General features: G+C 32.9%; 3 protein-coding genes across 3 annotated transcripts; 2 read left to right on the top strand and 1 right to left on the bottom strand.

The window, feature by feature from the left end:
* Positions 1 to 12,917: 12,917 nt before the first annotated feature.
* Positions 12,918 to 15,063, bottom strand: LOC139848198 (xyloglucan endotransglucosylase protein 2). Its single transcript, XM_071837929.1, has 4 exons — positions 15,014 to 15,063; positions 14,616 to 14,921; positions 13,978 to 14,171; positions 12,918 to 13,394 (listed from the first exon to the last, which is right to left on the bottom strand). Exons 2-4 carry the CDS (start codon positions 14,898 to 14,900, stop codon positions 12,995 to 12,997), a joined length of 879 nt encoding a protein of 292 aa, XP_071694030.1. The 5' UTR covers positions 14,901 to 14,921; positions 15,014 to 15,063; the 3' UTR covers positions 12,918 to 12,994.
* A 44,004-nt stretch (positions 15,064 to 59,067) lies between these two features.
* On the top strand, positions 59,068 to 59,469 carry LOC139849902 (uncharacterized). Its single transcript, XM_071839517.1, has one exon. It carries the CDS (start codon positions 59,068 to 59,070, stop codon positions 59,467 to 59,469), a length of 402 nt encoding a protein of 133 aa, XP_071695618.1.
* A 45-nt stretch (positions 59,470 to 59,514) lies between these two features.
* LOC139849901 (uncharacterized) lies at positions 59,515 to 60,683 on the top strand. Its single transcript, XM_071839516.1, has 2 exons — positions 59,515 to 59,757; positions 59,868 to 60,683. Exons 1-2 carry the CDS (start codon positions 59,515 to 59,517, stop codon positions 60,681 to 60,683), a joined length of 1,059 nt encoding a protein of 352 aa, XP_071695617.1.
* Positions 60,684 to 72,089: the final 11,406 nt, after the last annotated feature.

The raw sequence follows: 72,089 nt of genomic DNA, 5'->3' as shown, positions 1-72,089 counted from the left end.
ATAATAAATAAAAAGTTGTTTTATTTTATAATGATAATAGTAATAATAACAATAATGATAAATTTTATAAAAATGATACTTTTAATATAAAAAAAATGATAAGAATGATAATAATTTTAATAATAATGTTACTCATGTTAATATTAATAGTAATACTTATAATAATCTGATAACATTAATAATAATACATAATGATTAACACTAATCATTTTTAAATGATAATACTTATACTAGTGGTAATGCTAATAATAATAACAATAAGCTTATTAATCACATTAATACTAATTGTAATAATATTAATAATAATAATAATAATAATAATAATAATAATAATAATAATGATATTAATAATTATATAATGATTTTAACTCTATTACAAATAATAATTTGAATTTATAATAGTAATTATAACACTTAACATAGCAATAATAATAACTAATAATACTAATAACAATAATAATAACTAATAATAATAATAATCAAATTAATTTTGAGAACTACCTCCAATAAAAAGAAATGCCTTAGCCGGGTCTCGAACCCGTGACCTTCCGAATACTCACTAACACCCATAACCATTCAATCCAGTCTACTTTTCTAATTTATTCTCAACACGATTTTTATTTAACACGTTTTTTTTTATTTTTCTGTTTTATACTTCTTCTTCACCTTCACCATAACAAGTCGACCAGAGATGTTCAAGACCAAAATAACAAAATTGTGGTTTCATTTAACACTTGTAAATCGATAGAGAACTAGAAGTATTATTCTAGAATGATTAGAAAACAAACAACAAAAATTATATTACTGCTGCTGCCGTCGCATAGGAAGAAAAAAAATTTGATTTCGGTTTGAAGCTCGTTTTGGGTAATCTTCATAACATGAAATAGATTTTAAATCATCCATAGAAACTTATTTAATCATCAATTTAACTGAAAACATCACCTTGAACTCGAATTTAATCGATGAACAATCTTTGACTTTTTAAGATAAAAACTTTGACTTCGAAATTTAATTTCGTTTGAAAGAATTGGGGGTTCAAACTTTGCAGATAGTTTGCTTACAAGATTACTAACAACTTTGCATTAAAGGATTTTGATAAATGATTCGTTCTGAATATTTGACTAGAAAGGTGAATGTACAGAGGTTTAGCAAAAAGAAATAAAAAAAATCTATAGCAGCTATTCGATTTCTTTGATGGTATGGAACTTGAATAGATTTTTTTATCAATAAATACAAGCAGATAGATTGATTCAAAAGAAATTATAGGTCGACCATAATTCACGAGTAAGCAGGGAATGGAGGAAAGATACAGAATAAAATCAATTAAAAAGAAAGAAAAAAACTGATGGGGATAGGGATATACGCGTTTTTCTCTGTCCTTAATATATGATACTGACTAATTTACATTAATATTTAATAAACATACTAATAAATATAATATCATTAATATTATTAATAATAATAATAATATAATACTAATAATACAATAATAATAATAATATTAGAGATAATAATAATAATACTAATACTAATAATAATAATGATATAAATAATTAAAAATAAAATATTGATAATAATAACTATAAAACTTATAACAATAATGTTATTATTAATAATAATGATACTAATTATAATAATACTAATATTATTAATAATCATAATAATATTAGTAATAATAATACTATATCATCTTATATATATCAAATTCGTATATAATATTAATAACACTAGTATTGATGTTAATATTGAAAGTAATAACAATATTATTATAACAACTATATTTATACTTGTAATATTTAATAATCATATAATATTATATCATAACTTTTATTTATTAATTATTATTTATAAATTATAATATACATGTAATGATTATGAAATCATATATATTTATATATAGATTCACTTTAAACTACACTTAATTATTTGTATCTTATTTTACATATTTGATCTTATTATATTTTATTTCTTCTAAATTATTATTTATACAATTACATTTATTTTCATATATATAAATATTTTTATTTACAAACAATGGTTCGTGAATCGTCGGGAATCGTCAAAGGTAAATGATAACATGAATATTGTTTCCAAAACTTTTGAGACTCCACATTACAAACTTTGCTTATCGTGTCGAATTCATTTAAAGATTAAGTTTAAATTTAGTCAGAAATTCCCGGGTCGTCACACATTGGGTTGTTTAACTTTTGTACGGTGTTCTATTTACGTTACTGTATGATGATTTTGTGGTATTTGAATCTATTTGCGTTACTTAATTAACATGTGTTGTGTTGATTCCATGTTGGTTACCATATACTGTATTATTATTATTTGAATACTGGATTTTGACTGGAGTCAAAATTTTTGTTTTGAACATCAATGGCCAACGGAAGATCAACGCCCACAGCAGCACAGATCAAAGAAATGATCACTGAACGAGTAGCCGCAGCTTTAGCGGAAATGAACCCCCAAGCCCCACCAGTTAACCAGCCCATTCGTAATGGGTGTACTTATAAGGAATTCCAAAGCTGCAAGCCCCACAACTTCAGTGGTACAGAGGGGCCAGTTGGTCTCACTAGGTAGTTTGAGAAATTAGAATCGGTGTTCCGTGTATGCAACTGCTCAGAGATGAACAAAACAAAGTATGCCTCATGTACGCTGTCGGACGGCGCACTAACCTGGTGGAACACACTTGCTCAGGCCAAGGGTATTGACGAGACTTATGCCACTCCGTGGGAAGAATTTAAGGGGGCTATGATCGAAGAGTACTGCCCCAGGACGGAGATACAGAATATGGAAACTGAGTTTTGGGGACTGAAAGTGGTAGGAAACGATCTTGATGGTTACAACTGTAGGTATCTGGAATTAGCTCTGATGTATCCCACGATGGTTACCCCGAAGTTAAAGCGAATGGAAAGGTACTTGTGGGGACTTCCTAGGACCATTAAGGGAAATGTCACCTCTTCAAAGCCAGCTGATGTCCCGGAAGCAATGCGCATGGCGCACACCTTAATGAACCAAATTATCAGCGATGAACCGGAAAAGGCAAGATCCGAATCAGGGGTTAGCAGTGAGAAGCGTAAGTGGGACAACAACAAGGGGAGAGCCTATGACCAAACCCCCGCTAAGAGGCACAACGATGGGAGGAACCCCAATCCGAACACTAGCTCGAACTCTAACTACAAGGGTAGTCTGCCGCAGTGCAAGAGATGCTACAAGCATCACACCGGGTACTGCAACGTGGTCTGCGAAAAACGTAAAAGGACTGGGCATATTGGCAAAGACTGCAAGATCACCACCCTGAATGTGAAGATAAACCCTACTGGACCGAGAAAGTGCTATGAATGCGGACAGACGAGCCACTTCAGAAATGAGTGTCCCAACAAGCGAAAGGACGGCGGACCATCGCGTGGCAGAGCTTTCAACGTAAACGCAAGGGATGCCCGTGAGAACCCCGACTTGGTCACAGGTATATTCACTATCAACAATCTATTAGCTTCTGTCCTATTTGATACTGGTGCCGATAGCAGTTATGTATGTAGACACTTTTGCTCTAAGATAAATTGGTCGTTAGTTCCTTAAAAGGAAAGTATGCTTGTAGAGGTAGCCAATGGAAAACTTGAGAAAGTTGACCAAATTAGCCGAGGAGCTATTAAAAACATAGCTGGTGTGGATTTCGAGATTGACTTGGTACCCATTAAATTGGGAAGCTTTGATGTTATTTTCGGTATGGACTGGTTGACCAAGATAAGGGCCGACATTATCTGTGGAGATAAAGCTCTTCGTATACCGCACGGAAATGGTGAGCCACTGATTATTTACGGAGAGAGATGTAGCTCGAGACTAAATCTCATTAGTTGCATGAAAGCCCAAAAGATCATGAAGAAAGGACGACTTGCTGTTTTAGCACATGTGAAAACATTAGAAACTGAGGTGAAGAGTGTGGATGACGTACGAATTGTGAACGAATTTTCCGATGTCTTCCCGGAAGAATTGCCTGGAATACCGCCACCGAGAGCAGTAGAGTTTCAGATCGATTTAGTGCTAGGAGTTGCACCTGTAGCTCGCGCACCTTATCAACTCGCACCTTTCGAGATGCAAGAGTTGTAGAGCCAACTACAGGAATTGCTTGACCGTGGATTTATCCAACCAAGTTCCTCGCCTTGGGGCCCACCTATTTTATTTATGAAGAAGAAGGACGGATCATTACGCATGTGTATCGACTACCGTGAACTTAACAAATTGACGATCAAGAATCGATATCCTCTTCCCCGAATTGACAATCTTTTCGATCAACTACAAGGATCGAGCGTTTACTCTAAGATCGATTTGCGATCCGGTTATCACCAGTTGAGGGTGAAAGAGAGCGACGTGATGAAGACTGCATTCAGGACTCGTTATGGTCATTATGAGTTTCTCGTGATGCCATTCGGTTTAACCAACGCACCTGCCGTGTTTATGGACCTCATGAATCGTGTATGCAAGCCATACCTGGAAAAGTTCGTTATCGTCTTCATAGATGATATCCTCATCTACTCCAAAAGCGAAGAAGAACATGAGCAACATCTTCGTCTAGTGTTGGAACTCTTGAGACAAGAGCAACTTTACGCCAAATTCTCCAAGTGTGAATTTTGGTTGAAGGAAGTCCAATTTCTGGGTCACGTTGTGAGTGATCAAGGTATCAAAGTTGATCCTGCAAAGATCGAAGCTATCAGCAAGTGGAAAACCCCCACTACTCCGACGCACATCCGCCAATTTTTAGGTCTCGCCGGTTACTACCGAAGATTTATTGAAGGTTTCTCTCTGATTGAGCGTCCTTTGACCGCGCTGACTCACAAGGGGAAGAAATTCATTTGGGAACCTGAACAGGAATCTGCATTTCAAACCTTGAAAAAGAAGTTAACCACCGCACCTATCTTATCACTTCCTGAAGGCAGTGACGATTTCGTCGTTTATTGCTATGCTTCGAAAAGTGGTTTTGATTGTGTACTGATGCAACGAACAAAGGTTATCGCTTACGCCTCCCGACAACTGAAGATTCACGAGCGAAATTACACAACGCACAATCTTGAGCTTGGAGCCATTGTCTTTGCATTAAAACTGTGAAGACACTACCTTTATGGAACAAAGAGCACTATTTTCACCGATCATAAAAGCCTCCAACACATCTTTGATCAGAAGCAACTGAATATGAGACAGCGTCGATGGATCGAGATGCTGAACGACTATGATTATGAACTTCGTTATCACCCTGGTAAGGCCAATGTTGTAGCTGACGCTTTGAGCTGAAAGGAGAGGATGGCACCTCTTCGTGTTCGGGCACTGAACATCACCATTCATTCGAACCTCAATAGCCAGATCCGAGCAGCCCAAGATAAGGCTCTCAAGGAGGAGAATATATCTCATGAATACTTGAACATTCTCGTTTCTCGATTTGAAGTTAAGGAGACTGGACTCCGATGCTATGCCGGAAGAATTTGGGTACCACATTATGGAGACCTACGTAGCCTAATAATAGATGAAGCCCACAAGTCGAGATATTCGATTCATCCAGGAGCCGGTAAAATGTACCACGATCTTAAGGAACAGTATTGGTAGCCTAATCTTAAGAAGTATGTAGCAACTTATGTTGGTAAGTGTTTGACTTGCTCGAAGGTTAAGGCCGAACATCAGAGGCCTTCTGGGTTACTTCAACAACTGGAAATCCCGCAATGGAAGTGGGAAAGGATAACAATGAATTTCATTACGAAGTTACCAAAGACTGTGGGCGGATACGATACCATCTGGGTTATCGTTGACCGTCTTACCAAATCTGCACACTTCTTAGCCATGAAGGAAATGGATACGATGGAGAGACTCGCTCAACTATACATAAAAGAGGTTGTATCTCGTCATGGTGTGCCCTTATCGATCATCTCAGATCGCGATCCCCGTTTTGCTTCCAGATTTTGGCGTTCTTTGCAAGAAGCCTTGGGAACCCGTCTCGACATTAGTACTGCGTATCACCCACAGACCGATGGACAAAGCGAACGCACGATTTAGACTTTGGAGGACATGTTGCGTGCATGTGTCATTGATTTCGGAAAGGCTTGGGAGAGGCATTTGCCACTAGCCGAATTTTCTTACAACAACAGTTATCATTCGAGTATAAATGCCTCACCTTTTGAAGCATTGTATGGCCGCAAATTCCGATCTCCTATTTGTTGGGCCGAAGTAGGCGAAACGCAAATCACCGGACCTGAGATAGTCCATGAAACAACTGAGAAGATTGTCCAAATTCAAGCGAGACTCAAGACTGCCCGTGATCGCCAAAAGAGTTATGCCGACCTTAAACGTAAAGACTTTGAATTCAATGTGGGTGACCGTGTAATGTTGAAGGTCGCACCTTGGAAAGGTGTAATCCATTTTGGAAAACGTGGGAAACTCAATCCGCGATACATTGGTCCTTTTGAAATCTTGGAGCGTGTTGGACTCGTTGCTTACCATTTGGATCTTCCAACTCAATTGAGCTCAGTTCATCCTACCTTTCATGTATCGAATTTAAAGAAGTGTCTTGCTGAACCAGAACATGTCATACCACTGGAGGAACTTACAATTGATGATAAACTCCACTTCGTGGAAGAGCCTGTCAAAATTATGGACCGTGAGGTCAAAACATTGAAACACAACAAGATTCCGATCGTCCGAGTACGATGGAATGTCAAACGAGGACCTGAGTTTACCTGGGAACGAGAGGATCAAATGATGCAGAAGTATCCTCACCTTTTCCCGACTCCTCCATCTACCTCAGCTTAAAATTTCGGGACGAAATTTTCTTTAACAGGTGGGTAATGTAACGACCCTGAATTTTCCAACGTTTAATTATTAATAATTTATTAGTAATGCTTGTGTTTTAATAAACGTGTTTTTATACGTGTTACTTGTTACCGTATTTAACTTTTCATGGCCCGACTTGTCTTTGTGACACACGTACTTTACATGAATAATATTTCGAATATTATTTACATTCTAGATTATTTATTATTAATCATTTTTAATTAACGAATGTTAGTAGTTAATTACTTGGGCTTTGTTTATTTATTTGTTACATACTTACATACTTGGGCTTTATTAATGAACATGGATTTGGAAGCCCACCCTACTCTCTTAATGGACTCGTTAGCCCACTTTATGCTAGTAACATCTTAATGATAAACAAGATTAATTAGTGACATGAGGAATCTAGTTACATGCATACTTACACCATTTTCCCACACCATTTAACTTTAATACCAATTCAAGCTCTCACCATCTCCCCATGCATGAAATTAGATTTGGACCCTTCCCCTTTGAGCTTGAAAACCGTCGGCCTTGTGAGAGGGTGGAGGGAGTTTTGTTTTCAATTTTTGGTTACTTATTCTCTAGAATTACTTCACTTTTTCACACACTTCATTTTACACTTCTCATTTTCTCTCTAACTTGTAAGTAACAAGCTCGGTTTTCTCTCTTTTTCTTCCAACAAAACCGAACCATATCATCATCATTCTTACTTGTTTAATTACTTGTAGTTGTTTGTTGTTGTTAAAGATCAAGTTCTCTAACTTGTATCTTCATGTAATCTTGGTTACTTCCATCTTTTGTTTGATGAAGAACCAAGAACAAGAATCTAAACTTACTAGTTTATGGTTCTACATTTAAATATTTTCAAGATTTAAAGTTCATAAGTTCATAATTATACTTGTGTTCATGTTTTGTAGACTTAAATCCTAAGATCCAAACTTTGATTTGAATCTTCCTAAGTATGAAACAAACATGAACATAATACTTGTACTTTAGTTTAATTCTTTCTTTTGTAAGTACTTTAAAGTTATGATGTTGTTAATTTGGTCAAGTATTACTAGTTAATCTTGATCTCATATTTCTTGAAACTAAAAGTTAACTTTGTAAGTTCAAGAACATGGAAGTATAACTTTCTAGTTATAACTTCATATACTTATGTTGGGATCTAAGTTTATATAGCTTATGGTCTTCTAATTTTGTTGTAAATAAAAGCTTATAAGCTTACATACATGTTACAAGTTGAAAATCTAAGTTTCATAACTTATGGTTTCATTAAAGTGTAGATCCAAGTTTTGTAACTTAGGATCTAACTTAAGAACACTAGATCTAGACTTTCTAGTCTAGGATCTTTAAGAACTAGCTAAGATCTAAGTTCTACAACTTAAGATCTTGTTTATTTAGTTTACTTTCAATTTTGTAGCTTAATATTACTTTTATAACTCATGTATGTGTCGGATCTAAGATCTTAATGTAACTTTGGTTCATCAAACTACATACAACTCTTAAGTGAGTTTTGCTACATATCTTAGCCATACAAAAGTGTTATGATGGTCAAAACTTGGTTAAGATGATGCAACCACATCAACGAGTTGTACACTTGAAGCTATACGCATCAAGGGTGAGAACCGTGATGAGCATCAAGCACCAAGAACCCACTGGAACACCTTTACTTACTGTTTCTGGAACTGATCAGACTACCTGGGCTACTAGAAAGTTGATTTTCAGTTATTTTGGTTCGAGTAGATGATTTTCCGTTTAGGCCTCCTCTTAATCCGAGTTACGGTTTAGGATCTATGGCCTCCTGAAAGTCACTACACCCTATTAACGTTGTGCTGAAATTTCTGACCTACTCGCACTTAAACCGTCACCACGGTCAAACGAAGACAAGTTTGGTTCTGAAAATTGGTCAGCCTCTAGGGGACTCATATACGGAGCCATGGCCACTGGTCTCACCCAATTCAGCTTGTACAGAGGTCGAGGCGACTGAACGAAGTCAGCCATTGTTTTAAACCCTAGTCTTGACTTAAAACTTACTTTACACTTTTTGTTTAATGATGATGGTACTTAAGACCTAATTTACATACTTTTAAACCTTTGGGAACGATTTACTGACTTAGTAACTTTTGACTTAGGTTGAGGACCTTTCGGACCAAACTACTTGCTTACTATTCCCGCGTATCGACTTTTACTACTTTCCACTGTGAGTTATAGCATCCTTTTTTACTTTAACTATTTTGGAAACTGAGAATACATTCGCATTTTACGTTTTACATACTAGGCACGAGTACTTAAACTTTATATATGTGTCGGTTATACAACGGCATAAAATTTTCCCTTAGCTCGGTAACGTTTAGTCATTGGTCTTTGAACCGGTGAACACGAATCTTAGATATGGATCCATAGGGTTTGACATCCCCACTCGGGCTAGTAGCGCTAGCATTTAACGGGTATTTAATACTTCGTAAACTTACGCACTCGCCAAGTGTACTTTTATGGGGTGTTATTTACGTTAAGTTAGTTACCAAGTGCCCACGGTTAAACAATACTTTTCATACTGTTTTGAAATACGAAATCTCGTGGCCTACCTTACATTACTGTTATACTTAAACTATAGCTCACCAACCTTTGTGTTGACGTTTTTAAGCATGTTTTTCTCAGGTGCTTAAGGTTTGCTTGCTTCCGCTGTACTAGTCATGCTTTGTAGACACCCGCTGAGCTTATTAGAGATGTCACCGCATGAAACGTTTATTTTGCATTCAAACTATATTACTTTTGAAACGATATATTTGTAATGACCTATGGGTCACATACTATTATTGCTTCCATTCATAGAAGCATACTATCTGTTGTTAAACATTTGACGTTGGTTAAAACGTCACCTATTATCATGAATGCAAACTCATTTTGAAACAGCATATAGTATTTGACCTTGTAATGATCCTGTTGTTGATGGTCCGTACATGTTGATTTAGTACGGGGCGTCACAATTCATTCCATAGACATACCTTGAGGGCTTGATGTCACGGACTTATCTCGATAAGCTCACGTGCGGCACTTAGTCTCTACTAAGTCAGCCTTACTCGGACCTTATAACGATTCAAGTAACCAAAAGAGAAAATATTATAGAACAAGTGGAATTGAAGAAAATACTTATATTGCTTGAGAATGCTTTACAAGAGAGAATGTTTGAGATTTGAGGTGTGGTGTGCCAAATGAGGCCACCCCTATTTATACTACTCTTACATCAAAATGGATGGCTATGATTAAACTAAATCAATGGCTATCATCTAAGTACTAGAAACTTCATGACCTAGAAATATCTATGGAGTTTCCATACCATTCCATGGAAGAATCAAGGAGAGAATTCTAGATATTTTCCATATGCTTCTTGGGCCTTCCATGATTTGGGTTATAATCTTAGTGGGTTGGGCCACAAAGTTGTTGGGTTGTGACATTCTCCCCCACCTAAACTCGCGACGTCCTCGTCGTGTGATCCTCGTGATACTTCTTGATTTTGTCTGTGAACTGCCATAATAAGTCTTCGGCTTCCCAGCTTGCTTCACTATCGGGCAAGTTACGCCACTTAACTAGGTATTCTCTATAGCTCGGCACACCTCGTCTCCGTACAGTTCGATGCAACAAGATATCTTCCACCTCACGATCAAACGAAGTCGCAACTGCCATTGGTGCACGTTTGGAAACTCCTCGTTCTGGGTTTTCCTCGTCTCCCCAACTCCGTTTTAGCCCAAGATTGCAAACCATCGAGAAAATAGAAGAGAAGAATATCATCGGGAATATATGGGACCTCCAGGCTAAGGTTCGTGAATTCTTTAATATACTCCCGAATCGTCCCGGAATGATGTAATTTACGTAGACGACTCATCGCATCCTTTAGAGCATTCTTGGGGTAGAATTGATTCTTAAGTTCAGTAAGGAAATCATCCCAAGTATCAATAGTAACCGTACCTTTCTCGATATCTCCATATCGACGACGCCACCATAATGTTGCGGTATCCTTCAGGTAACGGGTTGCCGTCTTGATCTTCGTTGCATCATCCACTATGTTGACTCCCTCCAACTATTGTTCCATCTCCCATATAAAATCATCAACCGCTCGGGCTTCCCGCTTCCCCACGAACGGTGACGGCTTAGGAACGTCCACCTTCAGAGCATTGCATCCAGTGTTGCCACCCCCACTAGCCATGAATCTCAAACAAGAGTTCATGTTGGTTTGTAAATCCACGAGGCGTTGGTGAATAGTGGAGACCTCCCCCTCCATTTCGCCTCGCAACTTCGTAATCTCACCCATGAGCATACCCCTTAAGTCATGGATCTCACGTCGCATGTCAACGTCTAGCACGTTGATTGCACTCTTGCAATCATCTTTCAATTCGTCAAAGTCCCCGTCCAAACCATCCAAACGTTGGTGGACGTCTTCGACCTTTGCTTTCACGTCGTCCATTGATGTCTCTACATCCATGATCCTTTTGTCCAAGTTTGCGACAAAGTCTTTGGACGTACCTCGGTTCTTCTTGGCTCCTTGGCGAGTCTCTACTCGGCCATGAGTCTCATCACCCATCACACCACTTGTTGCGCTCACATTCTTCTCGGTCTCGGTTGCCATCTCCTTGAATCGACCTTGCTCTTGATACCAAATGTCACGGACTTATCTCGATAACCTCACGTGCGGCACTTAGTCTCTACTAAGTCAGCCTTACTCGGACCTTATAACGATTCAAGTAACCAAAAGAGAAAATATTATAGAACAAGTGGAATTGAAGAAAATACTTATATTGCTTGAGAATGTTTTACAAGAGAGAATGTTTGAGATTTGAGGTGTGGTGTGCCAAATGAGGCCACCCCTATTTATACTACTCTTACATCAAAATGGATGGCTATGATTAAACTAAATCAATGGCTATGATCTAAGTACTAGAAACTTCATGACCTAGAAATATCTATGGAGTTTTCATACCATTCCATGGAAGAATCAAGGAGAGAATTCTAGATATTTTTCATATGCTTCTTGGGCCTTCCATGATTTGAGTTATAATCTTAGTGGGTTGGGCCACAAAGTTGTTGGGTTGTGACATTGAGCTCCCATAAGTTTGCTTATATGCTTAACTTATTCCCATTTGAAGATTAAAATCATAAATCCTTGTATATATAACTAATGAATTGGACTTATTCCACTCAATATAACTTAACTAAATAAGTTTATTTAGGAATATTATTAAATTCTACTTCGTGATAATACCTAACTCGCGTTCAACTTAAATTAGCCCGTAAGTGAGTTAAGTGGCTCTGAAAAGCACAAATGGTATAACGATAAGTATTGATTTGACTCCTGTCCACGTGAGTTCTTCAGGAAGGAAAATGTATAGTGAGAAAATTCACCCCTCTTTAGACGATAAAGCCAAGTCTCGACTGTCAGAAACGTTCATTTAATTTAGGGATTATTTATCATTTGACACTTTACTCCTTTAAGTTTGTCAACATGACAATATGTACGCTAACTAAATGTTTGACAGTTATTGAAAAAATAACTGTAATAACAAAATTTATATAAAACATGGGGCGTGGTATTTTTTTGTTATGTCAATCATGTGTACGCAGAACATTAAGAACACAAGAAATAATCTTTTCACTAGATTATTTGACACAATTAAAGTAAATGATTTAACTTTAATTATGGCTTTATCATCAAATCGATCAATTATTCAACAAAAAAAAAAAAAAAGTTTTACTTTAGATCTCTTGTTATTAATTTGTGTTTAAAATGAATTAATCAACATCGAGTAGCAATGAAAGTGTCAATTAGTCAATGTAAATTTTCAAACCTGTAGTATTACTGTAATTAATAATGTTGTAAAAAGTAGAGACAAAATGATTCCAATTTCTTCAATAAATCAATAAAGTTACTATACATGTGAAGAAAGAATACAATGTTTATTTGAACAATGAGATAAGATCACAAATAAATATAAATATATAATTTATAATACTCCATTAAAGGATCTTATTTATCATATATAAATATAAATCCCATCATTTAATTTGACCTTAACATTACATTATACATCAATAATAACATATAATAAAAAAGGTTACAGATCAAATTAAATGATATATAATGTAATAAGTAGTAACAAATAAATACATCAAGACAAAGAATTTAAACATCACGGTCTCTCTTGCACTCCGGTGCCATCGCCGGAAACCTTTTCCGGTCAGTACAATAGTTATAAATAGTAAACTTCTTTCGCACCCATCGGAGACGGCGCCATTGATAAGCATCAAGATCTTGAAAATCTTTTTGGTCCCACCATCTTTTACCTTGAGTTGCACAATATTTAGCTTCAACAGACGATTCACAGCCGTCCACGTGGAAACTTTTGTATGAAGCTACAAATGGACCCTTTGACCAATCGGTCTTTTCTAACCCACCTCTTGTTGCCCAATCATCGGCGTTCCATAAACTAGAGTAAATCTTCATTGGTTGGTTAAATGGAAATCTAACCCCTAAATCTTTACTGTTTTTGAACACCCTAATTGGAACATCATCAACAAGAAACCTGCATTGAGATAACATACAATTAGAGTACCGTTTGATAAAGCTAAATAACTTGGCAATCAAATAGTTCATAATCTTAATAATTCAAATCGGAGTAACTTATACATAAATAAAAATTCAATATATTTGTTCGTTAAATATTCTGGATATGATTTAACGATGATATAACATATAGTTTAAGTGTTTACTGATTAAGAGATTGTTTCAAATCTGATGACACTGAATGATGAACTATTCGGTATCATATATAATTCCGAATTTAGGAACAAACGCGCTTAATATTAAGTAAACAAACACACCAACTATATTATTTAAAGTATAAAATACCGATTCATGAACAAATCAAGCAAGTACAGAATGATCAATCTTTTAAGTAGCAACCTGTTTATTTCAAGTGCTATACTTTTTTGGGTAATAGTTATCTTCTACAAAAATAAGCTTTACTTGGATAATATATGAATAGATTGAGATCCTATTGTTTTAATGGACCACTCTTTTCTAACTTATAAACATTTTAACACTAAAGGATAATAAACCAATACTATAAAGAACAGATTTTTTTAAGGGCAGTAAGAACTACTTACACAATCTGGTACATATTCCATAGAACGGAGTATGAGTGATAAGCTTTTGTGGGATCGAACCAAAGATAGATACGTTGTTCACGGTCACCCTTGCCGCCGGTAAACACATTGGTTTGTAAAATGTACGGCTGCCCTGTTCTGTTGCCCAAAAACTCGAAATCAATCTCATCGTGCTCTGAGTTTTGAGACGAAAGCTGTCATTTTTATAGCACCCATTTAAGTTAACAATAAAAAATGTGTACAAATGAAGGAAAAAATGACATTTTATCACACACATTTAAGTTCCTCAATCAACTAAATATACAGCTAGATACAAGTAATTTTTGGGACTAAAGGCAACATTTTTGTTGCAACCGATTGGTTTATAAAATGAGTTGTGAGATAGAGTGTGACATTTTGTTACACCCAATTAAATTACCAGCAAATATTATGTAAAAATAAAGTTTGAATTCAAAAAATGTCATTTTTAGTATACCCCATTAAGTTTCTTGAAGTACAAAAGCTGTCATTTTTGTTACACCCATTAAGTTCAAAATGAATATTGGTACTAAAGTTACCATTTTTAAAACACCCATTTAAGTTTCTTGAGATAATACACTTAAATGACGAAAATAGGTTAAAAAGTGAAGAAATCGTACATAAAATGCGGTGACGGTGCCGGCCGAATCTCCGGCAACCATTTTAATCTGCATACTGAAATGACCAAAAAGATAAGATCCTTTTGACTGGAACCCAGTTCCGGTGTAGTTATCTAACAACAATTGAATCTCTGAACCACCATTGAAGTACTTAATATGGTCAAATGCCCATGTGGGTACATAGTTCCGACCAAATGGCACGGCCACCGGTTTTTTTGGAGCAGCTCCGATGACTATATCCGATGTTGCTAGGAGACAGAGACACACCACCCACACCAAACGCATTGTGTAGTTCTTGTTGTTTCACTGCAAGAAAATAAAGATTAATTAGAAATATATAAATTGTGAAAGTTGAGAGGTAGAAGTGTAAATATATCAACATAGTAATAGTAATGTACCTTAAAAGATTTGAGTGATGGAACTTACTGAGGTGAGGAGGATGTGTGGATAAATGGAGGCTGAGAGGATGTATATATATAGATATAGAATATAGAATATATAGATATAGATATAGATATAAATATAAATAGATAGATATAGATTTGTGTATAAATTATTGGAGGGAAATAATGAGAGCTAGTAGCAGAAAAAAGAACAATTATTAAACAAACATACAGGAGGCTACAGTTTACAGCCAGCTATATCAATCAGAAACCATATTTATGGGATTAGCTGTTCTTTTTGTCTATTTAGTTTTCTACGGATTATATAAATTTTATTTTCTAAAACACTTTAAGAATGGATTCAAATATTGACAAGTATAACCGACTCTAAAAAAAAACCGACTCTAGTGAAAATTCAAATGTAGCTAAACAAACGCCATAACACGTAACATAAATAAATGGTTCTACCAACAGAGTGCGAAAAACCGTTTACAAGTATAAACAACGTAAAACACCATCAACGATCGGGAGAAGTCGACCGTCAACGCAACAGACAATGAAGAACCAAAAAACAGCCCGCAATTCACTGAAATGTCATCGAAAATACAACTGGTGAAAAGATTCCGATCACCTTCAAGGTTCATATCATGTCGTCGCCCCTAAGCAAGAGAATGTCGCACTTTTTAATTTCGGCTTAAATATAGTTATTTATATTATGTAATATTCAATAAAATTTATATAAATGAATTGGACTTTAAACGTGTTTTCATTGGTATAATGTTCATTAATTATTATCTAACTCAAATAAAAATTTTGAAGTCGAAGTAGAAAAAAAGATTTAAAGAGTCAAAACAATACAATAATCTTTAGGTGGAGGTCACTAATGGTGTTTCTTTTTAATCTAATAAGGTTGTTTGATACTCTCCCCCTTCAAACTTTGTGGGATTTGATGTGTACAAGAAGCCACACCCCCACCCCCACACCCACATTATGCGACGTGGGTTTGAGCCGTCGGTGAGATGTGGGTGAGTTTTCTACGGACTCACCAAACGGGTTTGAATTCAGTTGTCTGCTTCTGATTGGTGATGTGATTTATTTCCGTTAGTTTTTCGAATTTAATTAAAATTTATTTATATATAATTAAACTACAAAAAACACAAACACAACAAACACTGTTTTCACATCTTTCTCTACAATTTATGTCTCAAATCACATACAATTTCATCAATCACAATGGAAAAAATTTACAAAATGCTTGAATTTTGAAAGGACCCGTTCATATCGATTATAAACGATTCACAATAGTTGATTACATCGCGAGGTACTTGACCTCTATATGATACATTTTACAAACATTGCATTCGTTTTTAAAAGACAAACTTTCATTACATCGAAAGTTGATGGCATGCATACCATTTCATAATATATCCAACTATAATTGACTTAATAATAATCTTGATAAACTCAACGACTCGAATGCAACGTCTTTTGAAATATGTCATGAATGACTCCAAGTAATATCTCTAAAATGAGCAAATGCACAGCGGAAGATTTCTTTCATACCTGAGAATAAACATGCTTTCAAGTGTCAACCAAAAGGCTGGTGAGTTCATAGGTTTATCATAAACAATAAAATTCATCATTTTGATAGACCATAAGATTTAAATACATTACACATATCTCATGTACTAAACCATTTTTCATAATGCTTGGCAGAGTATGTTCGTATCCTTTTCTCCCCCGTAGGTTGCCTCGCGATTTTTAATAACCGTACACATATCTCGTGCACGAAAATAATTCACATAACCTGTGTATAAAAATCATTCTCTCGATACATAACATTCACTTTGATTTCATTGCTCAACATGGTAACCGACCTTAACATATAATGCGCATAAATAATATCCCCAAAACAGAACATCTCGTCTGTATAATATATAAACTTCGAAGTACTAAACACCACGCCCACTAGCTCTTCCGTCTAGTGAACATTCTGGGTGGGGTGTTAAACCCGGTAGCTACCTTTAGGATTCGCGTGAATTAGGGTCATACCCGTTTCTAATTCTTAGGTTACCAAGCAATAATAATCAGGGGAAAATTCACAACAATTAGCGGCAATTATAACGTCCAACAAATTCAATAATAATCCACAGAACTTCTGCCTGCATAATAATTCATTCGAGAAATGTTTTACTTGTGTCTATCTCGTCAAATATTTATAAAAGCTTCTCGGTCCAAAAATATAGATTTCAAAGGCATTTAATAAAGTAGTTGTAAAAACAGCGCATGTATTCTCAGTCCCAAAAATATAAAGAGTAAAAGGGAATCAAATGAACTCACGATACGATATTTTGTAGTAAAAATATGCATACGACGAAACTGAACAATGCAAGGTTGGCCTTGGATTCACGAACCTATATCATTCGTATATATATTAAAACATATAATCGTAATCGAACAAATTTTATATATTATTATTAGTGATGTAACTTATATATTTAATAATTTATAAGTTTCATTATTTATATATTTTCATTATATATATATATATATATATATATATATATATATATATATATATATATATATATATATATATATATATATAAATGTTAATATAGTTAAATTATGTGTTTTTAATATATTTATCTATATATAATCTTTATTTTTATACATATAACCTTAATAATGTCATTAAAACCTTTATTTTCATAATCAATATTATTTTAATATATGACATAGATATAACTTGATAATAATAATAATAATGATAGTTTTAGTGATAACAAAATAATGATTTTAGTAAAAATGTTAATAATGATAATAATAACAATACTAATAATGATAATCATACTAATAATAATATTGATGATGTTAATAATAATATTTATAATAATAATATTAATTCTAATATTTATGAGATGATACTAATACTTATATTTATGAAATAATAATAATTTGTATTATTTTCATAATGATAATAATAATACTAATCATAATCATAATAATGATAGTAATACTAAAATGGTAAAACTAATAATATTAGTAATACTTATAATGATACTAATGATAATGTTAATAATAATAATACTACTTAATAATATTACTAGTAATGATAATGATATTAGTAATAACCATACTATTAATAGTAATCATAATTGTAATTTTAATTATGTTAACAATAATGAATGGTAACTTTTATTAGTAATAATAAGAATAATAATAACTATATTACTAGTCATAATAGCAATTAACTACGACAACAACAACAACAACAACAATAATAATAATAATAATAATAATAATAATAATAATAATAATAATAATAATAATAATAATAATAATAATAATAATAATAATAATAATAATAATAATAATAATAATAATAAAATTTTAGAAATTGAAACTACCTTAAATAAGCCCTTTAAAAAAAAAAGCCCCAAATGAGTCTCGAACCCGTGACCTCCCGGTTAAACACCAACAACCAAACCACTCGACCATCTCAGTTTTTCTGGATTAAACCCAAACGATTTATTTATATCCCGTTCCTTTTCTATTTCTATTATTCTTCATCTTCTTCATTTGTAATTCCATCAGAAACCAGTTTATTGATCTTCATTACTTAATTATTGATTTTAATACGTATAATTAAAATGAAAACAACTTATGATGTAATTTTAAATTGACAAAAATGAATTTTAAAATAAAGAAAACATCAGCAGCATCTCGTTACGAACTCTAACTTCAATTTCAAATATATGAATGTTTTGGATCACAATTGTCACCTAAATTAAATCGTAAAACACTCCTAGAAACTTTCTCAATCTTCAATTTAACTTAAAACATAAAAACAAATTCGAATTTCGCTAAGAACAGACAGTTTGACTTTTTAAAACTAGAACTTTGACTCCAAAATTTAGGCTCAATAGAAAGAATTGGATCCTGAGATTTTGTAGGTAGTTTGAGTGATTGAATACTAACAAGACTGCATTAACACATTTTGAAGTTTATTTCAAAATCGAGCTATTAATTAAATGAAGCAAGAATAGAGCACAGCTTGGGTGTTCTTCAATTTTTCTTTGTTTAATTCGACTTTTTGAAGCAGTTAAAATTGATAATTGATGCAAATAATGAAAAGGAGTTGGGATGAATGATTGTAACACGAATTGATCAATTATTATATAGTAATTCAGTCGACAAGAATATAATTCAGATACAGAAAAAATAAAATAAATAATAAAAAAATACTAGGAGAAAGGGATTGGCAACTGATTCGTACAATATTCGATCCTGATGTTTAACAAAATCAGACAAGAGACAAGATTAAGCATAGTTGATCGTGAAACGTAACAGATTGGATTTCTATACGATTTTTGTGTATATATAATATTAATATTAATAATTATATAAATATTTTAATAATAATAATATTGTTAATAATATTAGAAAATATAAAAATACTAATAATAATAATAATAGAAATAATAATCATAATATTACTAATCAAATTAATACTAATAACATTGATGATAAAAGTAAAAAGAAATATAATGATAATAAATTTTAAATAATAATAATTTTTAGTAATAATAATAATCATAATAATACTAATAACAAAATAATACTAATAGTAAGTATAATGATAAAAGTAAAAATATTGATAATAATAACTTTAAATAAAAATGATAATAATAACTATAAAATCAATAATAATAATATCATTTATATTAATATTATAACAATTTATATATATATATATATATATATATATATATATATATATATATATATATATATATATATATCAAATTCACATTACAGATTATATATATTTCATATGTATTATTACTTATGTAATATTTATTATTCATATAATATATCCTATAATAACTTTCATTGATTATTAATTATTTCTAAGATTACAATATATTAGAAATCATACATATTTATATATAGATTCACTTTTAATAACAACTTAATGATCCTATTTTATTATTTTACATTTTCATTTATATATATATATATATATATATATATATATATATATATATATATATATATATATATATATTTAATTACATATTTACTTACAAAACAAATTGTTCGTGAATCTTCGGGAATAGTCAAGGTCAAATGAATTCATGAAAATAGTTCAAACATTTTGAGACTCGGTTTAATAACTTTGCTTATCGTATCAGAATCATTTACAGATTAAGTTTAAATTTGGTCGGAAATTTTCGGGTCGTCATAAATTTCTTCTCGAGTCCGATTTGACAATGAAGAGATTGTTATATATATATATATATATATATATATATATATATATATATATATATATATATACATATTTACTTACAAAACAAATTGTTCGTGAATCTTCGAGAATAGTCAAGGTCAAATGCATTCATGAAAATAGTTCAAATATTTTGAGACTCGGTTTAATAACTTTGCTTATCGTGTCAGAATCATTTACAGATTAAGTTTAAATTTGGTCGGAAATTTCCGGGTCGTCACAAATTTCTTCTCGAGTCCGATTTGACAATGAAGAGATTGTACAATATGTCAATCTAGTGACTGGAGAGTCGGGTAGTCCAAGTTCAACACCACGAGTCCCTCGAACCCATACATATATTCCAAGAGAACACGAACGTGCCGCACAACTTTTATATAATTATATTTTTCGGAAAAACCAAAGTATCCACCAAGTTATTTCAAATGACGTTTTTTTATGCGTTGTCAATTATTTTTTCGAATCATTAATGGTATAACTAATTTTTCTAGCAAATCTATTCACGCTCATTTTATGTTTTTTAAAGAACGTTCAGATACACTTTGTCGGTAAAGTTTGACCGTATTACAAAAGTACACGTCGGTCATATGTACTTGTGTAATATTACACAACATGATTTGAGAGGATAACAATTTCACGATTAGTACAATTGAAGAAGAAATGTTTGATGACCCGATGAATCGACCTCGACGGGAACTAAGGATTTTAAGGGTCCGGGGTATGAGGATGATAGAAATAAAAGATTGGAACATTCACAAGAGGTTGTGGGAAAATTTGACCGAGCACTTTTAGAATTTATCACCAAACTTTCACAATGTTAATCGGTGATTTATGTATTATTTATATCTTTTAATCTTCTTTTTTTTATAAATTTAAATTATGTATTTCTTAAATTTTAATTTTAATGGATTTATATTTGTTTATTTTCTTATAAAATGTCTCAATTTTATTATTATATGTTATTTAACGAAAATACAGAGTAATAGTTAGCATATTATTTATATTAATTATTAAAAAAATATGTCACATCAACATACATTTCCAACCCACATCACCTTGATCAAAAAAATGTTACGTCAACCCATACCTCTAACCCACACCACCTGCTATAACGAATAGTCTAACCGTATGTATTACGTGTAATCTAGTATGAGTAGTTTGTTTCATTCTTAAAGGTTAATCTTCATGTGTAATCTTTTGGTTCTTGTATCAGATGAATTTAACATTTATTTATGTCAATTTCTAGCTATATCAAATTGTTCAAAAAGAAAATGTGACTAGATAGTGCGCATAATGCGCAATTCACCTGGTATCAGGTCTCGCGTTCGGGGGGCTTGATTACCCTAAGTTTTACCTTCTATGGAAGAGCCAATGTGCTTTTTCATAGGAGGGTTTTCTCGCTTATTCAAAAAAACATTTATTTATGTCTTTGGTTTTTCAGAAAAAAAAAATAAATATATTTTAATAACGGTATATAAGTTAGACGCAGTAAGATAGATAAATATAGATCTGTTTATGCTATCATGTTTAAATTAAAAAAATGAAAACTTTATGATAAAAACAAATCATCCAAAGATGAAAGCCATAAGACCATTATTAACCATGACAGTCTGTCATGGGATCACTGACTGCCACATCAGCGCCACATCAGCAGTTACTTCTCATCACTAACCAACCACTAAACTGCTAACATCCATGACGTACCCATCACTTGGTCCCACCCAATGTTGTAAAAACCCCGATTACTCGCCGATTAATCCTCGATTAATCATTTTTTACAGAAATCCATTCCAATTTTACAAAATCCGTTTAATTAATCGTTCAACGTCAGTTGATAGGTCGAAATCAAATTTTGTAATCAAAGTCGGTCAAAGTCAAATTTGGTCAACATTTTAACATGAATTTAAACTAGAACTTTATAGATTTTGAACAAAATGAACAATTTTAGACAATCATGATAAAAATTTTGTTTATGTCTATGATTTTCTTCTATATTTACACATATAATTTTTGAAATTTAATATTTAAATGTATAAAGTACAATCCGATTAATCCCCGATTAATCTCCGAATTGGCGATTAATCATTCTAAAGTCTCGACCGATTAATCCTCGAATAGCGAATTTTGCAACCTTGGTCCCACCTCTATTTTTTATATTAAACTTATATATTATTAATTTATATATAATAATTAAAACCCTAAAAATAAAAGTTTTATTAATAAAAAATATTACAAATTCCTAAACATAAAAAAACCATTACAAATTCCTAAAAATAAAAAAATAAAACCATTACAATTCCTGAAAATAAAAAAATCATTACAAATTCCCCAAAAAAAAAACAAGTTCAATAAAACCCGATCATGTCGTCACTCACGTAACCCTCATTGCTACTGTTGTGCGGGTAGTGAGGATGAGGTCGGTGTTGAATTGTCGGATCCAAATACCAATACAATACAACTTGATTCGGTTGCATTTGAGTAAGGCTCTCCCGAAAATTTCATGCCATTCTTTTTCGGTCGTGATAAACTCAAACTTATCGGTTTCTGGATCACACCAAGAAAAATCCGAGGCCTCGAAGTCAACATGTTCGCATATGTAGTCGAACAAACGCCTCGTGTCCCAGTAGGTGATATCAAGTGATTCGAACGACTTGCACTGGCTGTCCAGGTACATCTTCCAATCTTCGTTTAGTTGTCCCCCGTATGAAACAGTTAAACGCGCCATCGAAACAGTTAAACTCGAACGATTGTAGTGTGTGTTTATTTTTGAGTGTGTGTTTATGTTTGATTGAGTCTGTGTTTTATGTTTGAATAATAACATTGTTTGTATATGTTTATGTTTGAAACAAGAATGATGTTTGTGAGGAGTGTGGTAAGTGTATACTCGTGTATATATATATATATATATATATATATATATATATATATATATATATATATATATATATGAGAATTGAAGATTTTGAAATTTATTCGTTGCAGTCCGAACGTAAACCTGCAAACGTATACACCTGCATGAAATTTCAAACGTAAACATTGCTTTTCTTCCGTGAAAGGGTTTTGTCATCCAACGACATTTTCGAGTGCGGGCTTCAATGGCGAGATCAACAACGCTTTGCTAATATCGGCGCCGTTGATCGACGGTGTTCAATGGCGGGTGCAAGACGAACCGATAAGAGTGGCCTAACAAAGGTTTTTTCGAATAATAAGGTGTCATGTTGCATTCATAGGTTAACATATCATTAAAACTATCATATCACATTATTAATTAAATTAATATATATGTATGTATATATATTGGCGGATCTAGAATTGGTAATAACTGGTGTTACTGGTTAAAATCCTTGAAAAATTTCTACTAGATGTCTTATATTAATGATGTCAATAAAAAAAAAAATTACACTACCCACTGGTGTCACTAGTTAAAAATCCAAAAATATTTCACTACATCGCATATTTCAGTCGTATCATATCATGTGTAACCAATGTGATTAAACTACATCCACCCGTTGTAACGACCCAACCCTCGTTATACCAAAATCACGACTTTAAAAAAAATATTGTGAGTCAGTGCATCTGGACGGCGTCCAGTTATCAGGACGGCGTCCAGCAGTGAAGACCAGGACGGCGTTCAAGTTTTTTAGACGGCGTCCAATTGAACTAAAAATCTCTGATCAGTTTTTCAATTTCACGCGGGCGGAAAACCCGTTTCCCGACACATTTAAACGAAACGGTTTTCACAACACACTATAATAATTATAATTAAGAGATTTTCACAATAAAATCGAGTTTTACAACACCGGGCCCGCTTCGACCCAAATTACTTCAAAGTGCCCATTTCGATCCATTTTAGCTTAATACAAAACATAGACCGAGCATGGTGATTGGGGATACCATACCCAATCCTAAACGATCCAAAAGCACGTGTTCTAAGCAACTACGCAAGTCCACTAGTCCCTACGCTTACCCGAGCCACCGCCTCCACGCGAATCTATAAAAAGGTAAACAACGAGAGGGTAAGCTAATGCTTAGTGAGTGCAAATATTATACACATATATATATAATTTACCCACTTGCACTCCCTTACCCAAACTACAAGTTAAACCCACATGCCAAAGTATAGGAAACTAGAATCATCAATCTTACCACAATAATCTCGTATATCAAAACGTAAAAGCTAGTAACATCAATCGCACTACAATTACCTCTCTTATCAATTCGCAGAAGCTAGTATCATCAAAATCGTACAACTAACATCAAGATTAGCATATATTTATTATAATAATAATAATGCTAAACATGAACATCAAATACGTACCATGGTTAACCAATAATCGCAAGAGAATGACCTCACGAATAAGTCATCGGTGTTCATAACAACCATTAGCGCCCAAAAACGGCTATGGTATGCTAACCCCTGAGGTGTTCCAAAACGGCTATGGCATCACCCCCAAGTGTTCCAAAACGGCTATGGCATCACTTAATCATCATATGAGTATAGACAAGCTAATACTCGCACCATGTGCACAAAACGGCTATGTTCACAATTATCACATGTGGACAAAACGGCTATGCCACACATCAATGGTAAAAAAAAATGGCTATGTGACTCACGGGCAAAATAATAGCAATATAATAATAATATGTTGGGTACTCAAACCTCAAGTCACACGTTAGTGCACAAAATCCGACTATTGTGACTCTATTCCTAAAGGTGTCCAACGGCTATCGTCGCATCGATGTACCCCAAAACCCGGCTATTGTGTACATCGCGCACAAGCAAATAAATTATATACACACATGTATAACCATTCCACTCACCTTGAAGTCTTGATGAAAGCAAGCCAAATCCGTTGCTCCGCCAATGAAACGTACCTAATCCATTATCATAATAATAAACAACACAACTAGGGTGGATTACAAACCAACCCATATCGACACCTAGTGCAAAATCGACCCAATTGTACTTCCAAGTACAACACATGCCCAAACTAACCAATAATCACTAACACAAGTGAAGATGGTCCTAATATGCCAATTAAACCCAATCATAAGTGTTAAACACTTATCTTACCCAAAATGACACCTAAACCCTAATTTTGACCCATTTTAAAATTAGTCAACCATATGCATCCAAAAAGGGTTTCAATACATCTAAAATCACCTAACTAAGTGATTACACCCAAAATCAATGCCTAATCATGGCCAAAACGTCAACCAACCTAAAATCCACCAACAACAATATAAAACCCGATCTCTAGCATCACTAAACTCACTCCATGAGTCTAAATGGGTTTCTCAACAATTTAAGTTCAAACCCTAACTTTGAATATCAAATCAAACAATGAAATTCGGAGTTAGAACTTACCACAACAACCAAAACGTTGCCGCGAACGAGATGAACAACTTTAACACTCGAGCTTTAGTGAGAATCCGACTTATTCCTCTCCAAATCAACCTCTCTCTCTCTCTAAACTCTCTATCTCTAGATGCATGTGTGTGAGTGGAAAGAAGTGAAATGAGGATAAGATAGGTAATGGATCAGTTTTGTGGCTCAAAAACCGACCCTCAAGTGAAAATACCAAAATACCCCTCATTTAATCAAATTACAACAGCTAGCCCGCCAGACCATTTGGACGGCGTCCAAACAATCTGGACGGCGTCCAGTCCTTCTTTACTGGATGGCGTCCCACTTTTTGGAACGCGTCCCACTTAACTGATCAAGGCTGAAACTGAAACAGGTTCTTATAACTCTCCCCCACTTAAATTGGATCACGTCTCCGTGATCTCCATCACTTAACCAACTGGACCAACACTCAATGGTCCTCAAACATACGTTCCAATACAACTTCCACCACATGAATCATTTACCAATTACACACGTGCACGCATTTTGAGACATGCATTGCACACAACATCCGAAAACTACTACGATCACTTAGAATACGCGGGATCACCATGTATTCTTCCAACTTCTCTAGGCCATTCTTCTCAAAGAGTCACCTTCAATAACAAAATCGTCACCCGTGATTTATCGAATCCGCAATTTTGAGCACAAGAACTAGCTCAATCCCTCACATCGGGAAAAACTCAACAAATCTCTTACCAAGATATCAATCCCTTAGCGTACCCTTACCAAGTACAAAGCTAATAATAATCACGTCCCAACATAAGATCAACAACCAAACGATGAAGACCGACAAAAAGTGAATCCTTACGGATAACACTTACCACCTATCCTTTCCCGTAGCGCGCAAACACGACTAGTACGCAACTACCGCAATTTTGTAAGCAAAGCACGTCTATTGCAACACTAATCACGTAACATGGTCCTTATGACCGAACCACCGGCGTATAAAACAACCAATAGTTCTCAATACTACCAACATGAAGATTATTTCAACACAAAACTCAAGGTGTACAAAAACGGCTATTGTCACACCCTCAAGTACACGAAAAACGGCTATCGTGATATATGCGTAGTGTGCAAAAATGGCTATTGCAACACTACCAACAATATGTGAGCGAAACACGGCTATCGCATTACTATTACCAACGTGTGAGTAAAAATCGGCTATTACTCACAACCATGTGCACAAAACGGCTATGTGCACAATTCATACGGGCAATTAAAATTATAAACATACAAGTAACGGTTCTTTCCGAAAACCGCGTACCATCAATCACAGCCAAGGGTGGTTAACGAAGAGCTAATCCTTCCGGATATCACTCATCACCTAGCACAAGTCAAACATGGTCAACATAGAAATAACCCCAAATAAACACATACACGTAATCAATTCGTAGTACACAAAATGGCTATTGTGTAACTACTACCCAAAGTATACGACAATGAGGCATCGTACCCTTTCTCAAAGTCCCATTACGCTTCCTCGGTAGGAATATAAATCCTTAATGAAGTCAACACAATTCATTTGATATAACATTTCCAACTTCCTCGTGTGGTAGTACAAACTCCCCCACTTAGAACTTCGTCCCTCAATCAAATAGTCAATATTACAAAGTCAAGCGATTTCAGCATTTACCGGCGTACATGACCATACCTGGCGCTGGTCCCTCTTCCCAAATTCTCGAGAACTCCATTCAATAATACTAAGAACTAACGTCTACCGTCACCCGTTTGCGCCACTTAAGTGATGACACAATGTCAACATAACACGTACCCTTTTTAGAACAAAATTACCGCTACTCGCAGGGTAGACTTTTCCAACTATCAAATTTATCAACCCGTCACCACTACAAAATCATCCGGCCGACGATACACCATGCTCACCCTTTTGGAAAGAGTGACTATAGCTCCAACAACGAATGCCTACCGCCTTACCTCCCGTAACACGCACGTCATCAAACCTTCTTTAACACTTAGCATTCAAAAGATCTCGAATCGCCCTTCGCCACTTCATACTAATCATTCATTAACATGAACACAAGGATCACTCTTGCAATCGTCTGATTGTTATAGCTCGTAAAATTTCCACTTAGTCACTCATGTACATAAGGGTTTCAGTAAGGTACCCTATGCACAATGCAACCACAACCATCGGAGTCGCACATCACGCCCGCAAGTATGAGAAGGCACCTGACATCGCGTTACGTAGACTCCATCACCAACATACATTGAGGTCAAATAACTCGATCTCTAAGGTTCCATTCAGCCGATGAACCTCATGATTCATCATCTTCACTACATAAGCGAACACGCGCTCACAACCTAACACCTAAGCCCATTTCTATGACCTGGTAGAACATTTCCCAAACACTAAGGAATGCTTGGTTGCACCAAGTCTTACGCCCTTCGTCCGTGAATCCAAATGTCACCATAGGGTAATTTCATTAGGATTGTCCTTCTAACAATAATACGCACGACAAAATCAGAACCTTAAGGGGTCTCACTCGAACGAGCTTAACGACCCGATACCAATCAAATGCCTAAGCATCCAAAGACTCGCACAACAGAGCCAAGGCACAACACACTACTCATACACTCTAATGAGTGCAACCCGAAACCATAAACGTAAACCGTCCGCTCGCTACGGATTATCCACAGCGGAAAATAAAGTTTAGCTAAGACTCACGTACACCCCGCATGTTATTACTAACGAACAACATACAATATCACACTAAAAGTACCTGAAGCAACATCGTTGGACCCTTGTGCTTCGCTAATCATCAGATAGTCATGCTCTAACCTCTTAACCTGATTTTTAAACGATTCGGACATTCCGACCTTCGGTGTCCCTCCTTCCGGCAGATAAAGCACTTGATCGTGCTCGACGGTACACCCGTGCAATCCTTTGCCAAATGTCCTTGTTCACCACACGTAAAACACATATGCACGGAACCTCCCTACTTTTTTGTCTGATTTCTATCCAACTCGGGACACTCTGGCCTTCGGTGTCCTTCTTTACGACAATTGTAACACATCACTTCATCACCCCTCGGTATCGTACACTCCCAAATCTTGTGGCCCCTCACCCCACAATTGTAACATCTAGGCATACTAGTGATCGACACTATCTTCATCTTACTTCCGACACCTTCGGTCCCATTACTTGCTTTCGTACTAGGGCCACTTCTTGATTCGAACTTTCTCTTACCCAAAGGGTGATCAACAATTTTTGGGGCATGAAATTTAATCCCCATAATCGCTCCTTCGTCAGCGTTATCATGAGGTTTAGGAAACCTCTTTTCGAACTCTTCCCTTACGACTTTAACCACTTGGTCTCGGACCGTTTCCGCTATTCGTCCTTCAATCAACTCCTTGGTTACTTCCCTAACTTTGTCGGTGAAAACCGAGACATATTGCTCAAACACGACCTCGATCCTTAACGTTAACTCATCCTTCCCCTCATGAATAGGCTCACTCGTTCCGCATCCATCTTCAGTCTTCATTCTAAAGAATGCAATCGATTAAGCAACGAACGAGTACAATCATACGTACAATCCCGACCTATCTTGCTCGGCAATCATCTTACATCACTTGTCAAATACGATTTGCACCCGTAAAAATGGTAGCTAGTCATTATTACACGTACACGCCGTATCCACTCGTTAGTACAATGACCGCTTGCTCGATGATATAAACCGACACCAACTCAAAATATATTAATAATATCCGCACATTAATATAAACGTTAGTCCACCTATAACTAGGACACTAACCAAATTCCCATTCTGACCCGTAATCCTACAAGTCCCGCAACAATTTAGCACGTACAAAAGTCTAAGTCTAGGCGCCTATCTCAAGTCACCTAAATCCCTTAGACCATGCTCTGATACCACTTGTAACGACCCAACCCTCGTTATACCAAAATCACGACTTTAAAAAAAATCTTGTGAGTCAGTGCATTTGGATGACGTTCAGTTATCAGGACGGCGTCCAGCAGTGAGGACCAGGACGACGTCCAAGCCTTTTGGACGGCCTCCTGTGAAGACCCGGAAATTTTTGACCAAATTTAAACTTAATCTTTATATGATTTCGACAAGATAAGCAAAGTCTGTAATATTGATTCTCAAAATTTTTGAACTAATGTTATATAGTCAGTTAACCTTTGACTGTTGACCGACGATTCACGAACATCTATTTGTAAATAGATATATATATATATATATATATATAATTATATATATATATATATATATATATATATATATATACAATAAGTTGAAAAATTAATTATTAAAATTAATTATAAATAACTTGCAATGTGTATTTAAAAACTGATTTATGTATATTAAATAAAGATATATACATATATATAATTTCAAGTTATTTAGTAAACGATAGTAACATTCGTTTATTGATTCGATTGATATTTAGATAAGTTAACTAAAACGTTTAAGATGAACAAGTAAAACACTAATTTGCTACAGTATTTTCGAATTGCTACAGTACCCGAAAAGCTACAGTGTTTTCGAAAACCACTATTTGCTACAGTACTCTAAATCTTTACGGACAAATCTTCTTTATCATCTTTCGATATTAGAAATTCTAAGATATTATCGTATCTTTCATTATAAAGATCCTCGATATTTCTGAAGATATTGTCATAAACATTCTTATCTGAAATCATTTATCTCTTCGCGCTATCAGTGTTACATCATAAAGAAAACTGTTGTAGTTTCTAAAATCTGAAAAATTCGAATTTAAAATATGAATGTTTTTAAAGTAGTATTGGGAATTGAAGCATGAGTTAGTATAATATGAGACGACCCGTCCTAATCCATCTGGACGAATACATCACATTTGGTTACATCGCGAGGTATTTGACCTCTATATGATACATTTTACAAACATTGCATTCATTTTAAAAGACAAACTTTCATTTCATCGAAAGTTGATAGACATGCATACCATTTCATAATATACAACTATAAATGACCTAATCTGTCATTTGTTTAATCATAATCTTTAATGAACTCAACTACTTGAATGCAACGTCTTTAAAATGAGCAAATGCACAGTGGAAGATTTCTTTCAATCCTGAGAATAAACATGCTTTAAAGTGTCAACCAAAAGGTTGGTGAGTTCGTTAGTTTATCATCAATATTCATTTCCATCATTTTTAATAGACCACAAGATTTCATATTTTCATTTCTCATAAACATCATGCATGCATATAGCCATCTGCATAAAAATCATTCATATGGATTGAACACCTGGTAACCGACATTAACCATAATGCATAGAATATCCCCACAGACATCGACGTCTGTATAATAATAATCTCGAAATACTAAAGCCATCCATAGACATGAATGGGGGTTGTTAGGCCCAATAGATCTATTTTTAGGATTCGCGTCAATTAGGGGCCATTTCCCTAATTCTTAGGTTACCAGACTTGAAGGGCGATATTCGATTTTGATAATCTAACCATAGAATGTAGTTTCGATTACTTGTGTCTATTTCTTCAAACATTTATAAAAGCAGTGCATGTATTCTCAGTCCCAAAAATATATATTGCAAAAGCATTCAAAAAGGGATCAAATGAAACTCACAATACTGTATTTCGTAGTAATTACGCATATGATGGCACTGAACAAATGTAAGGTTGGCCTCGGATTCATGAACCTATATTAATTATATATATTTATATGATGGTCAATATCTGTCTGACAATTTATGTCAAGTCATAGTGTATCACAATCCTAATGCTCGAGACTGATATGCAAAAGTTGACAAAAGCCAATTTGACCCAAAATGACTTCCAAAATTTATACATGTTTATTATATAACTTAAATATAGTCATTTTATATATATAATATATATTCATCAGATTTTATTAGAGTAAATAATACAAGTCATTTATTAATAAAAATTTTATATTAAAAATTATATATGATAAAAATATACTTCTATATATCTTAAGTAATAAAATTTATAAAGCTCACTTAATATCATAAAAATATAGTGGTATGTATTATAAATGTAATTATATTACGTGTGAAAAAAATATCTTTGTATCACATATTTATTTGATAAAATAATATTAATAATAATAATAATGAGTAAAAGTTGTATTATTTTATGATAATAATAATAATATTATTAATTATAATAATAACAATATTTATATTTACTAATGATAATAATAATTTTGATAATTAATAATGATCTTTTATAATAATACTAATGTCATAATAATAATATTACTAATAATGATAAAAATATTATAATCATGTTACTGATAATAACAATGTTAATAATATTGTTGTTATTAATAATACTAATAATAATAAAAAATGATAATTTAAATGAAAATATAAGTTTTAAGATTTATAATGATGTTTTCTAACAACCATGATAATTTTAATAATAACGATACTTTTTAATATTAACCGTAGTAATAATAATTCTATTCAAAATGATACTTTTTATTAATAATAATACTAAAATGATAATAATAATAATAATGATATTTAATAATAACAATGATATTTCTATTAAAATCATAATCTTAATAAAAATGATAGTTTTAATATTATTGATACTTTTAATAATAATAATAAGGATAAAAATAATAAAATGATAGTTTTGATAAAAATATTAATTATTTTAATAATAATAATAATAATAATAATAATAATATTGATAATATTAATAATAACCTTAATGAAAATAACGATAGTAATAATGATAACAATAACAATTTTTAATGATAATACTTATATTAATAATGATAATGATAATAATAATAATATTAATTAATAATGACGATAATAACGATGATAACGATAACGATAACGATAACGATAACGACGATCGTAATAATAATAATCATTTTAATAATAATACTAAACTTAATGATAATTCAGTTGACTATATCTTTTAATCCGTTCATCGAAACGATACGCTTTCTAAATGAAAAGTTATTAATTTTTCGACAGCTTTCCAACGACATGCATATCATATACCTTATCTTAGTAGCATATGTATTAAATTCATGATTTATCATAAACTATATAACAACGAAAATAAACATTCAAGCATGCATAATCATATATACTCGAGCACTAGTCAGGGATGCACTATTAATATATTAAAGATGGGATTTGAATGCTCACGTATCAATATTGTGATTCAATATTGCAGGAAAGTACGTAGACGCAACGGAGATGATAAACACTAGTTTGACCTCGCGAGCTATCCCTCGGACAATACCCATAACCTCCATAACTATGACCCATAATTTCCTTAGCTTTAACCCGCTCGAAAACCCGTTTTGAAAATAACTCGCTCATGACCTCGTTGTAGTATTTTATGTATAATACAAATATTATCGCTACCTAATAATAATAATAAGATTAATATTAATAATCTTAATAATAATATTAATATTAATAATATATATATATATATATATATATATATATATATATATATATATATTTATATAGTGTGTGTGTGTGTTTGTTTAAGCGAAGTAGGAAGTGAATCACAAAACTGGAGAATTCGCTCGATTTATAAGGACATGGCCTCACCCACCTCACCATGCAATCGCATGGGTTCAAAGGGTGTTGGCCATGCGATCGCATGGTCCGTGAATCCAGCTCACATCCCATTAAAATGGCTGCCGACACTCATTATTATTATTTAATATATAATATAATTAATATATATAATTATATATATATTATATTATATTTACATACGTAGTTAAATTGTAATTTTAGTTCCGATAGTTCGTACGTTGGGAAGCGATTTATGTCTCGATTTCAATTTTTGGAACGCCCTTTCGTACACTAATAAAACTTGTATTTTACATCTCGCGACACATACCTTTATTAATAATTAGACTTAAATTAATGAAAAACTAACCCACTCAAAGTGTAACTTAATCTTTTGAGTGTTTTGGTCATTTACTTCAGTAAATCGTCGTTTCGATATATATACATATATATAAAATAGTATTTTTAAATCAAAACATTTATATATCAAGGTTAATATTTTATTATTTTGTAAAAATATATATATTTACATACATATTCATTTAGAATATTTATATATTTTTGAAATTAATAATATTTAGTTTTTCAAATACTAATTATATTTCAAAGTAACATTTTAGATTGTTTACATAATAGGAAATATTATATCATATAACTTTTTAGAAAAGTAAACTTATATATACACATAATAGGTTTCAAGTTTTTAAATTACAGTTTGTGGGTGAAGCGTGGGATAAAGTCCAAAGGTTAAATAATCGTATGAAATCATTTTAAGGTAAAACGTCGATATCTATTTTCTAAGTTATCTATATTCTATAACTTTACTTTCATCTTAAATAATATTAAAGTTAAATAGTTGACGCATATAAATAGGACATCGAACAAGAAATCCATTATCCCTTGTCTAGTTCCAGTTACTTTGACACTTTACCAATAATTCCGAATATCGTTAAAAATGAACGATTTCTCAAATCAACGTGGACCTCACAACAAAGACTCATAATCATACAATGTATCTGATAAATCAATCATTTGATATTATCATTTAATTCCACCGATAAATATATTGAAACAAATACGTTCATGTAAAGTATTATACGTTTAATACTTTGTTAATATTCTCAAGTTATAATATATACATATATATATATATACATATATATATATATATATACATATATATATACATATATATATATATACATATATATATATACATATATACATATATATATATATATATACATATATACCATATATATATATACATATATACCATATATATATATATATATATATATATAAATATATATATAATCATATTCATTTATATAATGGTTCGTGAATCGTCGGAATTTGGTCGAGGTTAAATGAATGTGTGAACACAGTTTAAAATCCTTGAGATTCAACTTAACAAAATTTGCTTATCGTGTCGGAATAATATAAAGATAAAGTTTAAATTTTGTCAAAAATTTCCGGGTTGTCACATAATATAATGACACTTGATTAACGTGATTATATTACAGTAAGTCATGCTGAGTTTCTAATGGAACGTGATAAAGGTTCACAGATCATACCCTCATCATGAACCATGTTACATAACTCTTTCATTCTATTTAACCTCTAAACTATCAAGAAAATATTTTTCTTGATGATTCGGTCTTTTCTGGATATTCTGGTAATTTGACAAATCAAATCGTGCTATTACCTTTTCTTTCTGCTTTATATATTATGATCATTTGAAACTCCATACCTACGAATTCTGGACCATTACTTGCAAAAAGAAAACAAAAGCATGAAGCTCCGAAATAGAAATGGGAGTATAAATCGCAGCAAATAAGAGAGAGCATTAACTGTGGATGTCAATGATTATGGAAAGACAGAAGCAGGGATATCGAAATATAAGGGGAGATATAAAACCTAACAACAACCCAGAAATTTCAAACCGTGTATATCGATGCATATAGCAATATAAAGACAAGGAATAACTAAAAACACTATAAAACCAAGAGTATAGTAGAAGTAAATAGATTCTTCCGGCGGTAGATGAAAAAGAAGAATGACAGACATGAAAGTTAGGAGTATATCGAGAATCAGAACTGGATGGAGCATATTGACGAATGCTTTAAAGTATGAATTGAGAGAGAAAGAATAGAAGGTATGAGCTGTGGAAATAAGGAAATAAAGAGGGTGGATTTATAGTGAAGTATCAAACAGAGCAATCGAGACAGATCATCGCATTTAACCAAAGAGGATTCTAATTTCCTTAATATAACACCCCTGATTTTTTTTAATATATATAGATACAGCGGAAGACCAATTTATTAATATATTATAAGTATAAAATCCCATTAATAATAAAAACGTAAATAAATAAATGACCGGGTGTTATATTAAACGTAAATACAACTTTTAATAGAAAAGACGCGACATCAGAGTTTCCAGCTTTGTCAAACATATCTTCCAGCATCCCATCTTCACCCTGCTAACTATCATACAACAAATCCATAACCTGCAGGGAAGATGTGGGGGATTAGCACGAAGCTAAGTGAGTGCAACTAACTACAGGCAATAGTATACAGGAACCGTCATACTAATCATGTCACAAAGGCTAACACACAAACATCACCCAGTAGTGCAGTCTATAGAGACTCCGGCAGTTCAGCCAAACCATTAACCTCCAGTTGATCAGGCTGGGGTTTACCGGAAGTTCCTCCTACATACCGTGCTGCATAAATCATCCACACGCGACGAACGCGTCATTCAAACATATACTACACGGATGCAAATAGGCTACCACATGAGGAACCCAACCCGCAGGTTGATCTCTCCTATCGAATTAGGCTACCACAAGATAGGGACGCACTGGGTTCCAACAGACAAGCATCAACCAACATGCAGTCATCACAAGGAACTAACTAATCACAACAATAAGTATATTTAACAAGCATGGCAATCATAATATAACATGCTACTATATACTATATTCTTCAGTTAGTCCCACCCACTGATACCGACATCACTCGGTAGTCTAATGTCACCGAGTCTTCTCCTCGTCTGTATCACCTGAAAACAATACTCACAAGTTAGTTATAATATTATGATCATTAAAATACAAACGGGCAGCATAACGGCTAAAAAATCGACACTTAGTAAAATTTTACACTGCTAAAGACACTCGGTCGACTGTCAGAGACAGTCGGCTGACTGTCTACACTCACTCGGCCGAGTGTTTAGACACTCGGTCGATGGTATCTTACAGACACACTCGGCCGATGGTCGAGTCAGTCGGTCGATGGTCGAGTCAGTCGGTCGATTGTCAAGAGACAGTCGGCCGACTATGTTTATCTGCAGAAGCTGAAGAACAAAGTGACGGGTTTCACCCAAAATCGACCAATTCTTGCTCTAGAGCTCGATTACGACCTCAAAACTGACCAAATCAAAGACACTAAACATGTAGAAACATAAACTCATAAGATTTGGACTCAAACAACATCAAATTTAACCACTTTGACCCAAATTACACACTTTGTAAAAACTTACACAAAAATCCAATTTTCTCAAAGATTAAAGCATGAAAACTTGTGATTCTTACCTTGATAGAATCAGTAAATCGCAAGGAACACCAAGATACAAACGATTTGAGTTTTAAAACAAGAATTAAGGATTAGGGTTTGGTGTAGGTGGAGAAGATGAAGAACGAGGTTTGAGAAGAAAAGTCTAGAAAATGGGAAGAACACAGCTCACTAGTCACTTAATTGGGTTTAATTCCCACACTGTGCAACACACGGGTATTTATCAGTTATCTGATATCTTTCGTATATCATTTGGCAACCCAAACGAATTCCAAATTAGATAAAAAAAAAACCTGTTCTGTGACCCTTGTCACAAACTGGTCCTAACCACAACATTATTTAATAATAAATATAAAATTAAAATAAAAGCATATAATAACACCACACACCCTGAGGGCAAAAATAGTAATCTAACATCTAGGCCCGCTTCGAGGGTGTTACACTTAATTACCGAAGAATCAAATCTTATTACGAATATTTTCTCTAAATCCCTTGAACTCCGAATATCAACCCTATCTACGTCAAAAGATATGACGAAACTTTATTTTCTCATTTCACTCTTTTGCGATAGCTTCACTCGTACTCTTCACATAAACGATTTGTTTTATCCGTGTTACTCAATGATGATAAAATTCTAATTTTCAACTCGTATGAGTCATGAAAACATACTTATTGTTAGCCATGACGATCCCAATCAAATTTCGGGACGAAATTTCTTTAACGGGTAGGTACTGTGAAGACCCGGAAATTTTCGACCAAATTTAAACTTAATTTTTATATGATTTCGACAAGATAAGCAAAGTCTGTAATATTGATTCTCAAATTTTTTGAACTAATGTTATATATTCAGTTAACCTTTGACTGTTGACCGACGATTCACGAACATCTATTTGTATATATATATATATATATATATATATATATATATATATATATATATATATACAATAAGTTGGAAAATTAGTTATTAAAATTAATTATAAATAACTTGCAATGTGTATTTAAAAACTAATTTATGTATATTAAATAAAGATATATACATATATATAATTTCAAGTTAAATAAAGATATATACATATATATAAAGATAGTAACATTCGTTTATTGATTCGATTGATATTTAGATAAGTTAACTAAAACATTTAAGATGAACAAGTAAAACACTAATTTGCTACAGTATTTTCGAATTGCTACATTACCCGAAAAGCTACAGTGTTTTCGAAAACCACTATTTGCTACAGTAAAAATCATTTTGCTACAGTAAAACACTATTTCAAAATGAAAATGTATGTATATTTTACAAATGTTATAAAATATAATATTAACTTAGATATAAAACGTTTTGATTTAAAATAATATTATTATATATTAAGACGTTAATTTATAGACGCAAATGACCAAAACATTCAAACGTACAAGATACACATCGGATAACATAGTTATTGGTAATGTAAGTCCATATTTTGACAAGGGTACGAGTCACAAAACGTATAATGCAAATTATTTAAGCGTACGAAGTAACGTTCGAAAAACCAGATCCGATACATAAACTGGGCATCAACGTACAAGACAACGGAACTAAAGTTACAAGTCACCAATGCACGAGAATATAATATAATATATATATATAATTAATATAAATTATATATATATTATATTATATAATTAAATAATATGTTGACAAGCTAGTGCACAAAACAATGTGAGCTGGATCAGCACCCCATGCGATCGAATGGGAATTGGGCATCACAGCCATGCGATCGCATGACCCCAAAAGTTTTGCCAGGTCCTATAAATTGACACGAATTCTGCTTGATTTGTTTGCACCTTCACAATTCTTTCTCTCTTTCTGTAAAGAAATATATATATTTATATTATTATTATTATTATTATTATTATTATTATTATTATTATTATTATTATTATTATTATTATTATTATTATTAAGATTAATATTATTATTCAACTTATAGTTAGGAGTATTATTATTAGTATTATTATACATAAAATATTACGACGAAGTTATGTCCAAACGATTTCAAAACAAGCTTTTAGAGCGGGATAGAACTAAGGAAATTATGGGTTATAGCTATGGAGGTTATGAGTATTGCTTGGGGGTTATGATCATTAGTCAAATGTCAACCTAGCGTTTATCATCTCCGTTGCGTCTACGTACTTTTCTACAATATTGAATCACAATATTGATACTTGAGCATTCATATCTTACCTTTTATATATTAATAGTGTATCCATGTCTAGTGCTCGAGTATATATGTTTATGAATGCTTGTATAATTTAATTTTGTCGTTAAACAGTTTATGATGAATCACGAATTTTATACATATGCTACTGATGTAAAGTATATGATATGCATGTCATTGGAAAGCTATCGAAAAATTAATAACTTTTCAAGTTTTCATTTAGAAATCGCGTGATTTCGATGAACGGATTAAAAGATATGGTCAACTGAATTATGTTTGACATTAATTGAAATTGTGTTTGAAACTGTAAATTAATACTTAAACAATTTGTCTATGAGATTGATAAATTGGATTTTTAGATATTACTAATCGAGTAAATGAATTTCTAAATAAGGCACGTCTCATTTTGTTGAACAATTATCAAAGTTGACTGTCTTATCATGTTTTAAAGCTTTATAAACAATATAATCTGATTTTATAAGTATTGGAAAGCTATGTGAAAGCCATGATAATTCAAATATAATATAGCTCTTGAAATAAATAATATTTTGAGTTTGATAAACTATAAGTTTGTTCAAGACTGATACTATGTTAATATGATAAACATGTATAGATTTAAAGATCATATTGGGTCAGGATGACTTTTGAGATGACTTTTGTTAACTTTTGTATGTCGGTCTCGAGCATTAGGATTGTGATACACTATGATCCGACAAGGTGAGTTTCATTTGCTCCCTTTTTAATTGCTTTTGCAATCTATATTTTGGGCTGAGAATACATGCACTTTATTTTAAACGCAATGGATACAAGTACATACTAAATTTTACACCGAGTTTGAATCGAAAATACCTTAGCTTTGGTAACTAGTAACTGCCGGTTATAAGAACTGGTGGGTGCGAGTAGTTATCAATGGATCCATAGGGCTTGACATCCCCGTCTGTTCCAGGTATAGAAACCCTAGCCTGAACTATAAAACAGACGTATGCTATTTGAGTTTAGTACACGTTAGTTTGCGTGTATTGTACATGTTGGTTGCATGTATGTTAAAACAGGGGTACTTATTATAACGTTAAAGTTTAGTTATCAGGGTGCTCAACTTCGTAGAATATTTTGATAAACGTTTTGGATGAAACAATTGAAATCTTGTGGTTCACCTTTATATACAGATTATGCGCAACATTAAAACTATGAACTCGCCAACCTTTGTGTTGACACTTTTAAGCAAGTTTATTCTCAAGTTCCTAGAAGTCTTCTGCTGTTTGCTTATACGCTATACAAGCTATGTGCATGGAGTCATACATGCTTTATTCAAGAAAACTTTGCATTCACAAAATCATCACCATGTATCTTATTTGACTGTATTGTCAACAGATATATTGTTAAAAACTATTATATACGGTGATTGTCTATACGTAGAAATCATCAGATGTCGAAAACCTTGGATTTATATATTCATTTATGGTGTGCCTTTTCAAAAGAATGCAATGTTTACAAAACGTATCATATAGAGGTCAAAACCTCACTATGAAATCAATGAATGATGTATTCATCCAAATGGATTTGGACGGGTCATCACAGCATCCAATTGAACTAAAAATCTCTGATCAGTTTTTCAATTTCACGCGGGCGGAAAACCCGTTTCCTGACACATTTAAACGAAACGGTTTTCACAACACACTATAATAATTATAATTAAGAGATTTTCACAATAAAATCGAGTTTTACAACACCGAGCCCGCTTCGACCCAAATTACTTCAAAGTGCCCATTTCGACCCATTTTAGCTTAATACAAAACATAGACCTAGCATGGTGATTGGGGATACGCTACCCAATCCTAAACGATCCAAAAGCACGTCTTCTAAGCAACTACGCATGTCCACTAGTCCCCACGCTTACCCGAGCCACCACCTCCACGCGAATCTATAAAAATGTAAACAACGAGAGGGTAAGCTAATGCTTAGTGAGTGCAAATATTATGCATATACATATATAATTTACCTACTTGCACTCCCTTACCCAAACCACAAGTTAAACCCACATGCCAAAGTATAGGAAACTAGCATCATCAATCTTACCACAATAATCTCGTATATCAAAGCGTAAAACCTAGTAACATCAATCGCACCACAATTACCTCGCTTATCAATTCGCACAAGGTAGTATCATCAAAATCATACAACTAGCATCAACATTAGCATATATTTATTATAATAATAATAATGCTAAACATGAACATCAAATACGTACCATGGTTAACCAATAATCGCAAGGGAATAACCTCAGGAATAAGTCATCGGTGTTCATAACAACCGTTAGCACCCAAAAACGGCTATGGTATGCTAACCCCTGAGGTGTTCCAAAACGGCTATGGCATCACCCCCAAGTGTTCTAAAACGGCTATGGCATCACTTAATCATCGTATGAGTATAGACAAGCTAATACTCACACCATGTGCACAAAACGGCTATGTGCACAATTATCACATGTGACAAAATGGCTATGCCACACATCAATGGTCACAAAAACGGCTATGTGACTCACGGGCAAAATAATAGCAATATAATAATAATAATATGTTGGGTACTCAAACCTCAAGTCGCACGTTAGTGCACAAAATCCGACTATTGTGACTCTATTCCCAAAGGTGTCCAACGGCTATCGTCGCATCGATGTGCCTCAAAACTCGGCTATTGTGTACATCGCGCACAAGCAAATAAATTATATACACACATGTATAACCATTCCACTCACCTTGAAGTCTTGATGAAAGCAAGCCAAATCCGTTGCTCCGCCAATGAAACGTACCTAATCCATTATCATAATAATAAACAACACAACTAGGGTGGATTACAAACCAACCCATATCGACACCTAGTGCAAAATCGACCCGATTGTACTTCCAAGTACAACACATACCCAAACTAACCAATAATCACTAACACAAGTGAAGATGGTCCTAATATGCCAATTAAACCCAATCATAAATGTTAAACACTTATCTTGCCCAAAATGACACCTAAACCCTAATTTTGACCCATTTCAAAATTAGTCAACCATATGCATCCAAAAAGGGTTTCAATACATCCAAAATCACCTAACTAAGTGATTACACCCAAAATCAATGCCTAATCATGGTCAAAACGTCAACCAACCCAAAATCCACCAACAACAATATAAAACCCGATCTCTAGCATTACTATACTCACTCCATGAGTCTAAATGGGTTTCTCAACAATTTAAGTTCAAACCCTAACTTTGAATATCAAATCAAACAATGAAATTTGGAGTTAGAACTTACCACAACAACCACAACGTAGCCACGAACGAGATGAACAACTTTAACACTTGAGCTTTGGTGAGAATCCGACTTCTTCCTCTCCAAATCAACCTCTCTCTCTCTAAACTCTCTATCTCTAGATGCATGTGTGTGAGTGGAAAGAAGTGAAATGAGGATAAGATAGGTAATGGATCAGTTTTGTGGCTCAAAAACCGACCCTCAAGTGAAAATACCAAAATACCCCTCATTTAATCAAATTACAACCGCTGGCCCGCCAGACCATTTGGACGGCGTCCAAACAATCTGGATGGCGTCCAGTCCTTCTTTACTGGACGGCGTCCCACTTAACTGATCAAGGCTGAAATTGAAACAGGGTCTTACACCAGTGTATAATATATATATATATATATATATATATATATATATATATATATATATATATATATATATATATATATATATATATATATATATATATAGGATGAGGATTCAGAGAGAACCAAGTGTAAGAGAGAACTCAGAGAACTCACAAACTGAACTCAATTTGTGTACGAATTGTGTGTGTGTGTGTTGATGTGCTAAAATGAAAACTAAATATCTTGAACTAAACTAAACAAATTTACACACGAATCATGCAACTATTCGTGATCAATGTAGTACGTATTTAGCAAGTTCAAGGTTCGTTTCACAAGGAGTAGCAGTTTAAAAATCTTAAACTAATAATTATTCTAAGTAAATTGGGGAGGTTTTGATTTAAAACGAATTGAAATAAGAAAAATGCAAACTAACAAATACGAATTCAAATGAGATAAGGGCATTCACTTTTCAATTTCTTATGATCCAGATTGGTTTTTATTAAGACCGCTATAATCAGAACATCCCAAATGTCGATTTTCTCTTCTGGCAGCGACTCTAACCAATCATTTATTTTATCCTTTAACGACCATGGAAAAATCCTCAAATACGCAACTGCCGGTTGAACCCCTTTTATCCTGAATAAGTTACAGATTTCTTTGAAAGACCGAAGATGCTATTTAGCATCCTCATTAGGTATACCACTGAACTGACACCGATTAGAAATCATATGAAGAAAATGCCCCATGATCTCATAATATTCCGAAACCGTAGGTTGTATAATAGCATGACTCTGGCCAGTCTGTGTAACCTTCATCAAAGCTTCCATAATTTGATTCTCATTGCCATCAAAGCTTCCATAATTTGATTCTCATCGCCCATCTCGCTAAACTCTGATTTCACACTAGCAATATCAGAATCTGAAAAATAATAAGGTAATACCACAAAACCCTCAAGTATGGACTGCTATTCTTTAACTTTACTGCGTGTATTATGACCTCTTGTAGGGTCATATTATGGATTCACAAATTTAGGTTTGATAGAACATGTTTCATACACTTCCACCAATTCCTGCAATCATACCATAACAAACACCAACGCGTAATACAAAACAAATTAAAATATCAAAAAGTAACTTCCGTTAAAACGAATTTCCACGAAAGGATGGAATAACTAGAAGTAACAAACATTCCTAAACGAACACCGCTCCCCGTCAGTGGCGCCAAAAAGTTGATGTGCTAAAATGCAACCTAAATATCATGAACTAAACTAAAAAAATTAACACACGATTCAGGCAACTATTTTTGATCAATGTAGTATGGAGTACATATTTAGCAAGTATATGGAGTAGCAGTTTAAAAAAACATAAAATAATAATTATTCTAAGTAAATGCTGGGATTTTATTCCTAATACGTGTGTGAGTGATAAATGAGAGTAGTTGATATCGAATTTGGTGTTAAAAAGAATAGTGGGAAATAGTGTGATCGGAAAATTTTATGGGAGTGATAATCTAGACATTGTTATTAACACTACAACGATTTCACATATACAACTCTAACTTCTCTCTAACTTGTTTTCTCCCAAAAAACAAAAAAAAACCCTACCTTACTTTTTCACCTCCATAGTTTGAGCCGCAAAAACACCGTCTTCTTCATTTTACGCCTTGTAATCGTCTGGTACTTTCTTGCTGGTTTGTAGGCGCTTCGGGTCATCTTCTCCGACCACCGGCATCTCGCCGGTGGTTCGACATGTGTTTTATCGCTTTCCATGTGTAATAATGATCCTTCTTCACCTCTGGCTTTACGACGTTGAGTAGGGTCACTAAGCATGCTCCGTTCAATTTTCTGGTGAAGAGGCGGCGATTTGGTATGGGTTACTGAAAGGACCCGTTCATATACATTATAAACGATTCACAATAGTTGATTACATTCATATACATTATAAATGATTCACAATAGTTGATTACATCGCGAGGTATTTGACCTCTATATGATACATTTTACAAACATTGCATTCGTTTTTAAAAGACAAACTTTCTTTACAACGAAAGTTGACGGCATGCACACCATTTCATAATACATCCAACTATAATTGGCTTAATAATAATCTTGATGAACTTAATGACTCGAATGCAACTTCTTTCAAAATACGCCATGAATGACTCCAAGTAATATCCTTAAAATGAGCTAATGCACAGCGAAAGATTTCTTTAATACCTGAGAATAAACATGCTTTAAAGTGTCAACCAAAAGGTTGGTGAGTTCATAGGTTTATCATAACAATCATTTCAATATATTAATAGACCACAAGATTTCCGTTTATAAATATATGTACGCTCGCAAGTGTATAAAAGTATTCTATAAGTTGTAGGCACCCGGTAACAAGACTTAACGTTCATGTTTTACCCTCTGAAGTACACCAGATCAGGTGTGTTTAAAATAACCTCGAAGTACTAAAGCATCCCATAGTCAGGATGGGGTTTGTCAGGCCCAATAGATCTATCTTTAGGATTCGCGCCTACCGTACATAGACAAGTAGTTTAATGTTACCAAGCTAAGGGTATATTTCTGGTTTAAACTCACGTAGAATTAGTTTTAGTACTTGTGAAAGGACCCGTCGTAATCCACCTTGACGAAGTCATCAACATTTGGTCCCATTGCGATGATCGGCTCCAAGTAATGTCCTTATATTGAGCAAATGCACAGCGGAAGGCTTAATTCATACCTGAGAATAAACATGCTTTAAAGTGTCAACCAAAAGGTTGGTGAGTTCATAGGTTTATCATAACAATCATTTCAATATGTTAATAGACCACAAGATTTCATAATCATAAACATAATACACTCGCAAGTGTATGTAAAGCATTCTAAGTGGTTGAGCACTTGGTAACCATACTTAACATTTAATCAACGTCGCATATTTCCTTTATTATGAAATCTCACTACACAGTACCAAGTGTAGTCACCAAAACGAAGTACTGTGCAACCGTTGAATACTGGTCGTCCAGTCCGGTTGGGGTTGTCAGGCCCGATAGATCTATTAACAGGATTCGCATTTACAATACCCATGTAAATAGTAGTTACCAAGCTACAGGGAAGTATGCCAGTGGTACAACTCAACGTAGAATATATTTTAAGTACTTGTGTCTATTTTGTAAACATTTATAAAAGCAGCGCATGTATTCTCAGCCCCAAAAATATATTGCAAAAGCAATTAAAAAGGGAGCAAATGAAACTCACTCAATGTATTTTGTAGTAAAAATACATATGACTATATTGAAGAATGCAGGGTTGGCCTCGGATTCACGAACCTATATCATTTGTATATTTATTAATACATATAATGTAAATCACAAAATTTCATTTATTAGTATGTATTATTTATATATTTGTAGTTTCATAGATTTTATACCAAATTCCATTTTTATAAAACATATACTTATATTATTTTATATCGATTTTTGTGTATATATATTTGTTTGTAAAAATAATAATTTAGATAATAATGATTTACTACTACTAATATTAATAACCTTATTAATGATGATAATACTAGTAGTAAAAATGAAAATGATAATTTTAATGTTATTAATAATAATATTTATATTAATAACAATAATATCATCAATAATAATAATTTTTAATAATAATAATAATAATAATAATGATAATAATTTTAAATACTTAATATTAATAATTATAATCTTTAATGATAAGTGTAATAATAATAATAATAACCATAATGACAATAACAATACTAATAATATTAATAATAATAATAAATTTAAAAGTAATAATAATAATTTAATAGCTATAGATTTTTAAAAAAAATTGCCCAGGCCGGGGCTTGAACCCCCGACCTCTCGAAACCCAACATCATCACTTAACCACTAAACCGTGTCTATCTTTCTGATTTATATTGCAAACCACACCTATATATATATATCCCGTTTCTGTTTATCTTGATTCACCTTCTTCTTCGATTAATCACTCGACAGGCCTCACTCAATTTCCAACATTTATATACAGTTAAATTTCATATAGCTATAGAAACGTATAATTGAAATCTTAATCAATCAAATGCAAAACAACAAACAGAAAAGAAATAAAAGAGAAGACAGACCCTGTTTACTCGAAGATTTTTTTATAGCAACTCGAACACAAAAATCAAATTTTAGAACTTTTTAGTAAAGGCTTCAACAGGAATTATGTTGCAAATTACTCATAGAATCTACTGGGAACATCAATTTAACATAATTCATCAAAACTGATTCAAATTTTGTGAAGAACAAAAGGTTTGACTTTGTATTTTGAATGTTTGACTTTGAAATTCGAATTCAAAAGACGAAATTGAGACTTGTAATTTTGAAGATAGTTTAAACTAAGTATTTCTAACATCTCTGCATAAATAGATTTTAAAATTTAGCTTGTAATCGAGTTATGGGAAAAATTGTGAACGTACAGGGAAACTTATTGTTTCTCTTTATTATTTGATTAATTCGCTTGGTAAGAACCTTTAAAATTGATATTTGATAATACTGGTGAAACTCTTGAATGGATTTTTATCTATCAACGTGATTCATTTACTCGTGTTTATATAAAAAAAATGCCGACAAACTTTACAAGCATAACAGGAAATTGGAAAAAAATAACTGATGGTGATATAATTTAGCAGTTTTCGATAATATGGTATCCTATAATTTTTTTTTATTATAGATAATAAATAATAATATTAATAATAATTATATTAAAAAAATGTAATGATAATAATTTGAGGATTTTATTAACACTAAAAATGATTTTTTTTAAATAAGTTTGTTAGTAATAATTTATAAAATGCTAATAATAATACTTTTATTAATAACACTGAAAATAATAATAATAAGGTTAATATCAAGTATAATGATAATGTTAATACTTATTTTAAAAAATTTAATGTCATTAATTATAATAATAATTATAAAGGTGATGATAATACTAATAATAAGTAAAATAATACAAATTATATCAAATTTCATATTTTGTATCTTATTAGAATATAACAATATTAGTAATACATATACTAATGTTAATATTAATAATCATAATGAAAATAGTGATAAACTTATAACATTTATTTTAATTATAATTACATGTAGCATATAAATTTTTAAACTATATTATACAATAACATTTATTGAATAATTTAGTATTTATATATCACAATATGTTAATAACTACTAATAGGAATTTGTATATATATGTAAATATATATATAGTAAAAAAAATATTTTATAATAACTTATTTATTCTAATTATTATTTTACCTTTTAAATCCAATAACAATATTATGTTTTAATTGTTTCAATATATAATATATATATATATATATATATATATATATATATATATATATATATATATATATATATATATATATATATATATATATATATATACATATATGTATATACATGTTATCTACAAACGTTCGTGAATCGTCGGGAATAGTCAAAGGTAACTGATTATCCGAATATAGATTTCAAACTTTCCAGACTCAACATTTTAGATTTTTGCTTATCGTGTCGGAAACATATAAAGATTAAGGTTTAAATTTGGTCGGAAATTTCCCGGTCATTACAGTACCTACCCGTTAAAGAAATTTCGTCCCCGAAATTTGATAAAGGTTGTCATGGATGACAATAAGAATGTTTTCATGACAACATGAGCTGATAAATAAAGTTTTATCATCATCGAATGATGTAGATAAAACCATTTGATTATGCGAAGAGTATAAGTGAAGCTATCACAAAAGAGTGAAATGAGTAAATAAATATATTTGTTTCAATCCGATGACGTAGTTATGATTGATTTCCGGAATTCAATGGATTTAAAGAAAATCTTACGTTATAAGATTTGGTTCTTTAGTGTTTAAGGAAATCAGGATCTTCTTTGATTATATGCAATAATCTGTTTTGATTGCTCTGTCGAATATTTTACTATAAATCCACCCCTTCGTTTCCTTCTTTTCCACAACTCACACCTTCTATTCTTTCTCCCTTGGTTCATACTTTAAAGCATTCATGAATATGCCCCATCCAGTCCTGATTCTTGTTATACTTCTAACTTTCATATCTTTCATTCTTCTCTTTCATCTACCGCCAGAAGAATCTATTCACTTCTACTATTTCCTTGGAATTATAGTGTTTCTAGTTCTCCCGTGTCTTTATATTGCTATTTGTATCGATATACACGGTTTGTAATTCCTGGGTGGTTGTTGAGTTTTATATCTTCCCTTATACTTCGATATTCCTGCTTCTGTCTTCTATAATCATTGTCATCCACAGTTAATGCTCTCTCCTAATTGCTGCGATTTTTATCCCAATATCTATTTTGGGGCTTTGTCCCTTCGTTTCTTCTTCCCGTCCTCGAGTCAAGCGAGCAATAATCCGAAATTCGTAGGTATGAAATTCGAAATGAACCTAGCTAATGTTCTAAGAAAGAATTGGTAATAGCACGATTTTTGATTTGTCAAATTACCAGAATACCCTAGAAAAGACCGAATCATCAAGAAATATTTTCTTGATATGTTTAGAGATCGGATAGAATGTAAGAGCCGTGTAACATGGCACATGATGATGAAACTGTGAATCATCACATTCCATTAGAAACTCAACATGACTTACTGTAATATAATGACGTTGATCAAGTGTCATTATATTATACTAATTCATGCATCAGTTCCCAACACTACTTCAGAACATTTATATTTTAAACTCGAAGGTTTCAGAATTTAGAACTAAAATAGTTTCTTTTATGATGTAGTACAGATAGAGCGGAGAGATAATTAATATCGGACGAGAGTATTTTGAAGATATCTTCAGAAGTATTGAAGATATTTTCAATGAAAGATACGATAATATCTTGGAATTTCTAATATCGAAGGATGATAATGAAGATTTACCCGTAAGGGTTTAGATTCAGAAGCAAGGTGTTCGCTAAAGATTTCATCAGATACAGAATCATCTGGATTCTTTGAATATAGGGTTCAATCATTGTATTTGTTCTTTGTTTCCTTCATGGTGTGCTCAATTCGATTTTCAGTACCAAATTTTCTATCGAGCGTTCATAACACTTCCTTCTTTATTATCAACTTTTGACCATTTAGACCATCTACAACATGCTGCTTCATTAGCATTTTCAAATTCAACGGATCTGGGTCATCGGTTATCAAACCGAGGTGGTTTCAGGAGAATTGTGTTTTTAGATGATTAAACGCTGACGATAACATGATGGGATATGAAAGGTTCTCCGGTAACGACGGCGAAAGGACAACGTATATATATATCGAGGTTATAATAAGACTAGTCTTACTGAGAAGTCAAAGTTAACTTGCTGAAGCTGTGACAAAATTGGTTACTTTGAAAAGGAATCGTATGGTTGTTTTTGCTAATAAATGGTAAAGGATTAAATACGGGTACGTGTTAAACTATGACTTTGGGTTCGAGAGTTTTTCAGATGCATAAATCTTTTCTTCCGTTGATGAAGTGCGGTTGGTTCAACTTCTCGGTCGAGGTGTTTTCAAGAATCATGAAAAATTTGAACACGGATTGTAATTGTCGAGGTACAAATGAGGTTTAAGATGAAATCAAGTGGCAAACTTGAAGAATTATTTAGTTTCATATGTTATAATCGATATTTTAATTCATTTTAATTGTCCAAAGTTAGCAGTCCAATAGTCCTATTGTCCAATGGTCCAATAAATTCATATATAAATTAAATATATAATATTAATACGTATCGTGACCCGTGTACCGGTCTCAGTATTGATCACAACTCAAACCATGTATATATTTTGGAATCAACTCCAACCCTGTATAGTCAACTCCCACCTTCACATATAGAGTGTCTATGGTTGTTCCGAAATATATATATAGATGGGTCGATATGATAGGTCGAAACCTTGTATACGTGTCCCGTTATTTAAAGTGCGTAAAATAAATAAATATATATCATGACCCGTGTACAACGTATTGTCTCAGAATTAATCTGACGTATTGTGTACATGTGTCCCGATTTAAAATGCATAAAAGTAAATGACAATAAATTAAATTGCGATAAATGTAATACGGAATTAACAGTTAGCTGGGAACAGTTAGCTAGGAACAGTTAGCGTGGATTCTTAACAATATTTCAATTAATTAGTTCGTTTGTTTCTAACAAATTTTTATCATGTCCAATGTTTTCTTCATTATGCCACTTGTTGGATTCTGATATGCCAAAATCCAAATATGTAATTTGAATGGAAATGGTTGTTCTGTGGTGAACGGATACGTATATCGGTGGTTGTAAGTAGGATAGTAAATGACCGTTGAATCAGATTCTGAGGATGTACAGTGTAACTTATTAATGTGAAATCTAAATATTTCTCGGGTACTACCTACCCGTTAAAATATTTTCATCATTAACAGTTTGTACGAAAGAATTTTTAATTACAATCTTTATGAAAATATACTTGCATATATATTTTCTTCAGATGTAATCATGGATCTAATGAGTAAATAAGATATTAAACTCATTTGATTTATCGTTAATACTAGATTACATAATCTCTAAACTTCATAAATTGCATAACCGCCATGTCGAGCAAAGTTAAATGAGGTAGAATGATACGTATAGCGAAGATAATCAATGTAGAATGATATGTAGAACGAAGATCATACTCGAAGTATAGATGGTGATATTGAGGCGCGTGATGTTAATATCCGAGGTGCAGATTGTGATGTTGATTGGCATTGATGGTGGTGGTGCTGATTATGCTATTGGTGCTGCTGCTGGTGTTTGTAACCTTCGCACCATGTTCTCCAAAGCCGCCACGCGAGCGCGAAGTTCGTTAACTTCTGCTAGTACACCGGGTTGATTGGCGGTTGGAGCTAGCGGATGAATAAGATTCGAAATATGGGATAGTATACAATCATGACGAGATACTCTAGAGATAAGAGAGAAAATGGTGTTTCGAACGGGTTCGCCGGTAAGTGCTTCAGGTTCATCGCCAAGAGGGTAAATTTTGGTGGATGGAAGGGATCTTTGATGTGAAATGATTTTCAGATATCGGATGATATTCTAACTATATAGAATATCTATGTATATATAATCCTAAAGATGTCGTAGACTACAGAGGAATTTACGGTATATGTCAGGCAAGTCTACGGATGCGCTAAGATATGGATTATCAGATACGCTAAGATATGAATTTTGTCTATACACTATCAATGCAGTAAGTGCAGTAAGACGTGTCTAGACTTAAGATGATAAGCAGATAATTTCCTAAGGATGATAAGTAGATAATTTCCGACTAGATATGATAAGCAAAACTTTTGACATGTAGACACGGTCAAAGTCCAGACTCATTAATGTATCCTAACAACTACTAGTCAGACACACTAATGCAAGACCTGGTTCGCTAAGACCACCGCTCTGATACCAACTGAAAGGACCCGTCCTAATCCACCTGGACGAAGTCATCAACATTTGGTCCCATTGCGATGATCGGCTCCAAGTAATGTCCTTATATTGAGCAAATGCACAGCGAAAGGCTTAATTCGTACCTGAGAATAAACATGCTTTAAAGTGTCAAACAAAAGGTTGGTGAGTTTATAGGTTTATCATAACAATCATTTCAATATGTTAATAGACCACAAGATTTCATAATCATAAACATAATACACTCGCAAGTGTATGTAAAGCATTCTAAGTGGTTGAGCACTTGGTAACCATACTTAACATTTAATCAACGTCGCATATTCCCTTTATTATGAAATCTCACTACACCGTACCAAGTGTAGTCACCAAAACGAAGTACTGTGCAACCGTTGAATACTGGTCGTCCAGTTCGGTTGGGGTTGTCAGGCCCGATAGATCTATCAACAGGATTCGCGTTTACAATACCCATGTAAATAGTAGTTACCAAGCTACAGGGAAGTATGCCAGTGGTACAACTCAACGTAGAATATATTTTAAGTACTTGTGTCTATTTCGTAAACATTTATAAAAGCAGCGCATGTATTCTCAGCCCCAAAAATATATTGCAAAAGCAATTAAAAAGGGAGCAAATGAAACTCACTCAATGTATTTTGTAGTAAAAATACATATAACTATATTGAACAATGCAGGGTTGGCCTCGGATTCACGAACCTATATCACTTGTATATTTATTAATACATATAATGTAAATCACAAAATTTGATTTATTAGTATGTATTATTTATATATTTGTAGTTTCATAGATTTTATACCAAATTCCATTTTTATAAAACATATACTTATATTATTTTATATCGATTTTTGTGTATATATATTTGTTTGTAAAAATAATAATTTAGATAATAATGATTTACTACTACTAATATTAATAACCTTATTAATAATGATAATACTAGTAGTAAAAATGAAAATGATAATTTTAATGTTATTAATAATAATATTTATATTAATAACAATAATATCATCAATAATAATAATTTTTAATAATAATAATAATAATAATAATAATGATAATAATTTTAAATACATAATATTAATAATTATAATCTTTAATGATAAGTGTAATAATAATAATAATAACAACCATAATGATAATAACAATACTAATAATATTAATAATAATAATAAATTTAAAAGTAATAATAATAATTTAAAAGTTACCTTATATAACAGATTTTTAAAAAAAATTGCACAGGCCGGGGCTTGAACCCCCGACCTCTCGAAACCCAACATCATCACTTAACCACTAAACCGTGTCTGTCTTTCTAATTTATATTGCAAACCACGCCTATATATATATCCCGTTTCTGTTTATCCTGATTCACCTTCTTCTTCGATTAATCACTCGACAGGCCTCACTCAATTTCCAACATTTATATACAGTTAAATTTCATATAGCTATAGAAACGTATAATTGAAATCTTAATCAATCAAATGCAAAACAACAAACAGAAAAGAAATAAAAGAGAAGACAGACCCTGTTTACTCGAAGATTTTTTTATAGCAACTCGAACACAAAAATTAAATTTTAGAACGTTTTAGTTAAAGGCTTCAACATGAATTATGTTGCAAATTACTCATAGAATCTACTGGGAACATCAATTTAACATAATTCATCAAAACTGATTCAAATTTTGTGAAGAACAAAAGGTTTGACTTTGTATTTTGAATGTTTGACTTTGAAATTCGAATTCAAAAGACGAAATTGAGACTTGTAATTTTGCAGATAGTTTAAACTAAGTATTTCTAACATCTCTGCATAAATAGATTTTAAAATTTAGCTTGTAATCGAGTTATGGGCAAAATTGTGAACGTACAGGGAAACTTATTGTTTCTCTTTATTATTTGATTAATTCGCTTGGTAAGAACCTTTAAAATTGATATTTGATAATACTGGTGAAACTCTTGAATGGATTTTTATCTATCAACGTGATTCATTTACTCGTGTTTATATAAAAAAAATGCCAACAAACTTTCACAAACATAACAGGAAATTGGAAAAAAATAACTGATGGTGATATAATTTAGCAGTTTTCGATAATATGGTATCCTATAATTTTTTTTATTATTATAGATAATAAATAATAATATTAATAATAATTATATTAAAAAAATGTAATGATAATAATTTGAGGATTTTATTAACACTAAAAATGATTTTTTTTTAAATAAGTTTGTTAGTAATAATTTATAAAATGCTAATAATAATACTTTTATTAATAACACTGAAAATAATAATAATAAGGTTAATATCAAGTATAATGATAATGTTAATACTTATTTTAAAAATTTTAATGTCATTAATTATAATAATAATTATAAAGGTGATGATAATACTAATAATAAGTAAAATAATACAAATTATATCAAATTTCATATTTTGTATCTTATTAGAATATAACAATATTAGTAATACATATACTAATGTTAATATTAATAATCATAATGAAAATAGTGATAAACTTATAACATTTATTTTAATTATAATTACATGTAACATATAAATTTTTAAACTATATTATACAATAACATTTATTGAATAATTTAGTATTTATATATCACAATATGTTAATAACTACTAATAGAAATTTGTATATATATGTAAATATATATATAGTAAAAAAAATATTTTATAATAACTTATTTATTCTAATTATTATTTTACCTTTTAAATCCAATAACAATATTATGTTTTAATTGTTTCAATGTATAATATATATATATATATATATATATATATATATATATATATATATATATATATATATATATATATATATATATATATGTGTGTGTGTGTGTGTGTGTATGTGTGTGTATACATGTTATCTAAAAACGTTCGTGAATCATCGGGAATAGTCAAAAGTAACTGATTATCCGAATATAGATTTCAAACTTTCTAGACTCAACATTTTAGATTTTTGCTTATCGTGTCGGAAACATATAAAGATTAAGGTTTAAATTTGGTCAAAAATTTCCGGGTCATTACAACTTGTGCCTATTTCGTAAGACATTTATAAAAACAGCGCATGTATTCTCAGTCCCAAAAATATATATAAAAGGGAGCAAATGAAACTCACAATACTGTATTTCGTAGTAAAAATACATATAACGTCATTTAACAAGTGCAAGGTTGGCCTCGAATTCACGAACGTATCAATATTTAGATTCAATATTGCAGGAAAGTACGTAGACGTAACGGAGATGATAAACACTAGATTGACCTCACGAGCATACCCATGATCCATACACATCACCTCCATAGCTATAACCCATAATTTCCTTAGCTTCGACTCATTCAAAAAAACTATTTTGAAATCACTCGGACAGCACTCCGTCATAATATTTTATGTATACTAATAATATCTTGAAATAATACAGAGCAAATATATATATATATATATATATATATATATATATATATATATATATATATATATATATAAATCGATTGAGAGAGTTTAGAGAAATATATTTTCAAGTTTCTATGAAATAATAAAACCTATTGAATTCTATTTATAATAAATTTTTGAATTATTAAAGTGAATTATTAAAGTATGAATTATTAAAGTGAATTATTAAAGTGAATTATTAAAGTATGAATTATTAAAGTAAATTATTAAAGTATGAATTATTAAAGTGAATTATTAAAGTATGAATTATTAAAGTGAATTATTAAAGTTAAAGTAAAGTAAAAGTAAAGTAAAGGTAAAGTTAAAGTATAGTAAAAGTATAAAAACTATGTATGTATAATACGCGTATAAATATATATAATATTAATTTAAATCGTTATATATATTTAATGAAATAAAATATAAATATCGTTATATTTATTATACTGGTTAAGTAATGAGTTGTCAAAAGTGATTCTAGATATTTATAAAAGTTATATACGTTTTAATAATAAAGTTCTTTTTAAACTGGAAACGTCTTTGTACGTTTGAAAATAGATTAATAGAATATTATGGAAACCAATTCTCCACTACTTTTGTAAATGACACTTTTTATTTTTATTTATAAATAGCTTTACAAATTATTCAGAATATCGTTAAGAGGAATAGATTTTCTCAAATCATAGTGGACCTCTCAACAGAGACTTGTAATCATAATTCAATGTTTCTGATAATTCAATCATTTAATATATATATTTTTTTAATTTCGTCGAAAATCATATTGAAACAAATACGTTCGTGTAAAGTATTATATATTTAATACTTTATTAATATTCTCAAGTTATAATATATATATATACACATATACATATCTATTTATATATAACGGTTCGTGAATCGTCGGAATTTGGTCGAGGTTATAATGAATGTATGAACACAGTTTAAAATTCTTGAGATTTAACTTAACAAACTTTGCTTACCGTGTCGGAATAATATAAAGATTAAAGTTTAAATTTGGTCGGAAATTTCCGGGTCGTCACAGTTACATACCGAATCTGCGATCCGGTAAGTTTGAGGTTGTTTAGTTATTTTATTTTCCGTTTGGATGGCTGAGGTTGGTCGTTCAAGTTATTGTGTCAAAGCTGTACCCCAGATCCGCCACCTCTAATGGTGGCTGTAGGCGGCGAGTACGGTTTGGTACTCTATGGCCACTTTGCGGGGTGTTGGTTTTTTTTGGAGGTGGGTTATTTATGTGGCCATGAGATGGGTTGCTATTGCTCCGGTGAGGTGCCTCTAGCAGCTGTTGCGGTGGCCGTGGTGGCTGGCCGCTGCTAGCGGAAGTTGGTGGCTACGGTTAGTTATAAGCTGCTGTGGATGGTAGTTGGTAGCGATATTCGCTAATGAAGGTTGCTGTTAGTTGCTACTAGCGGGACACGATTTTTAATGGCGGCGGCTGACGGTGACTGGAGTTTTGCTATGCTGCTGACGATTGTTAATGGTAGTTGGTGACTGTCGGCTACTGGAGCTGTGTGGTTGTTCAAAAAATTCAGAAAATGGCGAATTTAGCCTTGGTCTCTTCATGGTTCGGCTTTGCGATCTGATCCGTTTGTTAGTTACACGGGCGCTTTCGTTCATTCCATTTCCCCGTCGTTATGTCTATTCTAGTGGGCTCGATGTCGTTGCTGATGTTTCCGACTCGTTCGGCTTCGGTAAATTAGGTCTCGTGGTAGTGTTCTTGGGTTTCCCGGTGGGCGTGGTTGAGGTGTGACTGTCGAAAAGAGGTGGTTGCGGTGTTTACCGGTTTGAGTTTATATGTATGTTTAGGTTAGTGTACAGTGGTGCATTGTTTCATGTGGTTCAAGCGTTTATGGTTTCAAACTTTCAATAGTGCTCGCTCTTAATTTCATGTATTGAGACATGTAGTGCGAGCGTCAATGTATTTAGGCTCGGTTCAAGTTGTCTTTACTAAAAATCATCAGATCTGCAATTGTTTGTAACCACCGACCATTTGATCTATATATATATATATATATATATATATATATATATATATATATATATATATATATATATATATATATATATATAGGGGCAGAATCAATGGGGAAGTAACCAATCGGGGGGAAGCGGGGGAAGCAAATTTTTTTTTTTTCATTTTTTTGGAATTTTTTTTCCGGCATCAAGATCACACGAAAATATGAACATTTAGAAGAGACACTTCGTGATGAATGTTATTATTTAGGCGGAAAAACGATCTACAAAAATAACATTCAAGATAATATTGTTCGTGAAGAATATGAACGTTTTTTTTTACGTTTTGTGAAGTAAAATTTAGCCCAATTTATAGTTTAGGGTTTAGGGTTTTGGGTTTGGGGTTTTGGGTTTATTCCATAAACCCAAAACATCAAACCCTAAATCCTAAACCCTAAACCCTAAACTCTAAACCGTTCGTGCTAAAAACTCAATCTAAATCCTAAATCTAAACCCCAAATCTAAACCCTAAACCCTAAATTTCTAAACCCTAATATCTAAACCCTATAAACTCTAATATCTAAACCCTAATATCTAAACCCCAATAGCTAAAACCTCAACATACGCTCGAAAAACACGATAATTGTTATATATTACTTCTTCGAGCATTTTCCCGCCAAAATAAAAACATTTATCACAAAGTGTCTCTACTAAATGTTCATATTTTCATACCATCTATAATGTTCGTGAACAAAGTTTTTTCAAAAAAACGAAAAAAAAGGTTTTTGCTTCCCTCCGCTTCCCCCCAATTGGTTACTTCCCTCTTGATCCTACCACTATATATATATATATTCGCCAAAAAAATGTAGACATTGTTGAAAAATTACATTTTTTGCCTAAAGTTTAGGGGAGAGATATGTAAATTTAAGCGTAATAATGTTGGTTGTCGTTTGAATTGAGGTGAGGGGATTAAACGACCAATATCTTCATCTCTTATATATATATATATATATATATATATATATATATATATATATATATATATATATATATTCGCCAAAAAAATGTAGACATTGTGGAAAAATTACATTTTTTGCCTAAAGTTTAGGGGAGAGATATGTAAATTTAAGCGTAATAATGTTGGTTGTCGTTTGAATTGAGGTGAGGGGATTAAACGACCAATATCTTCATCTCTTTTAGTAAATATAGAAATAGAAATAGAAATAGAAATAGAATTAAGATCCTACACCACATATAACTCAAATTTAAGCATAAATTGCAATTAGTAATGTTAATGAATATTTGGGCATATGTGTAGGCATATCATTTATTGTAAGCCTTTTGGCATATCCTTTATTGTTCTATATATTCCCTGTAATGTTTCATATGAAGGCAATACAAACAATACAGATTATCACATCAATGTCAAATATATAACTATTAACATGGTATCAGATGCCACTTACCCTTAGTTCTCTTCTTCCTCGATCCTTTGCAGCCAATCATCTTCTTCAACATGACTACCTTTGACAAGATTTACACTGTAACCTCCATATCTCACCTTATTCCAGTCAAACTTGACCTCTCTAAACTAAATTATGGTCACTGGAAAAAGCTCTTCACCACCCACTATTCCGGATTTGATGTTCTCAAGTTTATACTCGGTCCATCCACTGGCGAAGAAAAGGCCACTGACGAATGGGCCAAGGCTGATGCTGTTGTTTTAACCTGGATATTCAACATAATTTCGGAACCCCTGCTTGAGCCTGTCCTCAATTCAGAGCTTACCACATCAAATGACGCTTGGGTGTTCCTGGAAACTCTCTTTAAAGACAATAAACTATCCAAAACTATGGAATTAAACGCAGAACTGAAGGGTCTCGAAATCAGGGATCAAACTGTCAAAGAGTATTTTTGAAAAATTGACCGAATCGCCACCCACTTCCGCAATCTCGGCTCAACAATGGAAGATAACGACCTTGTCATGTACGCTGTCAATGGATTAAATGAACGGTTTTCTCATGCCAAGCATATCATACTCCATCACCAACCCTTTCCTGACCTAGACATTGCTCGATCGATGTTGTTGATGGAAGAAATGGCAATTAATCATACACATCGTGCAACAACTGATGTTCAACCTAATTCGTCTCATCTGACGGTTCTCGTCGCTGAAGCACCGCCACCACCACCTGCTCAACCGCAAGTGTGTCGAAACTTCTCAAAGGGTTTTTGTCGGTATAAAAGTCGATGTCATTACCTTCACCAGGGTAATCCCAAACGTACTGGACCAAGTTCTTCTGGAAACAACAATAGGCCCAACAGCCTCACTCAAGCCCAACTCTTACAAATTATAGCAGCCCAACAGAACCAATTAGCTCAGACTGCTTATCGGGACCCTTTACACAGCCCACTACTTTTAATAATGGGCCTGCTATGCGTTCATCAACCCAACCTGGGCTTCTGCCCAGTCCACCAGGTTTTAACCGACCCACAGGAGCTACTTTTGGGCCTCAGCAACTACAATTTCCACTTGGGCCACAAACATTTTATACCGGACATCTCATTAGCTTCACCCCTGTACCTGTTGTCCAGCCCAATAATTTTGGGTCTTTTACTGTTGATCCACGGACCCAAACTCAAGAAACTGTTCTCCCCAGCGCATTTAGTACTATGACTCTCCAAGACTTTGGGGCTGCCGGATGGCACATGGATACTTGTGCATCTACTCACCTTACCTCCTGCATTAATAATCTTCGTACTGTTTTTAATAATTGCAAATATCCGTCAGTCGCAGCTGGTGACGGGAACACAATCCCTGTTACCAACACCGGCCATAGCTTATTACCCACTGCTCATCGACCTCTCCACCTAAACAATGTACTTGTCACTCCCAATATTGTTAAAAACCTAATATCTGTTCAGCAATTTACTCGTGATAATATTGTGTCTGTTGAATTTGATCCTTTTGGTTTTTCTGTGAAGTATTACCTGACACACCGTCTTCTTCTCCGATATGACAGCACCGGGGATCTCTACCCACTTACAGCTACCTCTTCTCAACAGGCCTTTCTCACCAACCCCGTTACATGGCATCAACGTCTTGGCCATCCCGAACATGACGTTTTTTGAAGACTTATTTCAAATAAAGATATTATATGTAATAAAATGTCGTCTCCTATTTTTTATCACGCGTGTCAGCTTGGCAAACATGTGCAACTCCCTTTTTCTATTTCTAGTTCCAATGTTAATGCTCTTTTTGATATTGTTCACTCTGATTTATGGACTTCCCCTGTTCCTAGTCTTACTGGTTTAAAATACTATGTTATATTTCTCGTTCATTACTCACATTATGTATGGGTTTTTCCGTTGCGTAATAAATCTGATGTACTTACCACGTTTATTAACTTTCGTACATTCGTACGCACTCAATTTAAACAAGAAATTAAAGCTTTTCAATGTGATAATGGGGGGAATTCGATAACAAAGGCTTTCATCACCTCCTCCAAACCAATGGTATTCAGTTCCGCTTCTCCTGTCCTTACACTTCTCAACAAAACGGGAAGTCAAAATGCATGTTTCGCACCATCAATAACCTCATTCGCACTCTTCTTTTCAAGCTCACCTTTCGCCCACTTACTGGGTTGAAGCTCTCCATATGGCAGCATACCTTCTTAACATTCTTCCTTCCTCTGCAATTAATCACGAAATCCCTCACTCCCGCCTTTACCAACAAAAACCCGACTACACCACTCTTCGTGTCTTCGGCTGCCTTTGTTACCCTCACTTACCAACTAATAATAAACTTGCCCCTCACTCAACTCCCTGCATTTTTCTTGGGTATCCCTCTAATCATCGAGGTTACCTGTGTCTAGATCTCACAACCAACAAAATCATCCTTTCCCGCCATGTCACTTTCGATGAGACTTCCTTCCCTTTTGGTTCTATGACACCCACTCAGCCTCCATCATATGACTTTCTTGACCCTCCACCTAGCTTATTTTCTCAGTCCTTTCATCTATCATCTTCCAATTCATCCTCGGAGACACAGCCTCCTCCTACTGAGGCTACCGCCATCACATCTCCTACTAATCCCACCCTGGAGACTCAGCCTCCTCCTACTGAGGCTGCTACTGCCACTTCCACTACTCAGCACCACATCCCAGAGACACAGCCTCCTCCTCCTGAGGCTACATCTTCCTCCACTTCAACTCATCCTATGATCACCCGCGCTCGCCTAGGCACTACCAAACCTGTTCAAAGGTTAAACCTCCATACCTCTGTCATCTCTCCTCTTCCTCGAACCTACCCTGATGAAATGTCTCGTTCTTATTGATTAAAAATGTTCCATATTAATTGATTTCGTTGCGAGGTTTTGACCTCTATATGAGACGTTTTTCAAAGACTGCATTCATTTTAAAACAAACCATAACCTTTATTTCATAAATAAAGGTTTAAAAAGCTTTACGTAGATTATCAAATAATGATAATCTAAAATATCCTGTTTACACACGACCATTACATAATGATTTACAATACAAATATGTTACATCGAAATCAGTTTCTTGAATGCCGCTTTTACACAATATCATACAAACATGGACTCCAAATCTTGTCCTTATTTTAGTATGCAACAGCGGAAGCTCTTAGTATTCACCTGAGAATAAACATGCTTTAAACGTCAACAAAAATGTTAGTGAGATATAGGTTTAACCTATATATATCAAATCGTAATAATAGACCACAAGATTTCATATTTCAATACACATCCCATACATAGAGATAAAAATTATTCATATGGTGAACACCTGGTAACCGACATTCACAATATGTATATAAGAATATCCTCATCATTCCGGGATCCTCCTTCGGACATGATATAAATTTCGAAGTACTAAAGCATCCGGTACTTTGGATGGGGCTTGTTGGGCCCGATAGATCTATCTTTAGGATTCACGTCAATTAAGGTGTCTGTTCCCTAATTCTTAGATTACCAGACTTAATAAAAAGAGGCATATTTGATTTCGATAATTCAACCATAGAATGTAGTTTCACGTACTTGTGTCTATTTTGTAAATCATTTATAAAACCTGTATGTATTCTCATCCCAAAAATATTAGATTTTAAAAGTGGGACTATAAATCACTTTCACAGATTTTTACTTCGTCGGGAAGTAAGACTTGGCCACTGGTTGATTCACGAACCTATAACAATATATACATATATATCAAAGTATGTTCAAAATATATTTACAATACTTTTAATACATTTTGATGTTTTAAGTTTATTAAGTCAGCTGTCCTCGTTAGTAACCTACAACTAGTTGTCCACAGTTAGATGTACAGAAATAAATCGATAAATATTATCTTGAATCAATCCACGACCCAGTTTATACGTATCTCAGTATTGATCACAACTCAAACTATATATATAATTTGGAATCAACCTCAACCATGTATAGCTAACTCCAACATTCACATATAGAGTGTCTATGGTTGTTCCGCAATATATATAGATGGGTTGACATGATAGGTCGAAACATTGTATACGTGTCTATGGTATCTCAAGATTACATAATATACAATATAAGTTGATTAGATTATGGTTGGAATAGATTTATTACTAACTTTCACGTAGGTAAAATGAGTAGTTTTTATCAATCTTGTTTTACTCGCCATTTCTTCGTTTCTAATCCGTTTTGAGTGATTCCAGTGGCCACGGTTTCGTATTGAACTTAAATTTATGAATCTAAATAGAAAAAGTATAAGTTTATAGTCGGAAATACAAGTTACAAGTCGTTTTTGGAAGAGGTAGTCATTTCCGTCGAAAGAACGACATCTTGATGACCATTTTGAAAAATATACTTTCACTTTGAGTTTAACCATGATTTTTGGATATAGTTTCATGTTCATAAGAAAAATCATTTTTCCATAAGTATAGATTTTAAATCAAAGTTCTTCTTAGCTTTTAATTATCCCAACCAAAACAGCCCCCGGTTTTACTACGACGGCGTATATCCAGTTTTATGGTGTTTATCGTGTTTCCGGGTTTTAAATCATTAAGTTAGCATATCATATAGATATAGAACATGTGTTTAGTTGATTTTAAAAGTATATTTAGAAGGATTAACTTTATTTGCGAACAAGTTTAGAATTAACTAAACTATGTTCTAGTGATTACAAGTTTATAACGTTGAATAAGACAGCTTTTTATGTATGAATCGAATGATGTTATGAACATCATTACTACCTCAAGTTCCTTGGATAAACCTACTAGAAATAAGAAAAATGGATCTAGCTTCAAAGGATCCTTGGATGGCTTGAAAGTTCTTGAAGCAGAATCATGACACGAAAACAATTTCAAGTAAGATTTCCACTCGAAATAGGATTGTTATAGTTATAGAAATTGAATTAAAGTTTAAATATGATTATTACCTTGTATTAGAAAGATAACCTACTGTAAGTAACAAAGGTTTCTTGATCTTGGATGATTAATTGGAATGGATTTAGAAAACTTGAAAGTAAACTTGCAATCTTGGAAGTATTCTTGATTTTATGAAACTAGAACTTTTGGAATTTATGAAGAACACTTAGAACTTGAACGTAGAACTTGAGAGAGATCAATTAGATGAAGAAAATTGAAGAATTAAAGTGTTTGTAGGTGTTTTTGGTCGTTGGTGTATGGATAAGATATAAACGATATGTAATTTTATTTTCATGTAAATAAGTCATGAATGATTACTCATATTTTTGTAATTTTATGAGATATTTCATGCTAGTTGCCAAATGATGGTTCCCACATGTGTTAGGTGACTCACATGGACTGCTAAGAGCTGATCATTGGAGTGTATATACCAATAGTACATACATCTAAAAGCTGTGTATTGTACGAGTACGAATACGGGTGCATACGAGTAGAATTGTTGATGAAACTGAACGAGGATGTAATTGTAAGCATTTTTGTTAAGTAGAAGTATTTTGATAAGTGTCTTGAAGTCTTTCAAAAGTGTATGAATACATATTAAAACACTACATGTATATACATTTTAACTGAGTCGTTAAGTCATCGTTAGTCGTTACATGTAAGTGTTGTTTTGAAACCTTTAGGTTAACGATCTTGTTAAGTGTTGTTAACCCAATGTTTATAATATCAAATGATATTTTAAATTATTATATTATCATGATATTATGATGTATAAATATCTCTTAATATGATATATATACATTAAATGTCGTTACAACGATAATCGTTACATATATGTCTCGTTTCAAAATCATTAAGTTAGTAGTCTTGTTTTTACATATGTAGTTCATTGTTAATATACTTAATGATATGTTTACTTATCATAATATCATGTTAACTATATATATATATATATATATATATATATATATATATATATATATATATATATATATATATCCATATATATTTCATCATATAGTTTTTACAAGTTTTAACATTCGTGAATCACCGGTCAACTTGGGTGGTCAATTGTCTATATGAAACCTATTTTAATTAATCAAGTCTTAACAAGTTTGATTGCTTAACATGTTGGAAACACTTAATCATGTAAATAACAATTTCATTTAATATATATATAAACATGGAAAAGTTCGGGTCACTACAGTACCTACCCGTTAAATAAATTTCGTCCTGAAATTTTAAGCAGTTGGAGGTGTTGACGTATCTTCTGGAAATAAATGCGGGTATTTCTTCTTCATCTGATCTTCTCGTTCCCAGGTGAACTCGGGTCCTCTACGAGCATTCCATCGAACCTTAACAATTGGTATCTTGTTTTGCTTAAGTCTTTTAACCTCACGATCCATTATTTCGACGGGTTCTTCGATGAATTGAAGTTTTTCGTTGATTTGGATTTCATCTAATGGAATAGTGAGATCTTCTTTAGCAAAATATTTCTTCAAATTCGAGACGTGGACAGTGTTATGTACAGCCGCGAGTTGTTGAGGTAATTCAAGTCGGTAAGCAACTGGTCCGACACGATCAATAATCTTGAATGGTCCAATATACCTTGGATTTAATTTCCCTCGTTTACCAAATCGAACAACGCCTTTCCAAGGTGCAACTTTAAGCATGACCATCTCTCCAATTTCAAATTCTATATCTTTTCTTTTAATGTCAGCGTAGCTCTTTTGTCGACTTTGGGCGGTTTTCAACCGTTGTTGAATTTGGATGATCTTCTCGGTAGTTTCTTGTATTATCTCCGGACCCGTAATCTGTCTATCCCCCACTTCACTCCAACAAATCGGAGACCTGCACTTTCTACTATAAAGTGCTTCAAACGGCGCCATCTCAATGCTTGAATGGTAGCTGTTGTTGTAGGAAAATTCTGCTAATGGTAGATGTCGATCCCAACTGTTTCCAAAATCAATAACACATGCTCGTAGCATGTCTTCAAGCGTTTGTATCGCCCTTTCGCTCTGCCCATCAGTTTGTGGATGATAGGCAGTACTCATGTCTAGATGAGTTCCTAATGCTTGCTGTAATGTCTGCCAGAATCTTGAAATAAATCTGCCATCCCTATCAGAGATAATAGAGATTGGTATTCCATGTCTGGAGACGACTTCCTTCAAATACAGTCGTGCTAACTTCTCCATCTTGTCATCTTCTCTTATTGACAGGAAGTGTGCTGATTTGGTGAGACTATCAACTATTACCCACATAGTATCAAAACCACTTGCAGTCCTTGGCAATTTAGTGATGAAATCCATGGTAATGTTTTCCCATTTCCATTCCGGGATTTCGGGTTGTTGAAGTAGACCTGATGGTTTCTGATGCTCAGCTTTGACCTTAGAACACGTCAAACATTCTCCTATGTATTTAGCAACATCGGCTTTCATACCCGGCCACCAAAAATGTTTCTTGAGATCCTTGTACATCTTCCCCGTTCCAGGATGTATTGAGTATCTGGTTTTATGAGCTTCTCTAAGTACCATTTCTCTCATATCTCCAAATTTTGGTACCCAAATCCTTTCAGCCCTATACCGGGTTCCGTCTTCCCGAATATTAAGATGCTTCTCCGATCCTTTGGGTATTTCATCCTTTAAATTTCCCTCTTTTAAAACTCCTTGTTGTGCCTCCTTTATTTGAGTAGTAAGGTTATTGTGAATCATTATATTCATAGATTTTACTCGAATGGGTTCTCTGTCCTTCCTGCTCAAGGCGTCGGCTACCATATTTGCCTTCCCCGGGTGGTAACGAATTTCAAAATCATAATCATTCAACAATTCAATCCACCTACGCTGCCTCATATTCAGTTGTTTCTAATTAAATATGTGCTGAAGACTTTTGTGGTCGGTATATATAATACTTTTGACCCCATATAAGTAGTGCCTCCAAGTCTTTAATGCAAAAACAACCGCGCCTAATTCCAAATCATGCGTCGTATAATTTTGTTCGTGAATCTTCAATTGTCTAGACGCATAAGCAATCACCTTCGTTCGTTGCATTAATACACAACCGAGACCGTACTTTGATGTGTCACAATAAATCACAAAATCATCATTCCCTTCAGGCAATGACAATATAGGTGCCGTAGTTAGCTTTTTCTTCAATAACTGAAATGCTTTCTCTTGTTCATCCTTCCATTCAAATTTCTTCCCTTTATGCGTTAATGCAGTCAAGGGTTTTGCTATTCTGGAAAAGTCTTGGATGAACCTTCTGTAGTAACCAGCTAGTCCTAAAAACTGGCGTATGTGTTTCAGAGTTTTCGGGGTTTCCCACTTTTCAACAGTTTCTATCTTTGCCGGATCCACCTTAATACCTTCTTTGTTCACTATGTGACCGAGGAATTGAACTTCTTCCAACCCAAATGCACACTTTGAAAATTTAGCGTACAACCAGTCCATACCGATTATCACATCAAAACTCCCTAACTCTACTGGTATCAAGTCAATCTTAAATATTTCGCTACCCAGTTAAATTTCTCGATTCCGGCATATATTATCTGCTGAAATTAATTTACCGTTTGCTAATTCGAGTAAAAATTTACTATCCAACGGTGTCAATGGACAACTTAATTTAGCACAAAAATCTCTACTCATATAGCTTCTATCCGCACCCGAATCAAATAAAACGTAAGCAGATTTATTGTCAATAAGAAACGTACCCGTAACAAGCTCCGGGTCTTCCTGTGCCTCTGTCGCATTAATATTGAAAACTCTTTCGCGGCCTTGTCCATTCGTGTTCTCCTGGTTCGGGCAATTTCTAATAATGTGGCCCGATTTTCCACATTTATAACAAACTACATTGGCATAACTTGCTCCGCCATTACTCGTTCCGACACCATTTGTTCCTTTCGTTCTGTTAACACCTGGTCCGTAGACCTCACACTTCGCCGCGCTATGACCATTTCTTTTACAGTTGTTGCAAAATTTGGTGCAGAACCCCGAGTGATACTTTTCACACCTTTGGCATAGCTGCTTCTGATTGTTGTTATTGTTGTTGCGGTTGTTATTGTTGTTGGGATGATTGTTGTAGTTGCTGTTGTTGTTGTTGTTGTTGTTGTTGTTGTTGTTGTTGTTGTTGTTGTTGTTATTGTTGTTGTTGTTGTTGTTGTTGTTGTTGTTGTTGGGCCATTTGTTGTAGTTGCGATTGATGTTGCGATTGTTGGGATAATTGTTGCGATTATTGTTGTAATTGCTGTTGTTGTTGTATTGGTGATTCTTATCACCGTTTTCCTCCCACTTTCTTTTGACTTGCTTCACATTGGCCTCTTTAGCAGTCTGTTCTTTAATTCTTTCTTCAATCTGGTTCACTAGTTTGTGAGCCATTCTACATGCCTGTTGTATGGAGGCGGGTGATAAGGCTAAAAAGGAACATATATTTCATAGCAAAATCCCCCAAGAAAGATAAGATTTTAGTTGCAATTGTTCCATTTTCAAGTAATATTCGTTTATATTTAATAAGTGCGAAGACAAAAGGCGAAAACGAAGATTTGAAGACAAAAAGGTCCAAAATGCTCAAATGTACAAGATACAATTAAAAAGGTTCAAATTATTGATGAGTAACGTCTAAAAATGACAAAAGTACAAGTTACAAAACGCAAAGTACACGATATAAAATTGTACGAAAGGACGTTCGAAAATCCGGAACCGGGACATGAGTCAACTCTCAACGCTCGACGCAACGGTGTAAAAATTACGAGTCAACTATGCACAAGAATAAAATATAATATTTAAATAATTCATAATAAGAATAATATTAAATAATAAAAAGTTGTTAATTGAGCATAGTTCAGGGGTCATAAATGAAAATTCAAATTTATAATTTGCCTATAAAAGGCTATGTAATTCGATCGATATAGGAACACCTTTTTCTATCATTTTTTTTATCTATATATCGATCCCTTTTTCTATCCTAAAAATCTATTATCAATATCAATATCTATAATTCTCTATCATAATGTTAATGTAATCAGATATAACAATAATCTTAATTTTAATTTTAAATTATGATAATAATAAGATTTATGATAGAGATCGTTTGAGTGTGTAAAGTCGAAATTCTGTCCGTGTAACGCTACGCTATTTTTAATCATTGTAAGTTATGTTCAATCTTTTTACATTAATGTCTCGTAGCTAAGTTATTATTATGCTTATTTAAAACGAAGTACTCATGATGTTGGGCTAATTACTAAAATTGGGTAATTGGGCTTTGTACCATAATTGGGGTTTGAACAAAAGAACGACACTTGTGGAAATTAGACTATGGGCTATTAATGGGCTTTATATTTGTTTAACTAAATGATAGTTTGTTAATGTTAATATAAAGATTTACAATTGGGCGTCCCTATAAATTACCATATACACTCGATCGGACACGATGGGCAGGGTATTTATATGTACGAATAATCGTTCATTTAACCGGACACGGGAATGGATTAATAGCCACTAGAATAATTAAAATAGGGGTGAAATTATGTACAAGGACACTTGGTATAATTGATAACAAAATATTAAAACTTTGGGTTACACTCAGTCGACAACCTGGTGTAATTATTAAACAAAATATTAAAATCTTGTTACAGTTTAAGTCCCTAATTAGTTGGAATATTTAACTTCGGGTATAAGGATAATTTGACGAGGACACTCGCACTTTATATTTATGACTGATGGACTGTTATGGACAAAAACCAGACGGACATATTAAATAATCCAGGACAAAGGACAATTAACCCATGGGCATAAAACTAAAATCAACACGTCGAACATCATGATTACGGAAGTTTAAATAAGCATAATTCTTTTATTTCATATTTAATTTCCTTTATTTTATATTTAATTGCACTTCTAATTATCGTACTTTTTAATTATCGCAAGTTTATTTTATCGCACTTTTATTATTCGCAATTTCATTATCGTTATTTACTTTATGCTTTAATTTAAGTCTTGTATTTATTTTTAATATTTTACATTTGGTTTTAACTGCGACTAAAATTTTAAAATCGACAAACCGGTCATTAAACGGTAAAAACCCCCCTTTATAATAATAATATTACTTATATATATATATATATTTGTATTTTTACAATTATTGTGTGTAAAAAAAATATAGTGTTATACTTCACGAGCTCCCTGTGGAACTAACCGGACTTACTAAAAACTATACTATAATACGATTAGGTACACTGCCTATAAGTGTTGTAGCAAGGTTTAAGTATATCCACTCGATAAATAAATAAATAACTTGTGTAAAATTGTAGCATATTTAATAGTATTTTCAGCTAAAATTAATAACTATTTTATACCATTCCGCTGCCACATCAAGTATTTTTGGCGCCGCTGCCGGGGACGCTGAAAAACGCTATATTTTTGTAAACTATGTTTGTTTAAAAGTATTTTTTATTTTTAATATATTGTAATAAGAGGAAAAAAAAATTGTAAAAAAAAACCTTTTTTTTAAGAAAAAAAAATTTCGTTTTAAAAAAAAAAAAAATTTAAAAAAGAAAAAAAAAATCTCGTTTTTAAAAAAAAGAAAAAAAAAAAATTTAAAAAAGAAAAAAAAATCTCGTTTTTAAAAAAAAAAAAAAAAAAAAAAAATTTACACTAAAAAAAAAAAAAAAAATTTTTACGAAAAAAATAAGGTTTTTTTTTTAGTGTTTGCCCCCCCTTCGATTAGTTTTTTACCCCATTCAATTAGTTTCGCCCCCTCTCGAGTCGGAGTCAAGTTCCGCCACTGTTTGTAGTTATTCAATCAAACAATATTTTAAACCAATAATTGGTTGTTTCTATTAAAAAAAAAAAAACCACAAAAAAGGATTTCAATTGGCTTGTTCCAATTGTGGGTTATCTCGGCCAACATAAAGTAGAAAGCAAGTAAGAAGCAATTTGGTGACAATTTTTGATTTCTAATTCTTTAAATTGTCTACATTTAAATTCGTACAATTTGGTGACACCCTATGGCCAACTACTCTCAAAAATCTACCGTAAAAAAAAAAATTAAAATAAAAATAAAAATAAAAGAGTGATAGGATCAGTAGGCTAGCTAGTTCACTGGGACTTATGACTACCTACACAAAATTCAATGAATCACACAAAAAAACCAATATTCAACCCCATGTGATTTACAAGTTCAAAGCATTCAAAGAAAGATTCTGCCAACCCATTTTTGCCTACTCCGTAATATTTTCTTTTTATTAGTTGTAAGTATTGTACTAAAAAAAAAAATTTTAAAAAAAAAAAAAATTTAAGTTTTATTACCTTTAGATTTTTAGAATCTAGTTACAACTTTTAGTATTAAGATTAGTTTTGCCATAGTTATTTTTATTTCTAGATTTTTTTAGGATTGCCGTAAAATCCCTTAAGTGCTTATTCCTTAAACTAAGTTTTAGGCGCTTTAGAATTTTGCGACGCCATTTTTCGTGCTACTTTCTTATTTTTATTTATCTTTCGACGCCGTTTACCTATGTATCAATTACAATTCCAATTAGTGATCTCTATTTGTAGTTTTAATTTTAAGATAGTGATAGTTATAAGGTTGGATTAACCGCGTGTTTACAAACCACTCTTCGTCTTTTTCATTTTTCGACACTTTTCGACGCGCAATCTTTTTCTCTCTTATTTCTCGCCATTCTAGTTTTTAGGACTTAGAATTTTTTCTACTTCTTCTCTAAATTTCTTAAAATTACGAAAATTTATTTTAAGTGGTTAAATTGATAGACATCAAAATTTTCTGGTTCGTAGTAATAGTTGGATTTGTACGTGGACCGGGTTATTGGAGCCAAACAGTCCTCAATTATATTGAGACCAAACGAATCCTGCCCCTCTGCTGCATCTTTTGCCTATTCGAAACGTGGGCAAAATCAGAAAAGTCTATTGATTGGATAACTTATATAATTTTTCTTTCTTTTTTTAAAACTAATAGGATATTCAGTGAATGCACCGAGCAAGACGTTCACCGCCGGTCATACGTTCACCACCTGTAACTCGATCAAGACATCGTTTAACAAATATCGCCGCCGTTGATTTTTCTTTAGAATCGTCATCTAGTCGACCAAGTACTCCAATTCAAATTTCC

Source organism: Rutidosis leptorrhynchoides, chromosome 5, assembly GCF_046630445.1.
Source record: "Rutidosis leptorrhynchoides isolate AG116_Rl617_1_P2 chromosome 5, CSIRO_AGI_Rlap_v1, whole genome shotgun sequence".
Classification (NCBI taxonomy): domain Eukaryota; kingdom Viridiplantae; phylum Streptophyta; class Magnoliopsida; order Asterales; family Asteraceae; genus Rutidosis; species Rutidosis leptorrhynchoides.
Note: the sequence above shows the minus strand (reverse complement) of the source record. Positions and strands in the feature narration are given on the sequence as shown.

Bases quoted from the DNA above. Each gene is read 5' to 3' on its own strand.
- LOC139849902 (XM_071839517.1), top strand. From the start codon at position 59,068: ATGACTACCTTTGACAAGATTTACACTGTAACCTCCATATCTCACCTT.
- LOC139848198 (XM_071837929.1), bottom strand. From the start codon at position 14,900: ATGCGTTTGGTGTGGGTGGTGTGTCTCTGTCTCCTAGCAACATCGGAT. The intron at 14,172-14,615 runs GTACGATTTCTT...TAAAAATGACAG, and splicing joins GCACCGTCACCGCATTTTAT to CTTTCGTCTCAAAACTCAGA. The intron at 13,395-13,977 runs GTAAGTAGTTCT...ATCTCAATGCAG, and splicing joins TGGAATATGTACCAGATTGT to GTTTCTTGTTGATGATGTTC.
- LOC139849901 (XM_071839516.1), top strand. From the start codon at position 59,515: ATGGAAGATAACGACCTTGTCATGTACGCTGTCAATGGATTAAATGAA. The intron at 59,758-59,867 runs GTGTGTCGAAAC...AAACAACAATAG, and splicing joins CACCACCTGCTCAACCGCAA to GCCCAACAGCCTCACTCAAG.